The 72,089-nt window shown below is 42.3% G+C and overlaps 5 protein-coding genes across 6 annotated transcripts; 2 read left to right on the top strand and 3 right to left on the bottom strand.

Moving 5' to 3' along the window:
• Window positions 1–13,581: 13,581 nt before the first annotated feature.
• On the bottom strand, window positions 13,582–18,373 carry TMEM231 (transmembrane protein 231; the record flags this gene model as incomplete). The annotated part of the gene is made up of 7 exons (XM_082005764.1): window positions 13,582–13,764; window positions 14,628–14,758; window positions 14,892–14,973; window positions 15,261–15,404; window positions 16,751–16,879; window positions 17,974–18,155; window positions 18,232–18,373. The coding sequence occupies 7 exons, from the start codon at window positions 18,371–18,373 to the stop codon at window positions 13,582–13,584; spliced, it is 993 nt and encodes a 330-aa protein (XP_081861890.1).
• Window positions 18,374–18,886: 513 nt separating this feature from the next.
• Window positions 18,887–27,065, top strand: GABARAPL2 (GABA type A receptor associated protein like 2; the record flags this gene model as incomplete). The annotated part of the gene is made up of 4 exons (XM_082005710.1): window positions 18,887–18,920; window positions 19,258–19,313; window positions 24,703–24,875; window positions 26,829–27,065. 4 exons carry the CDS (start codon window positions 18,887–18,889, stop codon window positions 26,917–26,919), a joined length of 354 nt encoding a protein of 117 aa, XP_081861836.1. The 3' UTR covers window positions 26,920–27,065.
• Window positions 27,066–33,923: 6,858 nt separating this feature from the next.
• ADAT1 (adenosine deaminase tRNA specific 1) lies at window positions 33,924–57,099 on the bottom strand (the record flags this gene model as incomplete). The annotated part of the gene is made up of 10 exons (XM_082005590.1): window positions 56,875–57,099; window positions 56,467–56,658; window positions 55,633–55,701; window positions 53,874–53,928; window positions 52,998–53,128; window positions 50,912–51,530; window positions 47,075–47,220; window positions 44,592–44,691; window positions 41,861–41,947; window positions 33,924–34,056 (listed from the first exon to the last, which is right to left on the bottom strand). Exons 1-10 carry the CDS (start codon window positions 56,975–56,977, stop codon window positions 33,924–33,926), a joined length of 1,635 nt encoding a protein of 544 aa, XP_081861716.1. The 5' UTR covers window positions 56,978–57,099.
• A 272-nt stretch (window positions 57,100–57,371) lies between these two features.
• KARS1 (lysyl-tRNA synthetase 1) lies at window positions 57,372–68,500 on the bottom strand (the record flags this gene model as incomplete). 2 transcript variants are annotated; one of them, XM_082005539.1, is made up of 14 exons in its annotated part: window positions 57,372–57,458; window positions 57,834–57,977; window positions 59,594–59,720; window positions 60,067–60,152; window positions 60,812–60,897; window positions 61,645–61,818; window positions 61,918–62,080; window positions 62,327–62,446; window positions 65,953–66,078; window positions 66,251–66,437; window positions 66,707–66,800; window positions 67,203–67,368; window positions 67,575–67,725; window positions 68,439–68,500. In XM_082005539.1, the coding sequence occupies 14 exons, from the start codon at window positions 68,498–68,500 to the stop codon at window positions 57,372–57,374; spliced, it is 1,773 nt and encodes a 590-aa protein (XP_081861665.1). The 2 variants fall into 2 exon arrangements, with proteins under 2 accessions (XP_081861665.1, XP_081861664.1); XM_082005538.1 differs by lacking the exon at window positions 68,439–68,500 and adding an exon at window positions 68,229–68,320.
• A 57-nt stretch (window positions 68,501–68,557) lies between these two features.
• On the top strand, window positions 68,558–70,653 carry TERF2IP (TERF2 interacting protein; the record flags this gene model as incomplete). The annotated part of the gene is made up of 3 exons (XM_082005941.1): window positions 68,558–69,056; window positions 69,198–69,274; window positions 69,914–70,653. The coding sequence occupies 3 exons, from the start codon at window positions 68,558–68,560 to the stop codon at window positions 70,355–70,357; spliced, it is 1,020 nt and encodes a 339-aa protein (XP_081862067.1). The 3' UTR covers window positions 70,358–70,653.
• Between the last annotated feature and the right edge of the window lie 1,436 nt (window positions 70,654–72,089).

Here is a 72,089-nt window from a genome sequence, read left to right as displayed (position 1 = left end):
ACCCGTTTTCAAGCCTTCCACCTCTGTTCAGCCTCTCACCCCTTTTTGGCCTCTACTCTCCTGTTGGCCTCCCAACACTTTTTGGCCTCCCACACATTTTCAGCCCCTACTTTTTTGTCAATGTCCCACCTCTTTTTTGCCCCCAACCTCTTTTTGGACTCTCCTTTCTTGTTGGGCGAAATTGACAAAATACACAAAGTCCTCAACTTGAACTCTGGTAAATACTGCTGAGGGAAAAAACCCTTTCTGAATCACTCCACTGTATTTCCATTTCAGTCTAACATTACAAGGGTTTCTATTCCTTAAAAGGAGTAGACAGGAACATCAATAACTATGGCTACTGAAATAAAAATCATCTTCTTATCTAATGTGAGCGTTGTACCCTGCAAGTGACGGTAGGGCGCTACACCGATTGATGCTTGTGCACAACCCTCTTTTTTCCAGATTGCAGGAGATGGGTGAAAACTCACAACCTGAATCCACATCTGGCCACAGATGTTAAAATGAAAAAGCAGCTGATGTGTGTCTTTGGACTGAAGCGCATATACCCCACGACTGAATACCCTGAGTTTGCATTTAAGGAATTATCCATTTATGCGTTAGAATTAGTCTGTATGTAACTCCTGGAAAATGTTAGGCATGTCAACCCCAAATGGACTTCTGTTTTACTTTGAAGTCAAAGTTCAAGCCACATACTCTCCTCACAACTTTTTACTAGAGTATTTTGGCATCCTTTGTGCTCTCACTTTTGCAGATTCCACCTGTAAGCAGTCAGTATAGGTATAGGTTAGTAGGCCAGGTACTAGGAAAATAAGAATCCTTGTGTATGAAGATAATCTCAAGAGTTTTACATATAAGCATTTGCTATCTAGCTGCATTTAGACAGTATTTTTTCTTGTTACAGTGAAAGATACATATATCGACACACTCTGGACTCTTGAAAGTAAACCATGCAGACTAGTGAATACAGATACTTACTCACTTGACATAATAAATGCATTAAATTCTTAGTGCTAGCCTACTGAAACATGAAAAAGACTATTAATTAGTACCAAAAACTGAAATAAATGGTCAAATGAAAGAGAAATGGGCAGTTTCGGCTCCTTCCACTACCTAAATGTCTTTTCACAATATAAAGAAGTTCATTTGGTCTTAAAAAAACACAGTTTTGCTACTAAACTTTCATTTGCAACTCAAGATAAACAGCAGATATAAGAGTGGAGTAGGAAAAAGGGAGTTAATAAAAGCATCTACCTTTGGTATCACACAGTATCTTGTAAGGAGCGTCAGGCAAATGAGTAAGGTACTAACTTGCTTGCAGAAGTTTTTCTCCCAAGGTACCATTTCTCGCTTGTATGATATAGAATCACAGAATCATTTAGATTGGAAAAGGCACTTAAGATCATCGAGTCCAACTGTAAACCCAATACTGCCAAGTCCACCACTAAACCATGTCCCTAAGAGCCACATCTACATGTCTTGTAAATATGTCCACAGATGCTGACTCAACTACTTCACTGGGCAGCCTGATCCAATACTTGATAACCCTTTCAGTGAAGAAATTTTTCCTAATATCCAATCTAAATGTCCCCTGGTACAATTTGAGGCTATTTCCTCTCATCCTATCATTTGTTACTCAGGAAAAAAGAGACCAACCCTCACTTCACTACAACCTCCTTTCATGTGGTTGTAGAGAGCAATAAGGTTCCCCTCTGAGCCTCCTTTTTTCGAGACTAAACAAGCCCAGTTCCTTCAGCTGCTCCTCACAGAACTTGTTCTCTAGACCCTTCACCAGCTTCGTTGCTCTTCTCTGGACACAAAGTTCTGTATACTTTTTACATCTGCTCTACTTTATACCCACTCAGCTAAAAATGCCTTTTTACTGTTTTATTATGTTTTCTACTTCACCATACAATGTTTCTGTAGCTTAGCAACAGCATTTACTTATCTCTAAAACTATGGTTATCACTGAGTTTGTAGTGGTTGCACTGTCCACTAAGGCAAGGCCCTTTTCTCCAGTGGTTCCACTTTCCCGTCAACTCTGTGCAAATAACCATGGAACCTATGGCCCCCGAAGCCTCTCTTGCATAGTCCCAATGCTTATCAGATGCTCTGCCAAGCCGTTTCAGTCTGCTAGCCTGGAAAAGGAAGCTACCCGTTCATTTTTCTTGACCTAGTTCTTTAGTGCTTAAACAATTTGGCACAGCTGGAGCACTGGAGCTGGAAGAAGGCAGGGAACAAAAAGGCACAGAAGGGAAACAGAGCAGGGGAGCCCCTGACCACAGTTGCCAACAGAATGCAGCTTGAGCCATGCACACAAGGTCTTCAAATTATTTTTTTTTATATTTTTTTAAATCCTATATAAGACATATAATATCTTCAAGTATTATACCTTTTGTCCATTTACTGTGTAATCATGTCACAAAATCATTTACATGGATTTTTCAGGTGGCATGATGCTAGGCCTCCCCTATAATCAGTCTCTCAAGCCTACCGGGTCACTACTCGCATTACAGAAGCATATAGCTAACTGCCAAGCATACAAAATACAAATGAGCACTGAAAGGGATAAACCCACACAACTTCTGTGAAACAAACTAAAAAAACCCCAATCTTTCTCATCAAGCTGCTACAATTCTTTTGTCATTTCAGAATAGTGATTAAAGGAGCCTGGTTCGTCTCACAGAATCACGGAATGGTTGAGGTTGGCAGGCACCTCGTGTAGGTCATCTGGTCCAACCCCTCCCTGCTCAAGCAAGACCACCTACAGCCGGTTGCCCAAGACTATGTTCAGACAGCTTTTGAGTACCTCCAACATGGGAGACTCCACAACTTTTCTGGGCAACCTGTGCCAGTGCTCCATCACCCACACAGTAAAAGAAGTGTTTTCTGATGTGCAGAGGCCACCTCCCGTGCTTCAGTTTGTGCCCACTGCCTCTTGTCTTGTCACTGAGAACCAATGAAAATAGCCTGACTCCATTTTCTGTACACTCTCCCTTCAGATATTTATAAACATTGGTAAGATCTCCCACTACCAGCCACTCCTCCCTGTTTCCTACCATCAGCAAACCTGCTGAGGGTACGCTCTTCCTCATCATCCAGATCATTAAGGAGGATGTTGAACAGGACTGGATTCTGTACTAACCCCTGGGGTACACCACTAGTTGCTGGCCTTCAACTAGACTTTGTTTCACTGACTGCCAACCTGTGGGCCTGGCCCTTAGCCAGTTTTCAGTCCACCTCACTGTCTGCCCATCCAGCCCATATAATAATCTCTTTCTCTTCAAGATGCCTTTTTATTTTTTAACAGCAAAATGGAACCAAAACCACGTAGGTATATTTCCATATTCCCATCTGAAAGCATAGTAAGAAAATAATAAACGTAACAGAGTGTTCATAAATAACCTTAATGTCAGGGCCAGGTTCATAAGCAAATTCAAAGCCACAAAAAGCACACCTTTTTACAAGACCCAGGTGTCAATATATTCACTCGTAATTGCTACTCATATATCCAGGCAGACAAGCATGGAAGAAGTACCCAGTCTCCCCTTTCTGTTCTGGCAATGGTGTCTGGACAGCAAACAAATATGCCACCCATTTTTGGCAGTGGGATGGGGGGCAGGGTGTCTGTGGACCAAATACACTGCAAGTTGGCTTTTTTTTATTTTGCTGCACAATAAATATGAAAGCTGTACTTTAAAGGGAACTGAAGAATGACAGGTGTACTCTGGTCGATAAACTGATACCTTGGCACTGCACTAACCATGAAATGTTAACTACAGAATTATTGGGCTTTTGGCATACCGCCAAGATCTCCTGATTGGGTGCTCAATGAGTCCTGACTCTATATGGGACCAATTACTTTTTTTAGAGCATAATTTTTTGCATGGTAATTTGCCCACAATAATTCTTCAAGACAATATAGCAGAATACAGTAAGGTGTGAAGATCAAGCACAAGGACAATCAATGACTTCTCTAAAAGGAATACTGAAGTGACTATCGCTCCTCAGCCTGGAAGAGAGGCCCCGCGGACAGGGAAATTGCAACTGACCTGGAGAGAGCAACTGCAAAAACACTCTCTCACAACTGCTCAAAACAGGAAAATTGTGAGGATTCAATTAAATGATCACTCATGACAAAACCTTTTTGTACACTGCACCATAAAAATGTGAAACTCTGCCTCAAAATGCTGTTGCAGCAAGAGTATACAGGAGTTCAACAAATTATTACACTGATTGAAAGTAATTAATGGAAGAAAAGCCTCTCAAGGACTGTTAAATGCAAAGATGAGGCTACAACCAGGGGCTTAGCAATTCCCTAAGCTGTAGATGGCCCGAAGTATCTGCCAGCGTCTGGGAGGTGTACTAGGAGAAATCACATTGCCTGTACTACTTAGCTTTTTCTCTAGCAATCCACTACTTGCTACTGTCAGGCACACAAGCAGGTAAGATAAACCTTTGGTTTAATTCAGCATGGACATTCTTCATAGGAAAATTTGTCTCGTTCAAATATTGAAATTTTTGCATAATATGTCACCAGAAGCATCTACGAGTTTCTCTATGCTGTGACGATTATCAGCTATCCAGCAGCCTGCACTGACACTTCACCAAAGGTGATGAAAGAACCTAAGCAAAAGTGGAAGAGCAGTTGCATTTGCTACTTCAAGGAGTTTTCCTGAAACAGATTCTATGCCTGAAAGTCAGCCACCCTAACTACCTCAAACCTTTTTCTTGGCAGCAAAACATTAGTCATTTTCTGTACTAAGACTGCATTCTGCAACTTCTCACAGTCAAACCAATTACATAGCTTTTAGAGTCCCCATGATGCTTTTTAAACAATTAAGATGTTTCTACTCTAGCTACACAGAACTGCTGCTCTACTCTAATGAAGATCACTGCAGAAATGCAAACACTAACTGTTCTTTGGCAGGGGGGTGAGGGGTGGGGAGAGTGGTGGAGCGCGAGGCATGAAAACATGTAGATGTCAAACCAAAAGCCAGTTTTTTAAATGCACATCTGCCTTGATTGCCTCTTGGACCTCTCCTTGCTCTGATTCCCACCCATGAAAGGATTAAATACCTGACAATCACTGTCTAAGACCTTAAACATGTAACTTCTTGCCTGACAAGATCAAACAGGCGTTGAGCAAGCTCGTTAGGCTTCCCATGGAAATCACTGGTACCAGGTTAAATTGACCTCCTTGTACCATTCCGAGGCCACAAGACTGAGGAGCTAATTTGATGATTAGATATGGACAAAGGAAGCCCAAAGTTCAACTAGCGGACTGCGTGAGGAAGACTACGGATGACCACCTGAGGGCGGAAAGACCCTAACCCTAATGTTACTGCACATGCTTGGACTATGTAAATGAATTCCGGGGACTCCTCACCGTAAGACTGCCCTTTCCAGGAAATCTGATGACTATGGATGACTTTTCTGTATATGAACTGATGTGCTTTACTAACCTGTCGGAGCACTCATGGTGGAGCAGTCCCCAGTGCTGCGCAGCGCTGCAATGAAGAATGCCTGCCTTCTAAAGCTTCAAACTAAGCGTTAGAGGGTTTCTTGCTGACTTTTTGCTATCACCCAAGTACTGTTGCAGACAATACTGTGCCAACGAAAAAACAGCTAACATGCGTATTAGTCCATAATTTTTGTCTCAACTAGCCTGCCCACGATAAGCACTACAAATAGTATGTAAAATGACTGTAGCTGGAGTATTTCCCTACTCTTCACTATGCTACAAACTGCAAGAAAAAGTGCAGTATCAAAGTAAAGCACTGAGTAGATACCCATTTTCAGTATTTAAGATTCATCTTCTACCCTTTTGGGGAAGTTGAGATGTTTCTAAGGAATATGCATGCATGCACACAGACACCACAAAGAAATTAATAACTGCACATCAAAATGCAGCATCTGTAAGAGTATTCTCTCGGGGTGTTGCCAGTGCATGAGGCCAAATACACATCCAGTTGACTGGATTTTTCCTGTAAACAGTGACTTTTATTTCTGCATTTCTCAGATTGGGCACATGTAATTATATTTGCGTGTAAATACCCTTTTACCATTTGCAATTGCATTCTGCAGTTAAGGTGCTTTCAGCCCAGGTTAAACTTACACCCCCTTAATGTGCAACTTTATAAGCCACCAAGCTCTTTCATGACAAACATTAGCTGGGTCAGAAAGCAGGTCTTTGAATACCCTGAAGAATCACCTTCTCATGAAGTTGCTGAGTGTATATATATATAAAATTTCTAAATCTACCAAATAGATCACATTACATCATTGCCTTAATTGTGAGGGACAGGACCTTGTGAGACAGGCTGCTGGTTCTGATCCTCTAATTCCGCTGCAGGACTCACCAGAGGGTGCTGTTAGGCAAGCTCGCTCCTTCAGCACAGCAGCGCAGTATGCCAAAACGTCGTTAGTTACCAGGTGAAACACCAGTCTGTGACTGACTTTGCATGGCCTCGCCTCTCTTTTTGCCAGTGCCCTCCTCCTCCTCCACCCAGCCGCGCTGAGCCTATAGGGACAGGCAGCTGCCACCTATAAGGAGAGGTGCCTACTGCGACAGGCACCTGCCTATCCCAAGATCGTCTCAGGAGAGCTTAGAAAGGGGCTTGTTCCTACCCGCTTTCTTCCTTCTTTGTTTCACCGCAGCGCTTCCTTGCGGCTGCACCCGCCTGACTAAAGCAGGCTTGCTGACTAAAAACATGGGGGAAAAGGGAGAAGCACCACAGGAGAAGATGTCCTAGCATTACTGCCACTTCAGCTGCCATCGTGGTGACAAAACCCTCTAGCAAGCACTTCCTGATCGACTCATGAAATCAGGCTGACCAGAAGTGGTGAGGGAGGTACAAGAGGTACAAAAACATCAAGTTGCAGCACAGAACTTTTCACTTCTCTCGGCTGAGACATCTGAAGTATTGCAATACTTGGTGGTATCACAATACGTGCTTTTGTACATAATGAATACTGCTATGCATGATTATTTTAGTAACAGTCATGATGTTATTCTTTTCCCATTACAATAGTCTTACTTGTTTTGTGATACTGTTTCGTCAGAGAGCGCTCTGGCAAACAGCAGAACAATCAAAAATCTAATCTTAACAAATTCTTGAGGCTGAATCATCTCTTCACAAGCCGCTGCCAATGTTCAAAATGTGATCTGAAAAGCACCTGCACATATGGTTTAGCTGACGGTCCTGAGTCAAGCTCTGTCACTGGGTTTGTCTGCTAACGCATACTAATGGAAACAAGATCCTGGAGTAGATAAACCCTGGGTCTGACCCAGAGTAACTGTTCTTACATATTGTGCAAAGGAAATTAATTATACAAACTGGCCAACACAGCAATGATTTTCTTCATCATTTAAACTGGCTCTGATAGAATGCTGAGCTGCAGGGCCAGTATCATCTACCATTGCTTGCCAAGAGACTAGACACATCACAGAAAGCTATCCAGTTTTACCAGGCAGGGAAAAATACAGTGAGTAGTACTGATCTCAGAAAGCTTGTTTTCTAAACGGAGCACTCTTCAGACCCACAATGGTAGAAAAGAATGGAGGAGGAAAGAAATAAATTGTGCAGTGGATGACCATTTAGCTCTTGCTTTCAGGAGGTTTTACTTTTTTGTCACATAAGACAAGTAATGTTGGAATCAAGTAATCAGATCGTTGCAGGTCACCACTGAAAGAACCATAATCGCTCAGTGAACTTCCTTTCCCTACAGAATTCAACCTGAAGAGACCTAGCAAATTAACAAAAATTAACTTTATAGCTAAACCAAAAAAGACCCTCCTATTACGCTGCTCATTTTTTTCTGGGATACTAAAAATAGAGAAAGAAAGACAGAGAGTGCCTCACATCTGAGTCGTAAAGAAACATGGGCCCTCTTTGAGCTTGGGAGAAAAGGCTAGAATGAGAGACTCCCTCAGAACAAACAGGTCTGGGTCTGTTGCAGGAAGACTGAAAAATACGGCTGGAATAAAGCAAAACAACTGAGAGAACAATTACAAGTACCTGCTCCCCTAAAATTGCTTCTGAGCAACTGAATCTTAGCTGTCTTTGTCAAAGACTTCCCCAGCCATTTTGTGTCTGAGAAAATTTCCATCACATTTTCATCTAAAACAGTTTATGCAGCACTTTTAAAGCCAAAGACTTTACAGATTACACAGAAATTACTTCAACTTCCACAAAATGCAAAAATACACATTCAATTAATTTCTCAGATTGTTCTATTCCACTGAAAAATGAGTACCTAATGCTATATTATGTGCTCAACTTTCTACTAGCCAAAAATTATTTTGTCCTGTATGCTTCTCATACACTAACTGTTGACTTTCAGAGTAATCATACGAGCTGAATGTAAGTATTATTTATGCACTTATAATTCACCAAAACGCCTCAGTACTGACTGTGAAAAGAATAGTGGTAAATGTCATCATGCATTTTATAAAATTAATAGGAAAATGTTTGTGCATGCCGTGATAAACACAGCAAAGATCACTTGATGGTCTACTATACCTCGTGAAGAAGATTACTCACTACATACTTCACCTGTAAGACATCGCACCACTGCAACTACCACCAGAACGGCTGCTGTGAGCTAACATTAGAAACATAGTTAGCTGCTCAAAGAAGTGAAATGCAGGAACATGACAAATCTGGTCCATGAAAAATGTACAACAATATTACTAGTAATTCTTGCTATAAATCACCCAGCTGACAAAACGTCACTGTCCAGTGTTCTTACACAGCTAGAAATGACACATCTTCACAAGGCCAAAGCTTACTGTATCGCCAACAGTATGCAGATTGGCCTTTGAATAGCGGAAGAAAAAGTTAGTTTGGAAGATACCTTCTATAACTTCTTTTGGTACTTCAAAAAGACTTCAAAGTCTTTCCAACAGCTGATCATTGCTAAATAGTTGAAAGAATTAATAAGCCTGCTTGATTTTTTTAATACAACAGTGAAACTGCAACAGAAATAATAGAAGTACAGTAAATGTACTGTAATCAGACAGTTTGAATTCCGACATTAGTATTTCAGCTGATAGTGTCAATTTAGCTTTTGAGAACATACTTCCTTTTTCAATCTAGTGTAAAATGACATTGGAAGAGACGCTTCCAAGTAATAATCAGGCTTAAGTAAGTACTTAATAATACAATAAAACATACCACAGATTTCATGACACAACCATAAAAATCATTTTTAAAAAGGGTACCGGGCTTTTTTTTTTTTTTTTCTTTATATTGTTTGGAGTTAGATAAAGTTGTCCAGCCTGGACAAATGGCAGTGTCGAGGTACAGCCCTAGAACACCTATTTCTCCATGTAATGCAGCTGAAGATCACAAAATGTTTGTAGCTACCAGAATTACTGGTGTTCAAGAAATGAGATCTGCTCAGTTGCAATTTTTGTCTGCATTTTTACTGCTTTTAAGAATGGCAAACCTGGAGTGACAGAAACACTCACAGTGACTGAATGCTATTCAGTTATTTGAGGCTTTGCCTGCACCGGTAGAAGAGTGTCCTCAAATTCAAACCGAGTGCCCCGTGTGCCTCACTGACGCAAGTGCTGCAACTAAGAAATAACGACAAATTCTTCGGTCCAGTATGTCACTTTCATGTAGAAACAGAGGCTGTACACAGTAGAAAAATGGGGATTTCCCCGAATGACGGAAAATGTTCTCTAAAGCACCTAATTTCACCACCTAACTCCAGCAAACAAAACCACCTTAACCCGAATCAGCCATGTTCTCGGGGAGGCGGGGGGGAAGCAGATTTTCAACAGCTTTACCTCTGTCAACAACGGGCTACACCTCAAGCAACGCCTCGCTCGGGACCGTGCGACACCGGCACCGCGGCGCCCGCCGCACCGGGGATTACCGCTACTCCACCAGCACCAGCGTGTGCGGACTGCTTAAAAACATCCCCTGACACGTAGCGCAAAAGACTATGAACACCTTTGTTAGATACCGGAAAAAAAAAGTCTGTCATCGCCCGGCTCGCCGACCAGGACGATGCGCCCTGTGGGACACACTCCACACACCGGCCTGCCCGTACCTTCCCGCCGCCTCCCGGCACAGCCGCGGACCCGAGCTGCCTGGAGACAATGAGCCGCTTTCAGACGTGGCCGAGGAGCCGGGGCAGCGGGAGGAGCCCGGGAAGGAACTGATCCGCCCCGCACCCGGAGCATCCCCGGGCAAAGGGCAGCCTGGCAGAAGTGGCGCGCCCACCCCGCGCAGCACCCGGCCGCGCAGCACCCTACCGCCAGCCTCCTGCAAACGCCCGCCCACGGCTCAGGCGCTGCACGGCGGGCTGACGCCGCCCGGCCCCTGGGGTTCCTGCAGCCTCACCGCAGCCGTCCCGTTGCAGCACCGCCAGCCCGCTGCAGCACCACCAGCCCGCTGCGTCTCCCAGTGCCGCCCCACAGCCTCTCCTCCGCGCCGCTCCCCAGCGTTCCAGGCCCGCCACGCCGCCACCGCCCCCTCCCCCTCCGGCCGGCCCTGCGGCCCGCCCCGGCCCAGCCGCGGCGCCGCAGGGCCGCGCTCGGCGCGGCTGCGTCCTGTCGGCCTCCTGCCTGGGGAAGCGAAAGGTCCAGCCCCGCTGAACAGGGTGCGTGGCTACTTCCTAAGAAATAAGCATAGAAGGGGTTTTTTTTCATCCTAACATCACCCCTTGAAAAACTCCTGAAGCATGGCTCTACACATCCACATTCCGATTGTCATTTATGCACAGGACTTCTAACCAGCTACTCTTTCCTCTTACAGAGCCACGTACAGAAATCTGATTAATCCTAACATGCCTGTGTCCTTCCCCAGTGAACAGCGTTTAGATTGCCCTCCAGCATGTATGTACACAGAAGATCTGTGTAGTAGCACTGTGGTGAACTGCAGTGGTATTTTTGTCTTTTTATTTTCTATTGCTTAGCCAGCTAAAGGAAAAGTCCTTACAGACAGCCTTCCGAGAAAGACTCCTCCTTCCTAAAGCTCCTTTAATGCTAGTTGTATTGGCTTCTCAGGTATATTTTTTCCTTGTACTTCAGTCTACCTTTTTTCTGTTGCTTGGTTACTTAGAGAATCGTAGAATCACAGGGTTGAAAGGGATTAAGGTCTTAAGGTCAACACCTTGCCATGAACAAGGACATCTTCAACTAGATCAGGTTGCTCAGAGCACCATCCAACCTGGCCTGGGATGTTTCCAGGGACAGGGCATCTACCACCTCTCTGGGCAACCTGAGAAGTAGAATGCCTCCCCAAGCTTGAAAAAGGAGTCAGAACTATGAACCAAGAACTACGGTCAGTATAAGAGTGATCCAGGAAGTTAACACAGCAGGGGTATCAAAAGAAATGAAGGGATCCCTTGCCACCTGCAAGCAATTAAGTTTTTTACTTCCTCCTTTTAACTTAAATAGTTCTCCTCTTAAATGACTATGGAGGATTTTTTTTCCAGCTTTCTCTTTGCAAAGAAAAGTAGAACATAAGGATATTTTTCTCTGTATTTCCTGAACCAGACCTATTCACCATTTCCTATCTCGTGCATTCACTGAACTGTTGCTCTGAACAGCATCATTTGTCATAACTTAATATGGAAAGATACAATAGGAGAGAAAAGTGAGATAGGGATAATGGAGTGTCATGGTATTATTGTTGTTTTCTGGCATTACTGTCTTTCAGTCAAGTTGCTACCTTGAGACAGGCTTCTGTTCAGCTTGGAAGACTGTTACGCATTCCACTTCTGTGGGAGTACAACAGCTGAAACCCTTAAAATGTGGTGTCTCCAGAGATTTCTATTCCTTGCTTATGCCCACCCTCACGTTTGTGTAGACACATACCAAGTTCACTCAGGGAACTGATTTGTCTGAAAAAGTGAGTATATTTGGTAAAGATGATCTTCACCAAAATGAACTACCTGAATCAACTCATGCAGTCAGTCACACAAGCACTATCACCACTGCAAGGGAGAAGAGCTGGGACTACAGCAGACCAGATGTACATCAGCTTGAGATATTGGGGAAACAAGCTCACAGGCCCCTTCATTTATCCTATATAGTGCCTAGAAACACTAGAAAGCAGTAGACAGTTGTTTTGACTCTATGCACTCTGATACAAAGCCTATGATCAGTAGTCCTAGGCTGCCAGGTACATACCTCATAGATCAAAGACCAAACTGGAGATTTCAAACCAAAATATATCTATGTATATACAGCGAATGCTCTTTGCAATAATTCACAATTCACAGTTAAGTAAGTCAGTCTCACAAGCACAAAAGTGTGTTGAATAACCAAGACATGGCTCCCCACATTAATATTTCACTTGCATTAAAGAATAGCATGTAAAAAGTGGGTGAAATGCAAGCTGCAAGACTACAAAGTTTAAAATAAGCTTGAATAGAAATTCAAAAAGAAGCTGGCCATTTTGAGAAGGAGGAAAAAAAAGGAATAGGCAGGTCTCCAAAGTGCCAGGATGTTGAATTCTACAGGACAAAGGCCAAAAGATGGGGTACTGTTGTACAAGTTGCTCTTTCACATTTCATAGCTGCACCATGTCAAGAGTTGAAGAGAACCAAAGACACTCAATTTTGTTAACTAGCATCTAGAATTGTTTTAGACTCTCTCTTACCATAACACTGCTTTGCTACAAAACTGAAAACATAATGGAAATTTTGTTGTTTTCCTTTTAAGCTTGTCTGGCACAAAAATTAAGCCCAGAAAGAGAAAATAAAATTAAATAATCTTCCCTACCACCCCCCCTCCCCATCAAGAATGAGGGACATCATAGTCTTTCAGTGCTCACCAGGTGATTATAATTGATTTCATTTTCACCTGTTCTAAGTTATCACTTCAGTTCTGAAAGTGATTATTCACTTGCTTTGGAACTCTGAAGCTTCTCTGGTAGTTTTTCCTGTTAGTTCACTGTTACTATTCCCAATTCACAGTTCGTGGTCTAGTGCTACAGTAATAATGCCAATAGTGAATGATTGTGCAAACCTTGCACACACTATCACCCACAACCCAGTTTCTCACATCAACCTTGAATTTATCTATCATCCAATTTAATAACTAAATCAGTGAGCACATATAGCCACCGTTACAGAAGTGTGGCTCTGCCCTTAAGTGATCCATACATTTTTTCACATTCCTTGTATTTTTTCCTTTCATAGTGCACATAAATGCATGTACTAATAGCTCTTGACAGAACTTGTAACTCAGCAGTGAATTAATTTACAAGACAGTAAAAATGGCTTATGTTGTTACTGTTGGCATATTATTTTCAGACTTCAAGGTTTAGCAAAATTAACATCACGCAAAAGCGGTCTCATTGCTTTCTACTGTTTTTTGAAGCATGTTCCAGTTGCAAAAAAATAACTAGGTTCTTCTTTAACTGTCAAAAATGTTAAAATTTTCAGTCCCAAAGCAGTGTTCCCAGAGACACAGATGAATGAACATGTATTGTAAAAAGGAAGCAAAAAAAACTTTACATACAAAGTTCTGATCTTCCAAAGTAAAAAGTATAGAGAGAATAAAAGCAGGTATCTATTTTTGAACTTCATTTCTTGAAAGTGTTCTCGGGCATCTCCTCAAGACTGGTGCTGTTTGTAGGACAGTACCGGAGGCACCGGCACAACTGGGGATATTGGAGTTGTAGTCAACACCTGATTCTGGAACACAAACATTTTAATCCTACCAAACATCCAAAGAAAGATAAGGAGAATGCTGACATACTGGATCCAGGCAAATTTAATAATTTCCCAAAATCCTGGCTGATATTTGAAGAAAGTCAAGGATCGTTAATGAAGAAGCTTCTGATACTACCACTACAATAATTAAACAAAGGATCTCAGAGGTGGAAAGGCACAAAACTTGTTAGAGATCAGTTTGTGTGGCAAATGCAAAGCCTTTGAGCCATGGAACCCCCTAAAAGCCTTTTACCATGGTATGTAACAAAAGCTGCAGAGCATGTCTGTCCTAGAAGACATTTAAACCAATTCTGTTGAAAGTGACTATTTTGTCCTGACTCACCAAAAAGTAGTTATGGGTAATACTCAGGCAAGCAAACCAACCTTGTCAGAAATGCGTTCCATACAGATTCTTTTAGACACAGGCTCGTTCTTGTCTGAGAAAAGCAAAGAACGTAATGAACAAAGAATTTTTTTGTAGAAAAAAAAATCAGGTCTCTCTGTGCATATAACAGATTTTCCACATCCACTGGAGGGGTGATTATTTGGTGAGCTTACCTCACATACAGATTTCTAATGATTTGCTTTAGGTCACAGAACACAGTATCATACTTTGCTAGTGGCATCCATTACAGATTGGGACAGCAGACATTGCAGGAGCAAAGCAAGACTTACCAGGGATATTCACTGTGAATGGCTAAGGAACTGCCTCGAAGGACAGTTTAGTAAGGCTAAAAAGCAACACAGGTTCCCAACAGAAAAAGGCAAAAAGTGATTATGCAAGCACAACCATCTGAAGGAACAGGTAAATGGGTATTCAGTTAACTCCAGAACTATAGCATTTGCTTAATTAAAAAAATTAAATTAATTAGCAACAAGTCTAGGAGAAAACAGTTTTCATTTGGCCTATATGTGAAGGCCCAAATAATGCAACCCAGTTATGGCACAGTTTCTGCAGTTTTCAAAGGATATAAGATAACTTCCACTGGGTAACGAATAGTGGCATTAATGATAAATGGTGTATCTGTTGCTCTTCCAGGTATCCAAACCGGGTTGGGATCCGAAAAGACTGTTGTCACTAAAATGGAGAAGGGAAACATCCAGATTAAGGGGATTTTCAATCTTAATACAGAAGTCAAATCCTCACAGAACAGCTGCCAATATGTTAACTACTGCTGTCCTGTAATTCACAGCTATAAGTTCAGGCTTACCATTTCTATCCCAATATGCTGCAATGATGTTTGTTAGATCATAGTCACTCGCAAAAGGACTTGTGCCATTGACCACAGACACCTGTTACAACAAGGACATACTTGCATTATTTTCCCACTCTTCAATAAAGTAATTATACCGAGTTTCTTATGCAAAGTAACCATGCCCTTGAAGGTATGTAAACATCAGACTAAACATCTTGGCAGAATAACCTCTTCCACCTTTCAGCCTAACAAGAAAACACCAGTTCCAAACTTTTAGGGTCCACTCTGTGCAGGAGTACAAATAACCAAGGTGCCACCTATGGTGCTAGGAGGTTAAGGGGCAAGGGGGTGGGAATTGATGGGGAAGCAAAAAAATTCCCTCACATTGTATCTGGTATCCACTCCACAATGGTTAAGTAATTGCCTCTGGTTCAGTCTCAGGTCTCCATTCATATAGAGCTGAGACCCTGGCACAGGAGAAAAAAACTGAAGAAAAGCCATGCTCTGCATCACAAGCGTTGACATTCTCTGAAATGGTGAACATGAGAAAAGAGAATTTAGCGGGGAGGAACACAAGACACTTTTCTACCTCTTTGTATCTGCAGATTTTCTGCATGGATTTGATTATTTTTCTGACTCCCGAGTTTCAGATTGTCACATTAGTCTAAACAAGGGAACAACAAATAAGAAATATTAATTACTTTTTTTTAAGTGTACTACCTTAGTTGTTAGTTAACTAACTTTATAAACCAAACAAAGTTCTGCAGGAAATTCAGTGAAGTGCAACAGTTTATGGCCAATGACAGAAAGATTTGACTTGCCATGATGTGTGAAAAGCAGCAAGATGACTAAACACATTAATTTGAGATGCACTTTAAAATACTCAGCAGTTAAAGCCAGCTAAGGACTCCTGCTCTGCAATAAGGACAAAACAAGGAAGTTCCCTAGCCCTCATCAATGATTCAATCTGAAGCAGAATTTTCACATTTACTGTAAAACAAAGGTGTTGTGAATATCAGAACTCTCCGTGATACTAATCACTGACCTAATATTCAGCACAAATTTAGGACTGTCGGGCCTTTACTCTGGGCCTCATAGGTTTAAGAATGTTTTCTATACCACACTGCTGTGCTTGCTAAGCTTGTCCATCTGCAATCTGCAGGACTCCAAGAGTCTCTTGGATAAACTAAGCCTAATGTCCCTAGTAAAACAACTTCTTGTTTGCATGGCTGCATCCCACACAGCTTTATACTATTGCTCCTTTCAGATGCATCCATGGGTTCTCTGTGCACTAGTGTTTTACTCGCTGCCACCTGAGGTACAATGGCAGCAGAATTTTATTTTCTTGTCTCCCTATAACACCTTCTTTCCCTGCCCAGTTACAAGACATAGATGATTACCATTGCTTCAAGAGCTGTAAAATAAGCAAAGTCTATGGAGCTTTAAGCTGCTGCAACAGCCTGCCCCTCCACCTTGGCAAACTAACTGGTTATGTCAAGACACAGCAGTATGTAAGAATGCATATCCTATTGCAAGACTCTCAGTTATTTCCTGATGCCACCCACAGTGACACCCACTGTTGCGCATCTCTGTCCTCTATGCTGCACTACAGCCCAAAAGAATACACAGCTTTAAAAAAAAACAACACACACACATCCCTCCCCCCCAACCTAACGAAATGTATCAAAATACAGAACCGAGCTAGACTAGGAATGACTCAGCAGAGAAGGAGAAAATTAAATAATTGTTAGTAAAATAAATCTTCTAGATAGGAATTTCAAATGTGGGAAGGTTTTTTTCATGCTTTGCATAACCACTACTGGAATATTACACTGGTTCTACATGTCACAACAAATAAAATTAAAAATACTCACATAAAGGTGGTAGGAAAAGAGTAGAATCAGTTGAACACCAACTACATGCTCCGTAGGTTGTAGCGGAAGTTCCAATTTAAAATGCAACTGATCCATTTTGCCATCTTGATTTTTGTCTTCTTCTCTAGTCTAAAAGAATCAACAAGAACTTTTTTTTAAGACAGGAACCACTAGAAAGAAAAACATAAAAGGTAAAACCCCAGGGGACCCCCACAATTGCAGCATGCACATATTAAGGAAGCAAATAAACTGCATAGTTAGGAAAGCAATAAAAAGCTGCTTGACTTTATGCAGGATGAGAGACAAGCAAGAAGCCTACAATGTTGTCTGTTATACAATGTCTCATATGCCCTCCAGAGAGGGAAAGCTCATCCGGCCCTTCAAGGTCTCTTCTGCCCTATACCATTCCAACCACCTCCCCTGCATGCTACGTAGCAGGCCTTAGTGCTGGATCTTCTGTCACATCCTGTGTGAACGTGTGACTGATGGTCAGGCTCTTGCCTCTTGCCCTTGCAAAAGCATTATCTTAATGGTTTCTGTATGCCAATTCCATTATCGTAATGGTTTCTGTATGCTAGTTCCTGGTTGTGAGCCAAAGCTTGCTACACTTCTGTGCCACAAATGCCCAGTACTTCAGCTATTTACAAGTGTAACAGGACTCGTAACAGAGGTAATGTAGAAAAATAGCTGCCGCTATTGAATCCCAGAAGGAGCAATGGCTGCACGGCAGAGGTTATGTGCTTTAGAAATCACATACCTCCTTTCAAAACCAGGGGCTACCTACCAACCCCTGCAAACTTCAGATCACAACAAGCTATATGGTGAGGATGGCACAACTAATTTGAGGAAAGTAAGCTGATGTGTTCAGGCAAACCGCCAGTATTGCTTAGAGACATAGTTTAGTGGTGGACTTGGTAGTGTTTGGTTAATGGTTGGACTTGATGATCTTAAGGGTCTTTTCCAACCTAAATGATTCAATGATTCTAGAACACTGACAGGGAGTAAAACTGGACTGGTTAAAAATCACTTGTTCCAAGAGAATTTTGCTGCAAGTCACAAGGTTATGCACGAAGCTGCTGCTACTTGAAAGCAGCAGTGCACGATCGGCCTCCTACTCACAGGCACCACCAACACTCACCCCGGGGCCCGCTGCCGCTCCCCTGGTCCCACTTCCCAGCCCCGCTTCCCACCACCACCGACAGGCCCGCCCCGGGCAGGCCTACCAACAGGAGCGGGACTCGCAGCCGATCCTCCTCGAGCCTGTTGAACGCCGGGAACGTGCTCCACATCAAGAAGCTGCTGAGGCCAGGGCCGGGGCCGGGCCCGATGGTGGCCACGAAAAGCACCTCGTACTGGAACCGCACAGTGGGCTGCTCCAAGTACGCACTCTGCTTCAGCCAGAAACCTGCGGTCAGAGACAATGCGAGGCCTCAGGAGCGCGCCGCGCCGGGTCGGGCCGCGTGGGGTGGAGTGGCGCTCACCGTGGCTCCGGTAAGCCACCAACAGCGGCGGCACATAAGTGAGCACCGTCATGAGCAACAGCGCCAGCGTCGCGGCGGAGCAGAGCCCGGCCCGGTAGCGCGTGTGGAGCGCAGGATGCGAGAACAGCTCCACTCCAGCCATCGCGAGTCGCCAGCCGCCAGCCGCAACCCGCGCCCTCACCGTGGCAACGGCAGGGCGCCAGACTGACGAGACGCCGTGCCTATCAGCACGTCAGGGCGCCAAGGGGGAACGGGCTCGCCAGCCAATGAGCTTTTACCGCTGCATTCCGGGACCGACGACTGCGGCGAGGCGGAAGAGCGCCCGGGAACTGCAGCGGAACGGAGACGGGGGCATCTGCTGCGGCGGCGGCACCCATGATGCGGCTTCGAGCGCCCCAGGAACGCCCCGGGCAGGGCCACGGCGTGGCCTCGCACCCGTCAGGTAACTGCCTGCCCTCGATCCCCCTGCCGGAAGCTCTGCGTTTCGGGTGGTTGCTAGGGGACTGGCGAGCCGGAAGTCCCGCCTGCCGAGCCGTGGCTGTTGTTGTTGTGACAGGTACCGTGACAGCGACAGGCCCGGCCGCCCGGCACGAGCCCCCGCCCGCCCGCACACGGGCCTCGCCTCCACTGGCTCTGCTTCCCGTCGGCCCGCACCATGAAGTGGATGTTCAAGGAGGACCACGCGCTGGGTAAGGGTGGGCCCGGGCCAGGCGCTGCCCGACCGCGGCCCCGCCGCCCTCCATCTCCTGTGTAGCCATCTGCCCCGGGGCCTCCCGACTCAGTGTGCCCCGGTTGGCTCCCCAGGCCGGTCGTCTTGACTCTGGGCGGACAGCCTGCGGTCTTCGCCGAAGGGTGGCGCGATGCCCGAGGACGGCCTCCCTGAACAGCTGGAGACCCCCTCGGTGAGGGGGGGGCAAGACAGTCGCAATCCCCGCAGGCTCCCGTCGCTGCGGGCGCTGCCCTCACTGCCTAGTACACTGGCGATACTCTTACTATGCAATGACTAATTACGAGTTTTGTTCACAGAGCACAGATGTGTCGAGTCGGCAAAAATCCGAGCGAAATACCCGGACCGTGTCCCGGTGAGTAACCAAGCCAGCTTCAATCTGAGTACTTAGAGGCAAAGGTGAATAAGCTGTTTCCATCCTGCCATCTCTTCGTTGATCAGATCCTGCTAAGTAAATTCATCTTCCCTTTTGTGTCCTTAGACGTTTTAAAGAGACTCCAAACACATCTAATTAATCTAACATTCCCTCTCTGCCCCAGTGCATATTGACAAGTCAGCATGAGTGCCTGACTTTCTAAACACTTTCCAGGCATGTTTATGGTTTATCAGTGTCCTGGTTTCTTCTAATGGTAATTATATCCCAGCAAATACCTTCAGTGTCTTGAGGATTCATTCTGTGCTAGATCCCAAGAAAGATCATAAATGCTTTAAACCTTGACAGTCTTCCATCCTGGCTATGTGAGGAAGGTGATTTTCCCTCATGTATTCCATGCCTGTAACCAGTCTTACCGTGGTGAGTCTCCCCATGCAAACCCTGTTGTTTGAAGATCCAGTGCAAGTGGTGACCCCTCCTTTCTTCATTAATACCTACCTACCTGCTAAATAGTGAATGACCTCTCTTCTTTGCTCCACAATCCCTTTCATCATGTTTCAGTCAGTGAAATGACCACACTTCACATTCTTACATAACAGCTAGTAACATGTGCACATTCTCAACTTAGCTGCTTGTGAGTAAGATTTCCCACATCCCATCTGACCACATGTCAGTTAGTGCCACTCCTGTCTTACCTCTTGGTAAATAACTTATCCATTAGACAGCGCAGCCCAGAGAAGAACTTCTAATCCCATGGACTTCCTGCGCTGCTGAGTTGCACCTAGTCACGGCATCTTCTCCAATTGCAGTCTGGCAAGCTGATCCGATCCTTGCCATTCTCTGCTTGGCTAACTACCCCCTCATATATAGACTGTAGCATGCTAGTGACCACACATCTCCAGAGATATCACTTGTGCATTTCAAGAATCTCTTTCCTAACCCTAGGAGACAAAGAGACATTGAAATTCATAGTGTGAGTCAAAATTACATGATGCTCTATCAGGAATGGACAGCAAGGTGTGGATGGATACAGGAATTAAATCTCAGATTGCAGTGTGATGCTTTGGCTGGGTTGATACATGTTTTTTGCTTGATGATTCAGATTGAGCCATGTGCCTTTCACAAAATAGTTGGTATCAAATATATTTTTGGCATTTAATAGTCAAAGGTGTTTTTCAGACTCAATGTAAGTTTCCTGCTTTCCAGGTTATAACCTGCATCCAGTGACATAGGTCAAAGTGACTTCAATTCTCAGCTGCTTTATCTGTCTACCTGGATTTAGAGATGTTTCAGTGCTTCAAACCTATTAAGATAATATATGAACAGCCTGCCTCTGTCCTAGGGTAGACCTTATAGCAATAAAATGGGAGGTGAAAGAAATTAATGCTTGCTAAGCACTGCAATTTTAAATTTGTGTGGGGAATCAAGTGGTGTAAGTGTTAAAGGTATCTATAACCTTTACTAGAAGCAGTTCACCAACAGCCTTTGCTTCCAGTTATGACAGTTTCTGCACTATGACACTAAAATGCCTAGTGTGTTATTGTAATCTTTTAAAAAAAAAAGTATCAGTTGTTAAGGCTTCAGTATTCCTTTCGGGCTGTTCTTGCTCCTCTTTACAGTTCCCTCATACTAAATTGCAAGGGGCAGCTACTATGCCCTCCTTCTGTTTCTGCAGGCAGAGCTGAAGAAATTATAAGGAAAACCCTCTCCAGATCATAAGATAGCATGTTTTGTAAATTTACTTGAGCATTACCTGTATGCTGTAGCCGTGGGGAACGCAGAGCTAAGGAACGGAGACACTTGAACCTCTTGCAAGCCTTATTTCCCTACATGCTGCATTTTTTCTTCAAGAACTAGCCTGTGTGAAGCAATAAGCATCAGGTCCTTTCCACAAGTAATACTTAATTCTTCTTCCTCCCATAACTGTTGGTTTTGTTTGCGGCCATCTTGCTATCTTTCCTTCCAATAGCCAATTTCTAATTTCCTAAGGTATGGAGTAAGATACTCAAATGTCAGTTCAGCATAATACAAAGCAGAGAATAGCATCGGTGAGTCCTACCTTGACAACAATAACACAGTGAAACAAACAATATGCCTTAGAGTGTGATTATATTCAGAATAACACCTGTTAAACAAAATTCTGGTTTCCAGTGATAAAATCAGTATGTTATTGAAGAGACATCCTAAAATAGATTAACATAGACAGTCTTTTTTCAAAGTTGCAAACAAAAGCCTGTTGATGCTGCAAACATCATCTCTAGGCATCTCTGCTTGGGTTCCTACCTGCTTTCAGTCATCAAACACTCCTGGTGTAGGCAGAGAATAACCAAGTTCCTATGGTGGCCTAGCAGAATAAGCATGGGTTGTGATTATTTTATTTACAGACTATATATCCCATCTGACTCTTATTCATATATAGCTAAAACCTACAATTTATTAGTACGGCTTCACTGTAATCCTGTAACTTCATCCCATCAGCTGAAGCTGTAATCATATAGTTTTTAACATCAGATGTATACATTGCTGGATTATCTGGCAGTATAAGTCTGGTACAGCAGAGGCACACAGACAAGATCGCATCACATCACAGCACCTTTCTGGTGATTTGGCGGAGTGCTGAACTGGTGTCCTTGGCAGGCCAGCTGGTATTCCAGAGTGTACTGCAGCCATGCTTCATTTCTCTTCCTTGAGGCATTGTTGAGCCTGGCTGAAATGCTTGCTGGCTAGCTGTGGGAAGTCAGTGATCATTGCCAGATTAGTTACAGAAATGCAGAGACCATGGATGTCAAATCCAAAGCAGTACTGCAGAGCACTGTAAAAAAATGAACATGTGGTCTATGGCCAGCTAGAACCTTGCATTATATCACAGTTTACACTGCAACTCTGTATTCAGATATAACGTGGCTTCTTCAGCTCTGCACTGAGTTACCTGAAGTACGCACGTGCCTCTGCTTAGCACGACAGTTTCTGACATACTGGTAAATGTTCTGTCATGGTACAGGACGCTGCACAGATGAATAAAAAAAGACTTCAGGGAGAAGGAAAAAGAAAGTATTAATGAATACTCTAATGCTCTAGATAGAAGCCTGAGAGCCATTTTGGCATCTCTGGTTTGTGCATAACAGATGAAATGGCAGATTAGATACTAGACTAGGCTGGTAGCTTTCCCTCTCATTTACCTAAATACTGATTTTTATAGCTTCAGTGTTACTGAAATTTATTTCTATTTCTTTTTTTTTCTAATTTTGCTGTATGCCATATCAAGGCAGTTGGTTCTGTCATCTTTTAGGAGCAACTTGGAACATTGTTTAAAGAAGACAGTTAAGTTGGAACGGTGGAGGCAGTGTGCATATTAAATCTGTATTGCTGCGTATTGTGAGACTTTTATTTAGTCATATGACAATTTAAAAGAGGATAGGGCATGCTCGTTGCAAACTAGAATTCTGCATAACACAAGTCATCAAGCAATGATGGTCACACTTGCATGTCCTACGAGGAGCGGCTGAGGACTCTGGGTTTGTCTAGTTTAGAGAAAAGGAGGCTGAGGGGCAACCTCATTGCTCTCTACAGCTTCCTGAAGAGAGGACATGGAGAGGGAGGTGCTCGTCTCTTCTCCCTAGTATCCAGTGACAGGACACATGGGGATGGTTCAAAGATGCATCAGGGGAGGTTCAGACTTGACAGCAGGAAGCATTTCTTTACCAAGAGGGCAGTCAAACACTGGAACAGGCTTCCTAGAGGTGGTCGATGCCCCTGGTCCTGTCAGTGTTTGAGAGGCATTTGGACAATGCACTTAGTTACATGCTTTAATTTTTGGTCAGCACTGAAGTGGTAAGGCAGTTGGACTACATGATAGTTGTAGGTCCCTTGCAACTGAATTATTCTGTTCTATTCTACTTTCTATTTACATTGTGATTGTGACAAAAACAAAATAAGCAGCATCTGTGCAAAGGGAACGCAATTCCTCAGATCACCTGCCATTGCTCAGGTACCAGCGCTGCAGTCTAGTTGAATTTTTCATGACTCCACTACAGCTGAACGGGGCAAGGAAGGAATATGGTTAAATGGATTTCTCAGTTTGTTACTATCAACTGGAGTAAGTGAGAAGACAGAAGTCCTGGAGTCCTTCCTTCAATCACCAGTTAGTTTAAGGGAAGTAGTGCAGACAAGCCACTCCAAAACCTGAAGTTTTCAAGCTGCTTGTGCTTCAGATGTCTCAGTAGACACCAGTTCCTCTCTTTCCCCTTCCCCTCAAGCTTTTGTCGTAGAATACAATATTTTTTGATTGTGCACATGGGGAACTTTAGAACATTTTGAAAATTAGCGATATTTAAATACAATAGGACATTACTGTCCTGGTATGAATAAATCAGAATCACAGAATGGTTGAGGTGGGAAGGGACATCCAGAGGTCATCTGGTCCAACCCTCCCTGCTCAAGCAGGGCCACCTACAGGCAGCTGCCCAGGACCTTGTCCAGGTGGCTTTTGAGTATCTCCAAGGTAGAAGACTGCACAACCTCTCTGGGCAACCTGTCAGTACTCCATCACCCGCACAGTAAAAGTATTTCCTGATGTTCAGAGAGAATCCCCTGTGTTTCCATTTGTGCCCACTGCCTTTTGTCCTGTCGCTGGGCATCACAGAAAACAACCTAGCTCCATTTTCTTTGCACCTTCCCTTCAGATACTTATAAACATTCATAAGATCCCCCTCAAGCCTTCGCTCTTCCAGGCCAGACAGCCCCAGCTCTCCCAGCATTTCCTCATAGGAGTGATGGAGAGATGTTCCAATCATTTAAACATCTTGGAGACCTTTTGTTGGACTCTCTCCAGTATGTCCATGTCTCTCTCATACTGAGGAGCCCATAACTGGACAGAGCCCTCCAGGTGTGGCCTCACCAGTGCCAGCAGAGGGGAAGGATCACCTCCCTGGACCTGCTGGCAGTACTTTGCCTAATGCAGCCCAGGATACCATTAGCTGCCTTTGCTGCTGGGGCACACTGCTGCCTCATGTTCAACTTGGGGTCCACATTGCAGTAATTTCATATCATCGGTGTAGAAAAAGTTAAAAGATGTGTATACTTTCCTGTCACAGGTTTGTTTTAGGCAAAGTGCATCTTTTTACCCCATGATGTCAACCTGCGGCTTAGGAAATTTTAAGCCATTGAGTATATGAACATAGGATTCAGTGCAATTGTAAAATCCAGTTTTACAGTGCTGAGCCAGTGCTACCTCTCATTTGGTTGTGGTCAGGAAACCTTTCTGTTCCTCCCCTCTGCTTACTGTTGTAAGCCTTTACCAGCAAGCGATTCACTGAAGCTGTCTGTTCATACCAATCCTGAAAAGCCTGACCTTCACACCTGTGCTTTACAGGTCATAGTGGAGAAGGTCTCAGGATCTCAGATTGTTGATATTGACAAGAGGAAGTACTTAGTTCCATCTGACATCACCGTGGCCCAGTTCATGTGGATCATCAGGAAGAGGATTCAACTGCCATCTGAGAAAGCAATATTCCTCTTTGTAGACAAGACTGTCCCACAATCCAGGTGAGAGGCTATTCATTTGGTACTCAGAACCATTTCAGTAAGCCTGTACCTACCAGAGGGACAGTAACTCGCCTCTTAGGAGGTGTTTGATTACATCTTCATCTCACCATGATAGGTTTTTTTTCTCTTGAGTTTGATAAATATATTATTTCTTGAGCTAGGCTGAAAGTAAAGGTGACTGGAAAATATCATCCATGCCAAAAAATAATCATTCTCAATATAACAAAAAAAGTTGCATGTTAAATACTCAAAAGGAAACACCATAAATTATTCTGAAAAAAACTGTCAGCTCACAAAGAAATTAACATGTTACAGACTAGTTGCTGGTATTGGTTTTAAAAATTACTTGTTTTCTTCTATAAACACAAAATGCAAAATGACTATAGAAAGGTTTTTCACATTGCTTTTATATAGGAATAAGTTTCATTGTCTGCTACATACAGAATAATGTATAGCAGAAGCAGCTACTACGACTGCTTTCTAGATTAGATACTTTAATAGTATTTGAGGAAATAGTATGCCGTGACATTACATGGCTTCGATACAGTATTATTCTTGTTAACCTTTACCTGTGTAACCATAACAGTCCCCCCAGGTAACCTGTCCAAACTCAGTTAGGAATATTTTCATTTACTTTGTGATACACAATAGGGGCCTGTGAGAACCATCTTTTCTGCTTGCTTTCTTCTAGAAGTATTAGGAATGCCTATATGCTGTCTTCTTAACAGCACTGTAGAACCGCTAGGAACAGGAAAGAAAAAGAAAAGGCACATTGTCTCATCTCGCATGTTCATGATGAGATGTCACATCTCTGCTGGAAAAATAGGGCCTTGAACCTTCAGTATTAATGCAAAAATGGTAACCTGTTAACAGATAAACAAAAATCTAATCTGTTAATGGCTCTGCTCCTCTTGTAGACTGAGTTTATTACATAGACCACAAACTCTTGACATCCTTCTCTGCTCATCCAGAAGTTTATCTACTACTCACCAATTCCCTTCCATTTCCAAGTACTGCCTGCAACTCTTCCCAGCTCCTCTCTTGGGTAAAAAGCCATGATCGTTCTCCCTATCACTCACATTCAGTCTGCATCTTTCAGTTCACTAGCCTTTTCTCAGTCTTGGGAAGTCAGAGAAAGGTGAGCTGAGGCGGCACCATTTGTGCAAATGACTGATGTCAACTGCCTGTTTCATCTGTAGATAGATGGTTGGAGCAGTTGTACTAGCCAAGTAATTGCTTGGGTTTCTTTTTGTTTTCAAAATACAGACATTGCCCTAAAGACCGCAACTGTGAAGGGCCACATGCTTATTCAGTTTAACAAAATTTTCTTTTCATCAAATGTTTAAAGCTTTATCCACTGAAAAAGCACTAGTGTCTGGCTAACTTGTAATTTATTGATCACACATTTTGGTACTATCATGAAGTCATCACTTTTTAACAATACAAAAAACAAAGCTCTTACTCCCAAAAACAACCTGGACCTCAAAGAAACAGTCCAAAAAGCACAAGTTTTATAGACTTGAGACCAGCTGAACATTCACAACTACACCAGGTAGAGGGAGAAATGAGATTGTTCACACAAGAAGCAAGACATTAATGCAGCTGCATTCAAGCAACATGCTATCAGGCTATTGATCTTGGTATTGGTCACGGCATCAATAATGGATGATTCAGAACCTAAAATACATTCAGTGGCTAATTTCCAATAAAATAAGGGAGCATTCTGACAAATGCATTTGTGAAGAAGTAACAGAATCCTAGACACTCTGCAGAGAGCCCAGGATAACTTTGCTAACTCAGGAGTCAACTGCTTTTCATATATCCTCATTTTTGTATGTTAGTTTACACAGACAAAAGTTCTAGCTTTTACTAATCCCTGTTTATGTGAGGTTCTGTTACCATTTGCAACTGTCATGATCCAAGTAAACTGTTTCTCTTTTTTTCCCCTTCAAGCTTAACTATGGGACAACTTTATGAGAAGGAAAAGGATGAGGATGGATTCTTGTATGTTGCCTACAGTGGAGAGAACACATTTGGTTTCTGAGTGGTGGGTCTTGGCTACTATACCATCCTGCTGTGTATCTTGTAAATAGCTGATCATTTTCTGTTCTGACATCCACAGAAGTTCCTTCTATATACATGCATTTGTAACTGGATTTATTTCTTAATATATTGATAGGTCTTGTTTTATTAGACTGCTAAATTATCAAAAAAAAGTTTTGTTGTTCTTGTGCATTTTTTTTTTCTCATGGCTATGAATTCCCAGAGCCTCACTCCTTTGGGGGATACATTTATGACATTGATTAAATAATAAAGCAAAGCACTTGGGCTACTGAAAAGGAGAATATGCATTTATTCTGTTTTGACGTGTTAGTTTAAGAAAAACAAAAACATTAAATTAGTATTGGGAACACTGGATTTCTTAGCTTATCCTAAGCAGAAGCAAGATGCTGATCATGTTGAATTGAGCTAGTATGTTCCTCTTTCTCAATTAACAAGCAAATACAATAAAAATTCCTGTCACAAACAAGCAGTGCTGTCATTTCTTTACCTTAATCTTGGCCAGAAAGTTATACACCACATTTAGAAACCATACAGCTGCTTATATTATTTACTGGACACAGCTGTACAGTACAGCTGCTTAATCTTCAGTATGTGGATGATGATACAAGGAAGAAACAAGGAGCTATCTGTAGGTTTCAAAACTGATAGCTTCAGACCTACTAGATCTCATCAGAAGAGCTATGCCTGTCCACAGGCTATCAATGGAGGAGTAAATACCATGGGCTTTGCAAAGCAGGACCTGGTTGACAAAAAGTATAGCATGTAAGGAAAGGGCACCTAGGAGAAGGAGGGATACAAATAGGAGATCAGGGAGCTGGAGAACGGTAAGGTATAATTTGTATACGAGTTACTGCAGAGAGAAAAATAATTGGTAAGGAGTTCAAATTAAAACAGTTGCATGAGCAGCTCTTAAAAAAAAAAAGCAGTAGGTGTGTTACAGGTAGTTATATAAAAATACATGTCTTTTCCGAGTAAAAATTCTATAGATATTGCAAGGACGTTACAGAACCAAGTATGCGAAAGAACAGCTTTGCTATATAGCTGAGTGGTGCGGTTGACACGCCTGAGGGACAGGATGCCATCCAGAGGGACCTGGAGAAGCTCGAGGAATTGGCTTGTGTGAACTTCATGAGGTTCAGCAAGGCCAAGTGCAGGGTCCTGCACCTGGGTCAGGGCAACCCCCAGTATCCATATAGGCTGGGGGTTGAAGGAATCATGAACAGCCCTGCCGAGACGGACTTGGGGGCACTGGGGGATGAAAAGCTGGACATGAGCCAGCAGCGTGCGCTCGCAGCCCAGGCAGCCAACCATGTCCTGGGCTGCATCCAAAGCAGCGTGGCCAGCAGGGCGAGGGAGGGGATTCTGCCCCTCTGCTCCGCTCTGGGGAGACCCCCCTGCAGTGCTGCGTCCAGCTCTGGAGCCCTCAGCACAGGAGAGACATGGACCTGTTGGAGCGGGGCCAGAGGAGGCCACCAAAACGATCCGAGGGATTCTGCTGGGAGAGTTGGGGCTGTTCAGCCTGGAGAAGGCTCAAGGAAGACCTTCTTGCAGCCTTTCAATACTGAAAGGGGGCTTATAAGAAAGATGGGGACAGATTTTTAATGGCTTTAAAGAGGGCAGATTCAGACTAGATAAAAGGAAGAAATTTTTCACCATGAGGGTGGTGAAACCCTGGCCCAGGTTGCCCAGAGAGGTGGTAGATGCCCCGTCCCTCGCCACATCCCAGGTTAGGTTGGACGGGGCTCTGAGCAATCTGATCTAGTTGAAGATGTCCCTGCTCATGGCAGGGGGGTTGGACTAGATGGCCTTGAAAGGTCCCTTCCAACCCAAACCATTCTGTATCTGCCTTGAGGCAGACAACTAGAATTAGAAATGCTGCATGCAAGATAAAGAATTCAAGATCAGTTCCTCCAGTGTATGAGCACTATTGCCAAAGCATGTATACAGCAGAGCAAAAGTAAAGAGGCTTTGCCTCAAAACAAAAGTTGTCATTTATGAGGCGCTCAACTTCTCTCCAATGGGCTTGCCGTAGTTACAAAGCTATCTCTACTTACAGGCAAAAAGAGGCATACTTGTGGCTCTGGGCGATGAGCCAGGAGAGCAGTGAAAAACCACCTAATTGACCTAATTGCATAGTACTGGAGTTCATGCTCTGAGAAAAGGATAACAGTGGGTTGGAAAAGTAGCATCACTTTGAACTCCGTAAGCCAGCAAGGCAACACTAATCCTAATAAAAGATGTACTTTATTTTCACGCTACATGGCACAGAATAGTGTTTAAAATGTTTTCAGTCACAGTGGAAATTTTATCACTTTCCAAGGTCAAATCAAATTCATACTAACTCCAACTCCCATGAAGTCACCTTATGCCTAGAAGTACGTTTGGCTCTACAGTTATTCACAGGCACTGTCAGAAGAACCCCAAAAGGAGAAGGTAAAATGTTGACACTACTCATTATCAAGGCTTGTCACAGTAACAGTGCTGCATGTGCTCACTGCAGCTGAAAATCTGCTCTTCATTTCAGTAAGCCTTTCATTATTCAGAGTAGCACTGCAATGTATAGCACTGCTTTAGTAAACGTATGTCACTGCTTCCATCGTGAATTCCTCCCCCCTTTCCACACATTTAGTATTAATGTTTACTCTGAACAGAATTTTTGATTCAGAAGGAATAATCTGTGGGTTTTTTATTACTTTTTATTACTGGAAAATGTTCTGCTTCCTTTAAGCTGAAATTTCAGTTTCCCTATGGTTGTCAAGTAGTATTTTTTGCTAGCTGTTAACAAGAGAGTAAGAAACATAACTTATATCTGCTCGATAAAGCTAATTACATGCTAGCAGACAGATAGATCTAAACAAAAAAAAGGGAAGATGACATTTTATTCCAATGTTATGATCAAGGTGACTTTGGAGTACCCTTCATAAGCCTCTAAAAAGAACACATAACTACTCTCTTTAACATCTCTGTAATTATTAGTTTAGATTTAGGAGACCTGGAACACAAGTAATTCCAGAGAATGCAAGGATAAATGTTTTACAGCAGTAACTTTACTTTTCTCCTGCGGATGCACTTAAAAACATAAATAATCAATAAAACATCAAGAGATTTCCTTTAGAAATGCATATCCCTTTAGATAGTACAGTCACTCTTGTAATATTATTAAAAGCATTTGGGTCCCATATGATCTTCACTTTGTTAACCCTTCGGGACTGGGAAGGCATTTCAAGTTATACAGTGAACAGAAAACGAAGAAATACCTCACTATTCCTACAGCAACGCTTCTAACATCACCTGTCTTTAAGCTAATGAAATGTCATCTCCGATGTAACTAAACCAGTACTAGATGAATTTAGATGGTCCTTCCTCAAAAATTATCTTGCTTCCACCTGTAAACCACTACTGCAACCCTCTTATAATGACATTATCGTATTCTCAGGATGGTTATGCTTCGAGAGAAAAACTGCTAGCCCCCCTCAATTACATTTGGCTCCCAATTTTACTCCAACACCTTTCTTTCCTCCTTACCAACAGCAGCTTCCCCAAAGTAACTCATACTTCATTTCCATACTCACACCTCAAGCATTTTCTCCAGGTGTGGTTTCTTAACTAGCTAATAGTCCTTAAGAAGTGAAAGGAAGCCTGGCTCCACCTCCTCCTGCCCTCAGCAGCACAGCCCTAGCTCTTCCTTTCCTCTAGTGCATACTGGGCTCATTGCAAAGCTGATTTAACTCCTAGTGAAAAGCTACAACCTTGTTTGGGGCTCATGGTTTGTTTTTCTACAAAGACAGTAATTTGAGTAGTCTTCAATTTGCTCTGAACATACTGAGCTCAGCAAGCACTCCAGCCTGTGTAAGGTGAGCAGTGGAAGCGCACTGCGACGATCAAAACCTTGCTTTTTCAAAGGTAGTGGGATGCCAGCATGTTGTCTCATGGAACTGCAGCCTCAAGCTCAAAGAGATTTTTTACCTCTACACTTGGACAAAAACACTTGTTTCTATGCTCTGGTTTTGACTTCCGTAAAGGTAAGCAGGTGGTCTCCCCTGCCTTCTTAACTGTCATCGAGAACAGAATGGTATCCCCAGTAGCAAGGCTGTTAAAGACATCCCACTCAAAATAAGGATTACAGTTTCTTTGTTCTGGCAAAAAGGGACCACTGGTCCCTACACTACTTTGGGAAAGTCAAGGACTTATCTGGGTAATACAAATATGCTCTGTAAAACATTTTACACCTGCCTTAGGAATCACGGTGCCTTCATATGCTCTGCTGCTCCCATTACCAATTGTTTGGTTCTTGCCATTAACGATGAGCTGTGGGCATTCATTCCCCCTACTTCACACCCCAACTTCCCCAGCTCTGCTTCCCTGTGGCAGAATCTCTGCATTCTACTGTCCTCCCCATGCCTTGCCCATCTCTGTTTTTCACTGTGTCAGCTATTCCCAGTGCAAAGGAGTGATACAAGCTTGGAGCATGTCAATTGCTACCTTCCAGGAGCAATTTTTCCAAACATCTGCTGACAATGATGAAAGTTTAGTTTGCTACCTCTTCCAAAAGCAGAGACTGTGTTCTCTCTTCTCTCTGCATTCTTCCCTTTTGACTTTTAGAGCGGTTTCTCGGTACTGCCTACAGCATTTCCTGACATTTTGGAATTACCCAGATGCTGCATTATTTTCAATCCCAGAAATGCCATCCAATTGAGTATAAGATCTTGCAGGCCTAGCCCCTCAGCTTTTAAAATGCTGCTTTGGTTTAGCTCCTTCCCTCTCTTCACGTATTCGTTGACTCACTCTAGCCTTAAATATGCCCTCAACACCATCCAAAAAGTGAAGTTGATATCTGTGTTCAGCACCTGTAAAACTACTTTTAAACCTGACAAGTAGCAGAAAGCAGCAGTCTCCAGTTCACAAGTATTCTACAAATGCACAGGAAAACTTTACCAGGAACAATCTCTCCTAACAGCCAGGCTCAAATTTTAGGAAAGGGTTAAAAGAATTTACCTCATCTGAAAACTAGTCTGATGCCAAGACAACAGAACAACTAGCCTTATATAACCCATTTTAATATTGTAGCTGGATAGGAAATGGGAACATTCCAGTCTGGTCAACAGGTTCCCTACAGACCTTGTTGATTAACAAAGGGAAACTAGGTATGTTAAGGTATAGTTTCTGCAAGATTTCAGGGAAGGACAAAAGTAAATTTCAGGAGCCTGGAAATATACTGGTTATCTCTTTAGGTACACTACAGGACTCTGCCCTTGAAATACTATTTGCTCAATTACAGTAACTGCTACCATTTCTCTTCAGCAGTTCACCCTGTAGCCCCTCTGCAACAGCATCTGGCTATTTGTCATCCTCTGATAACTAATGCAAGTCACTGTTCTCCATAATCCCCTGCCCTTTACAAACACATATGACAACTACACCCTCACCAATACAACTCGTCTTTCTGCATGTTAGTGCTGGATTTGAGAGGACAGGCTTATACACACAGAACTCAAGTTCTTTGTTATTTCTTCAACAAGTAACAGAGAACTATTCTTATTTGACAAGTCAATCCAAGTATGAAATAAAGGGATTTGCTGTAGTCAATTCTCAGACTGTAATGTGATATGTACTGTTCAGTCCTGTGTGTAGCTCACTAGGTTGACTGTAAAGGCTCCTTGGAGAACTGCTGTATTGATTTTTCAAACCCAAAACTATAGTAAGATACCAAAGAACAGAAAACTCAAATCACTAAAGAATCCTTAAGTTCCAAATTATCTCCTACTTTCATCCTGCCATTGCCTTGTCCAAATGTTTTAGGAATTGTAGTTTACAACAGAAAAAGTGCAAAAGGGGAGCGTGCTCAGCAGCAGTTACATAGGCCTGAACTTGCTCACAGAAGGCAATAATTGGGACAGAAAGTTTAAGGATTACGCACCGCTTCCCCCCAGCTCACAATGTTGACTGTTTTGTCATGCAGATGTTGCCTGGTAATAAAGCATAAAGGCAAAGACAGCTAGAGGCTACTTCCAGCCCCCCCACAGCATCTCCACCTTTGCCAGGCTATTAATGAACAGTTGCCAGGAAACAGTGACATAAACAGCTAAGGCATCACTGCTTTTAATTAACCATGTATCATGGGGCCACAGGGGGATGGACAGTGCTTGAAACACTGAAAAGTAGGTAAATGTTTGCCTGGAATTACACAGGACTGACCGGTTTGAACCAGGTACTTTAGAACGTTTCTTTCCTGCCCACGGAAGCAAAGTGGTTGAAGCGGTATCTAGCAAAGTCGTAAAATTGAGAGATATGCACGGGATATCATAAGTAGTATTATTTGACAACAGCATTCTCCCCAGCACTCTTTTGCTTCTGCTTTGGCTGTACTTAGTAAATAGAAGCTTATATGAAGGACTCAAAAAAAAAATTAAAAAAAAAACAAACAACTTTACCTGAACTAGTATTTCCAGTTAGAAACAACGGGGCTGGGGGACAGAAAATTCTTCCAGACACCAGACAAGGAGAGCCAAGAGTTATAATTAAAATATGACTTACTATACGTTAGGGTTGTCCCAGCAACACAAACAACCATAATGTTATGAGGAGTGGAATTACAAAGCAGCACTAAAATTTTACAATGACAGCCTTTCTTCCATAGCACTGCTTCAATTTCAGTTAACATTACTTCCACTGCAATGGACTACGGCTGATAGATCGTATCCTCAGGTAACAGAGGATAGCACATCACTGCTTCCTTTCTTTTGGAGGCATCTAGTTTCATGCAGCTCAGAACTTTAAGTCTGCAATGATCCTTTTCAATAAAAAGGGGGCTTCAACTCAACCAAAATACAGACTTCTCTAAATTGCTTTCCTTTTCACTCCTGTCTGTCTACCGCACATGAACTAGAAGACATTGTTTCCTGGCCCTTGAACTGCAGAGGTATCTGCTGTGCACCAGGGCTTACTGCTGGATATACATAGCATTGTGTATGTATGTATGTATTCTCATGTGAAGTGCAGGTATTCCTTGGCATTCTTGACCCAACCCGTCAGGGCTTGGCTACGCAGCACTTTCCAGGCTTCTTGATAATTTAACGCAGCTTCCTTGTAGTCCCAGTAGGTTTCTAAAGTCTTCATCCTGACAGAGAATGCACAACGACAAAAACATTTCTATTATCCTATTGGATGTAACATTACAAAATGAAAAACTCAATCAAACATCTGAGAACATGATGACGCCCTATGAGCTCTTTCATGCTACTAAGTGAAATTCTCTTGTGCTTCTAGGGAGACCTGGAGAGGCCCAGGCCCTGAAGCCAGGGTATCTAGGACATTGTTAGCAGTCTTACAAAAGCAAAACAGCTGCTCTACCATGCTTCATACACACTCTCCAGCAATAGAAGTGTCAGTGTTTGACTGTGTGACAATAGGTTATAGAAAACTTCCATGACAGAAAAAAATGTTGAAGCAAAGCAGAAAAGGTGTCTAAGAAATAGGTGCTTTGAATTGGGTAGAAGTAGCCTTGTTTTGCTAGAAGAATGGATAAAATTGCTGGCTGGAAGGGAAGGGGACAAGGACGAACAGGACAGTTTTTCTTTCCCAATACAAAATAATGGGAAGAGTGAGACAAAGTAGAAAATATTTTTTTATCTTCTCCCTCAAGCAAAAGAGACTCAGCAGTTTTGGTGCTCTGTTCCACTTCCTCATGTAGCACCTGGTCCCCACAATCTCAGCAGAACCATTGGTCACTCTGCTAAGTGCATTATACCATTGATTTTCAAAACAGAGAAATTTAGGTCTAGAGTATCTGAACACAACTACCTCTAATACAGTTTCGTCAAGACTTTTTTCCCTTCCTTGCATTCCTTTCCCAGCCTCTTTCATCTCTCTTTGCCAAACAGCCTGTCAGCCACATGTGGCACATAATATTTTTACATTCAACCCAATATGAAGGGAAGATCCCAGGCAACATGACCTTCATCAAGAAAGAGGAAAAGCCAAACTACTACAGGAACCCTAATCTAAAAAGTCTGAAAACTACTGCACTAACTTCCAGAACAGGCTTTTGTGCTCAAAGGCAGCATTGATCATCATCAGCACCCCAAAAAAAAAAAACCCAAGACTCCCAAGAAAGACCATCAGAAGTTGTATTTCAGGCATTCAGCATTCTGCTATAAATGTATTTCTAGATCACTGTGACATGCATAGCAAGCCATGAGATATTATCTACCCTGCAGACCTTAGGTTCAGAAAGTGCAAGAGTGGAGAACCAGTCTATGCCATTGCTGAACGGCAATGGGAGATGTACACTCCTTACAAACCTGCCTGCACTCTTGTCACAGCTAACCCATTTTGCTTTCTTCACCTCTTTCACATTAATCAAACTCCGTGAAACTAACCTCTGAGCTGCTCTGGAAAGTTCAATGGAAGGGCCCACTGCAACTCTCCTCCACCTGGCCAGTGGAACAGTCACAGAACCCCATTATCAATGGTGGATCGTGGTTTAGGAGCACCACTGAACAGGCAAAAGACCAGCAACTATCTGCATAAGCAGCATTCAGGAAACAACACAGGTCCAAGAAAGGCCAAGGTCAACCCACCGCAAGCAGCTCCAAATCTCTAGCACAGGCAAGCTGTTCCTCTCCCAGGTAATCCAACACGCACCTCAGACATGGGACAAACCACCCGCACCTCCTCCTCCACCTCAAAACCCTTCTCTGGGGAGCAATATGCATGCTTACACTCAAGGATAATGACCAAATCATTCTTTGCGAAGAAACTTGCTTATGCTAGCACACTTCTTGCACTTAAAAGTACGTCTGACGTACTTGTTTAAAACTTTGACCCTGCCCTTCTTCACTATATCTAATGACTTACATTTATCCTTTATCACAGAATAGCCAATATCAGATGCTGTTTACGTCTTCATAACACAGTTACTTGTACTTATGAGGTAACATTTAGGATGGTCAAAGATCAAAAAAGAATTATACAACACAGATTTTTGGAGTGGCTCAATCTTGTTAAAGGTGAACCAGCTGTTTGCCCTACAATTGCTGTGGATGCACATATATAGATATAGATCGATCAACAGATAGATAGATAGATTCCACCTGCCACTAAGCCAACAGAAAGACTCCAATGCCTAGCTGTTCGTCATTTCTTCCTTGCTAAATGTTGCTCTTTTTCCTGAATCTGCTGGCAAATCAATAGCTTTTCAACTCATATCCAGCAGTCTCATTTACTTTAACTAAAACACATATGGGATTTTCCTAACCTAGATTATTCCAACAGACCTTTGTTTGGAAACTGTTACAGTAGACAGTAAGGGAAAACACAGCTAGGACAGAAGCAGGATAGACGGCAATGAGCAGCTCAGTATTTTCACACCACTGCAGCCGCTACAAGAACACATGTGAGCGCAGGCACCTGGGGTCTCATTCTCCAAGCAGACATCATCACTACAGGATATAACAGGGGATGCAACAGAAAGCTGCGTTTTAAACAGCTTCCTCAAAGAGCTTCCAAAATCAAACATTTATTTAATTCATGCTCAACTTCTGCATTAAGCTTCTAAGAAATTTTCAACACATATATGGGAAAAATGCTTTCAAATTCAAAGTACATTACATCTGCCTAAAAACCTCACATGATTTGACTGTATCTCAGGTTTGGTCGGGCCATTAAGGCTCTGAGCATTACTAATGAAGAACCTAAGACTTTTTTTGGCAGAAGTGAACACGAGTTTGCTGCCCCAGGCAAAGTCCAGTACAATCATATGATCTCCAGCCTATCCAGGTCTGCCTGACTACATTCCTTTTATGATTCCCTTTACTATTGCAATCTTGCCCCTACACTACTGTGTAGGAGACAGACAGAGTGATTCTGATGACTGTGTGCCAGAGACGTGAGAAGTGATCCACAGATTTCATTCTGAAAAGTATTCACACTCTTGGAAAAAGCCTTATGCAAATCACCATTATGCTTGAAAACATTTATGTGCTCAGCCACATGCAAAGCTGAGCAGAAATGGGCTCACAAGCAAGGCCGCCCGCAACGAAAAGCAACACACTGCTGCAATACTTCCTCCTCAGCAAAAAACCCTACCTTTAACCCCATATTGTTTAAAATATTTACATTCAACCCACAACACACTTTTGAGATTACAGACATACTGCACACCAAAAATGTTGACATAAGCACAAGGCATCACCCAAAACATTGCTCTTATACAAAAATCAATGAATGGCATCTAAGAGGGCAAAATCTCACAGATATTCAATATATAAAAATCTGTTGTGAATCCATAATGATAGGGGGCCAGGAAACCATACTGTTTCTATTCGTATCTTCTTTAACGCTTCGGATAAAATGCAGTCATTGCAGGCAAACTTTGTAATGGACACCAACTGTTAAGAAGATACAGAACAAAGTCACAGAGTGAGCTAACTCAATGAGCGAGTTCCACTTAAATAGAGACGTTTTCAGAGTAACCTAAGGTTTTAGGCATTTGGAAAATTGTTACTGCATTGTTGTGTCTAGCTTGGGAGACCAGATTCTCAAAACAGTATTGAAAAACTGAAAAATAAGCTTTGTGGCTTTTTCCAATATCACCCGAGATGTGGAAAAAAATGAGTCACAGAGGAAAAGATATAGAAGCTCAATAGAGTAATTAAAAAAAAAAAAAATCAAGTCTTGAGATAATTATAATTGGCAAGTATTTTCATGGGGCAGAAAATACTACTTAATAAAAGGCTCTTCAGTCTGGCAAAGACCTAACAAGCATCTATGACATGCAGTATAGAAAAGATTTGCTTAGATCAGAGGACCTAACTGTCCCCCAGGCCTTCATGCAGTGGTAGGACCACCACAGGAATTGCTTAACATGCAAACTTTAAAAACAAAATTGAAAAAGGACTAGAAAATTGCAACGGAATTCTTGCCAAATGTGTTGGGTTTTTTTTAATTGGAGAACAGCAGTAACAGTGAAACAGCACCCTCCCATGACCATTACTTTCATTAGGCTCACACTTCCTTACAATCATCCTCAGTCACTCCAGCAGAAAATATTTAGCAGTCACCTGGCAGAATCCTTTTGTTTTTCACAAATGAACACGAGCAAAAAATCTTAAACGTGAAGCCCAAGCAAAGGCTCTATACTTCAGTCTAGATATTTAAATCTTAAAGCCACCTGAAAGTCCTTGCACTCCTCTGTACAACAGCCCACCCTCTCCAATTAGGCATCACTGGAACTGGAATCGTCCATACTGCAGACTGAATGGGAAAGAGGAAGGAAAGCACAATCTTAGTTGTGACAGCTCCTGACTACAATTTAAGAGAAAGGAGGATCAGGCCTCCATTTAACAAGCCCAGCAAGAAACTCAAAGCAGATTTATGTTACAAAGTCTCAGATTCAGACAAAGGGTTGCACAGCCAGCCACACCTTGCACAAACAGCAATGCCTGGTGACTCTGCACGGTGGATGCCACTGTATGACAAAAGGTGGCTTTCACTTCCTCAAGTGATGAACAAACCATGGTTTTTTTCCCACCAGCAGGGAAAAAAAAACAACAATGCAATAAACCTCCTTTGCCGTGACCTGCAAACAAGAATAGTACTGCAGAGGTTTTTACATAACGATTCAGATTAGGAATGGCACAACACTGCCCAGTGGTGCGTCATCATTCCTTTAACAGTGAGCACGGAAAACATGAAAAGATAAAAAGGTAGATTTATGTACCAGTAATTTCAAAACATGAACACAAAACAACATGTAGAAGGGAGTCAACAGAAGAGAATGAAGTATGGCATGTGGAGGTTATAAAGAAACAAATAACATTTCAGGTAGTCTAGCTAGAGAGATGAGTGAGAATTTAAAGTAAGGCACAGAAGACAGATCATAGAAATTATCAGAAAGGAAGAAAGTGGGACAGCACAATACAGCACTATATAGTTTCTTGGTGAAGAAGTAGCTAATGCTAGCTGACCACCACCTCCTCCTCAGTCTCAGCTGAAAGCAAATAAACTAAATCCTGAAAAAAAACAACTGCTGAGTGTTATGCTTAGCATCTTAGCTAAGCTACACCACTACAAATTTCTAAGCTTGCCTTTTAGGAAAGCCAGCAAAGTTCTGCCCCTGGTAGGCTCTCTATCTGTTCCAATTTAACAGTGCCCGCACTGATCTTCTGGAAAGGAGTGAAGAATGAAAGAGAAAGGAAGGCACAAAAAGCAGGAGAAGCAGCTTTTAGACACAGGAAAGAAGACAACAGAAGAACATCACAATCAATATACTAGTTCCATGTAAAGCTTTAACTGCCCCAGTATCCTAGGTCTGACAGTGGACAACAGTAGATGAAAGAAGGGTTAAGTAAAGAATGATCCTTTTCCTAATACACCCTACAACCACCAAGACAAGCTGTTCAGCAAATTTGAAAAGACTGCAAATTTGAAAAGACTACAAAATGAGAATGCCTTGATGGAGCAGAAAAGGAAGGGAGGTAAAAGACCAAAAAGTGGACTAGAAGAGGCAGGGCAGGAACTTAGGGGCAAAATGGGAAAAGGAAGCTGGGTGACAGCACAGCACTAGAGTCAACTATTTGTGGGAGGAGATAACAAGATACATTTGAATGGGAAGAAAATACAAAACTGAATAACAGTTAAATACACAGGAGTTTAGAGGAAACAATTTGAGAGTGTGGGACTTCTTTCTGAAGTCCACTCAAATTCAGACTACAAGGAGGAAAGGAAGAAAAAGGAACAAAACACATCCAAATAGTGTGTAGAAAGGGAAAGGGAAGAAGAAGGAAACAGCAATACAAAAACATGTTTTTATTTTGCTTTTTCAGTGAGGACTAGGAAAAACAAAGCCTTCAAAAGAAAAGCAACTCGACAAGCTGACTGGCCAGCTAGCACGTCTACTGCATAAACAGTTCGCGCAGCCTAAAAATGATGCCACATCTGCGAATCAGCTGGACTTGGGTCAGAAGCCCAGACAGAAAAATAGTAGAGGACAAAAAAGTCAAAGGAAATTACAAAGCCACTGGAGTCTGGAAAAGCCCTGAGGTGAAGTGACTTTATGAAAGCAGCACATGATCAGCACAGTGAGTCACCTACCCAAAAATGCACCAGCTCGTGCTCTGTTCTGAGGAGATTATCATGGCTAAACAAGTGAGGACAAACTCACACCCAAAAGAGGCTAATAATTTTACATTTAAAACTGAATTAAGGAGAAAGTGTATCTCTATTTATATAATCCGTTGAAACCATTTCAGCAATAGCATGGCTCGTATTGACATCAGAACTTTAGAATAGTTATGAGACACTTCTACAGACAGAGAAGGTAACTGCAATCTTTAATTCACAAAACTCAAAGGCAAGCCAGATCTAACAACTAAAGATACAGGGTGCGCTTACTTTGGCTAAGTTCATGTCATCTAATGTCTTGGTACCATGAAAGGCAGAAATGGCCTCTCCTCCCTGCTTCTGGCCACATACACTGCCTACTTCTTTTGCACAGGTTTTATTATGCTTTAGCTTTCCATGATCCAATTCAGCTCATTAGTCCAACAGAAAACATAGAAAACAAGGAAATTGTTTGCTGTCACATGAGCTAGTTGAACTGGCTCACCATGAGGTTGGAGAAGTGCTACTGATAAAACGGAGAAAACAGGAAACTACAGCCAGTAGCAGCAGAGACTGCTGCAGGACCATCCCCACCAGCAGCTAAAAGCAGCTAAATTAGCTAAACAGCTTGTATAATTGCATCCCAGAGCTGGTGAAATCATACCTGGAAATAAGTCTAAAATAAAACAAACCTTCCAAGGCAATGGATTTGGAAAGTTCTGCATCTCTCAGAATCTCTAAGCCAAAGTGAGAGATAAGTTGCTGTATACGTGAAACTATGCCCTGTTCTGCGGTACCTATTTGGGCTGGAATACCACCAAGTACATAACGCGTAATGCAATGCCAGACCAGGAAATTCCCACAAAAATCTCCAGTCTGATAAACCAAACTTGTTTCTAATAATGTAAAAGAAACCTCCAAGTATGGTTTCCTCAGACAAAAGCTTTTCTGTTCTTTACACAAAGTCTTCATCTACGTTATACCTGCATTGCAAAAAAGCCCTACACACTATCTCACCTTACTAGCTCTTACTCCATCATATATTTAGATGGAAAAGATTTTAGCCTAGACTTTTCTGAAAAACAATTAAAAATTGTGAGGTGGGCATGGTGTTTCCCTTCCTCAACTCTTCCTTCTTGTGAAACAAAGAATTGGCGTTTAATAGAATTACTGAACACCAACCAGGTATCAATAACCCCATGATAATTTGGGGATGAGGAGTTTGAACGCCACCAAGAGTACAATACTGCAGGCAGCTGATCTAACAGCTCATGTTTTCAAAAACAGATAGTATTTCATCCTCTCATCTCCCTCTTCACTCCTTCTTCCCCAGCTGTCCACTGCCACTTTCACACAATACCACTTTAACTCATAAAAAAACCCAACTTGCTGTCTTGGCAGAAGACTACAAGTCGAAGAGGCTTACAGAGGTGTCCAACAGACACCAGATCTAGCGCAAGAGAAGAACAAGGCTCCACTGATGAGGAACAGAGTTTACCCTTTTGAAAAGTAGTAAGCCTTCAGAATAGATCAGCTGCCCCAAATTCTTACCTTAACTCCAAACAAACAAATAAACCACCTGCAATTTCTTCTGTCTGTCATTAATACAGGAAATGCAAGACAGTTCTCAAAAGAGGTAATTAAAAAGGCCAAAAAGAGAGTCTTCCTAGCCTATCAAGCACATGCCATATTTTTCAAGAACTAAATTTTAAAAATGAACTTATCTAAAGTGAGATTCATGAGCACATTCTGGTATCACAGTATTCTCAAGTTTCATTAAGATTAATTCACTCTTCTAAATATAATGAAAATGTCTTTACCGGAGAGTATCTGGTAGATCCTCTTGTGATATACTTGTCACCAGCTTTTGGAATGTATGGAAGAGTTCCACTTTACAAATCTTGGATCTGATTAAAAAAAAAAAAACACCACACACAAATCAGAAATTCTGATGAAAAACAGAAATCAGAAGTGCACTTCCTCTTACAGCTCACAGTAGTACATTCCAGGTGAATATTTTTAAATAAAAAAAATTGTGTTCACTTTTCAAAGAGTTTCTCCACAATTTAACTTTTCCTACCCCATCCAAGCTGCCCACCTGCCTTTTCCCATCTTTTTAAATGTTATATTGACAAAGAGCTGCATTTCCCCCATTTTCCCAGCCAGCACTCTGTTAGTTTGCAGACAGAAGATTTTAATATCCCCACACTTTTATCTGTGTGAGACTGCACCATCATCAGCTCAGAACTACAGCAAAGTTGAAAAACTGATCAAACAAGCACAGGAGGACTCTAAAGGCTTGTTCAAACTGGCAAACTTTGTATTATTCAGAACAAATAAAAGAACCAATAGAAATAACTGGAACAATGCTGTCCTTTTCACAATGGTGACGAGGTCACACTCAGCAACAGCTGCAGGACAGTTAAATACAAAGAGGCTCATCAAAAAATAAAGTGAGTCAAAGTTTGAAAGGTCTTTTGAAGATACCACATGCACCTCTGTCCTCTTTAAGCCCTTCTCTTTGCCCAAAGAGAAGGCAACCAGAAGAGCTGTTTATAAAGCTTTGGTTTGTTTTTGAAAGCCCAAGCTATTTTCTCTATTTTATTACATTCTCTTTATACACTTGTCTTCACAATGACTGATTCAGTTCTCCAGCATGTGCAAGCTGATTCTCTAGAAGCACTGAAAAAAACACCGGTCAAAAAAACTTCCTATTTTGCTACTATGTTCTCTAAGAACCCCAACATTGGCATACAAACATGCTCTAAAATTTCATCTTCATGTTAATCTGTCAAACCTGTAGTTTTTGGTGTTTTAGTAATTAAGCATTAACAAAAGCACATACCAGAGATCTAACCACAAATTCCTTTTAGTCAGTCAGCTTTACCTTCCTCAATACTTAGCATTATCTAGCGGGGGCGGGTGGGTGACCAAACAACACCCCCACCAATCATCCTGAGATTCCTCCAGGGAAAAAACCAAGTCTTGTTTATTATTAAACACACCCCATCTGCCCAATAAGGCTATAAATTCCTTATTCTCATGATAAAAGTTCTTTCTGTGACCTTTTATCACAAAAATGTAACCAGTTTATTTATTCCTTGACATTGTTTTTAATCCTGATTTCCTAAGGAAATGAGACCTTTGCAATCAGAGTGTTGTAGGCCCTCTCTAATAACTTTTGAATGTTTTAGTGAATTTCGAGCACATGTAAAGAAGAGGGGAGGATCTCTCAACAATAATTAAGTTCCTACAGTTTTGTGCGAACCAGCAGCTAGCGGGTGGCTCTGAAGTCTGAGAGTTGATACATAAATGCTATGTAACAAATTTAAGCCTACTGAAAAAAAAGGGTTGTTGCTTTGTTTGATCTTTCACGTGTCTTCTGGAATACATTACACACCTGATATTGAAAACTAATATTCTACAGTGCCCATAAAGCCTGTCTCAAAAGACACGATAAGTCACCCAGGTCATCTGTGCTAACAATACCCCAGATACCAATACTGGTCACAAACCACAAAGTTCCTGGTCATCTTCTTTCCAGGGAAAATTTGGAAATACTAGGATATACCAGGATAAACTTCAATTAAGTCAGGCCAAACTTCAAGAACCTCAGAATGTGCAACTCGCGGGCATGTGAATGAATTCTCCACAAGAATTGTCTAAGCTCTAACTATAATTTTCTTCACTACTGTCAGGATTATCTTCTTTCTCCCACAAAACCTGGGAAAAAAGAACAATATGACCATTGATAAATTGGTCATATAAGCAGCCAACAACCAAAACATGACCCCAACCCTCAAGCTGAGCTTCCACAGACCAGTGAAAATTTTGGTCACCTAACCTAAACTGAGGAAAGTGTAGAGAGATGGAGATATTTGTCTGCAGATGTTTACAAGTAATTCCTCTCAACCACAAGAAAAATATGTAACTGTTTCTTTAAACATTAATAGTTGATAGAAGATTATGATGTTTCTTAAAAAGCACAGTGTCAAGATGACAACTGGAAAGGTGACATGTTTTGTGTTAGGAATCTGCTGCAAGCATTTCATAACGTTTTCAAACTTTAAGGCAGAAAAATCACATTTCAAAGCAACACTTTTAACAATCATACATCCAGGTCAGCTGGCCTGACTCTTACAGAAAAAGAAATCTGTAAAAAGAGGACCTATAAACACACACATTTCCTCCACAGTCATCAACCCAAAAGATACAAAGCAATGATTCCACTAACTTCACCAACAAATAAGCTGTCTTTCAAAAAAATTGATCATAGCCGCCCCCACCCCCGTTACATACAATGGTCTCTCTAATCAACGGTGACAAAGAAGAAATAGGATAAACTTGATAACCCTCATTCAGCTTTTGTCATTCCAACTCCCCTTCTCTCCTTTACACAGTGACTCTCCTCCACTCCCTACCTTTCTCCTTTTTCCCCACTCCCTGGATTTCTTTCTGCTCTGACAATGCACTACACATCAGATGAGCTGACAGAGGCATGTGTGCTAACAAACAAGATATATGCATCCAGGTATCACGATATTCTCACACCTGCTCTGATGGCTCCCAATCCGCTTCTTTGTTGTTCCCTGCCGGAAGCCATCTGAGGTGACATCCAGAGGTTGGTCAGGGACCGCACTCCAACTGATAGCTGTAGAAGCAATGAACAAGGGAGATGCTCTCATCACAAAAGCAGAAGTTAACAGTTCCTTTCATTCTATGTGTTCAAACGATACCATGCTGCTTCCTAAAATAATTCAAACTAGAAAGAGAACCATGGTTCTCTAGGGTCAGGATTGCAGCACCTAAAAGAACAAATAAATTCTGTTTAATTTAAAAAAAAAAAAAAAGTATGTACATACACACACAGAGCTTTCATTGTAACCAGGTCCTTCAAGAATCCATGCCAAATATTTGGCCTCCAGCTTTGTAATTCTCCCCTTTGTAGGGGGATCCTACCTTCTTTTGTGCACCCTGTCTGGACAAAGCATGAAGAAATTTTCAAGTCATATGGCTCATTTTCATATGAGGCTGTGAAATACTCCCCCAAGCTACCTGCACCAATCACACTATGTTTTCCGTAATATTGTGTGCTATTATTTTACCGTGTATTGTATACTCTAAATACTTGTCTCTGTGTTTGATAACTGACATAAATCAAATATTTGTAGATTTAACATGAAAAATGTTATTAGCTAGCAGTCAAAAATAATTTGTTGGGAGAAATAGCGAGTGCCAACAACCTTATCCTTTACCCCCACTCTGGTAACCTTATTACCATCTCAGACTGTAAACTTCTTAATGCTGAAATTCTGCATGCTGTACCTTATAGATTTATAAATAACCAGCAAAGCATCAGTAGCATGTTAACAGAAACAAAACTGATTGACATGTCCAATCTGTCCCTCCATCACCTAACAACAGTTCCTTTAACTTCTACTGCCTTGAGACAATTTTTGTTCCTTAAGTTCTCCCATTTCTCTGTGTTTCTAACAGGCAAAACAGTTGCACATGCACTAACTCTAAAGAAAATTTTCACAGCTTCTCTCCTTCATGATACCATCCTGCCATTCAAAATGCTCAGAAAAACTACACATTATAAAGCATATTATAGAGACTGGTTATGTTAATCACACTTGTATTATGATTCAACTCTATGCTGCAACTACCATACTCTCCTAAGTGCAAACTGTACTTGCGTTGTGATTTAGGTACAATGCCGTATCACCCTACTAAATTAAAATCCTGTGTAACATCAAGTAACATTAAATACATCTAACTGGTATTAAACATTAAACCCTCTACATGTGGAGTACCTAAAATCACCTGGTCAGAGGATATCAGATTCTGACAAGACAATAAAAATTTACTTAAAAATGAAAACATTTTCTGTTCTTTCATTTCTTCATAGTTATCGCAAACTTCAAAATATTAAACAGAACACATTTTTCTTTTTAAAAATACCAGCTGAAATGTTCCTATCAGGCATATTTCAATACTTAGTGTAACAGCCCTGAATTTAGAGTTTATTCTGATTTTCACCCCTTCAAGAAAAAAATCAACCTGGCATAATCCATATATGCAAAAAAGTGTGATAAAGCGTCATTCATCTTTATTTAACAGAACTACCTGAGCAACTGTACAGAAAGGCAGGCATACACAGGAATTTAGTGACAGTTGGCTCAGATCTTTTTTGCTAAGTGAATTGTCACCATTTTTCAATGATAGGTTTTGTTTCCTATCTCACAGAATCAAAATATTTTCCTTCCTGGCACCTGTAAATAACTCCAATTTAATGATTCTGAATTCCATTAAGGAAGTCTTTGTTTCCATTCTATTTTATCATCAGCTCTATTGTAACAGAATAACTTCCAGTTCCAGTTAAGCCAGAAAAGTATACAACAGCAGAAGGAAGGCATGTCCAAGTTTAAAGAAACTGCTTAACCATACACATACAGTGGCAGTTCAATTGGTTTTTTTCCCCAAATGAGACCATGTTGCTAAATCACAACGTGACTTGCATATTCATTCATCACCGTGACAAAAAATGCAATGTCCAAAACCTCCATCAATTAAACCTCTACACTATACTACTCTGTATTCTTTCTACGTTCACAGATTTCTGGAGCAGTTACAAGTGTAACTCAGCATGGCAAGTCTTTTGTTCATTACCAAGGAGAATGCAAAACTAACTGAAACAAGAACTCTTTTGCTATTTTTGTTTTCTTATTGTCCTCAGAACTTCTGCTTTCACTGGTTATTCATTTCTGTCTTTGTTTAGATTATGAATTCTTAATGGCATCAACCAAGTGTTTATTCAGTCTGAAAACTCCCTACAGGGAACTAGAGGCTGAGCTGAATATTATTAATTATTAACAATTAAGTTCTGGCCTGAAATTCATTTCTTGCTATAAGTCACACTTTGCCTCTAGCACTGGCAATGAATGAAGTTCCATTTTAGGAAACCACCAAAACCACCTAATTTCTATCTGGACTTCTGCACACAGTTATGCAATTAGCCCAAGTTAACTCACCTGCACTACAAGGAACAAGTTTTGTTTTGCTGTTGGTTTTAACTTCCTGAATTGCCTGACGGCTATGTTCAAATTGAAGATCCGATTGCAGCAGCTTAACCTCCTGAGCAAGAAAACCGTCTGGTAAAAATGAGATGTGCTGACACCTAAAGTAAACACAGGAAAATGCAAGTGATTTTAAGTCAAGCCAATTTTGTGCAATTTCCCTTCATAATCTAAAACATGCTACTTTTACATTACAACTGAATTGAGCATGAGTTATAGAAGAGGGACAAGGAGATTTGGGGGCATTTTTCCTTTCAAAAAGGCACTTGTTAAAAAACCACAGCCACATAGTTTAAGACAAGTTTAAGATCTTGTCTCCATCCTAGAAAAATTATGATGAATTTATTTTTAAAAAGGTTACAAGCTAGTATTATCAATAAAGTATGCAGGATAAAAACCACAATCACAATGAAAAATAATAACAACACAGTATTTACATAGTCAACCATATTACATTAACAACCGTTTTATGAACCTAAAGATTCATAATCAAAAATATACTTACAGTTCCATGCATAATCTCACCTTTCTTACCTTAAACCACCATTACACACTGAATGGAATTAGGATTGTATAAGGAAGAAAACACAGCATGTTTAATCATCATCATAATAGTCACATAAAATAGGAATGAATTAAGACTGAAGTTCATACTGCCAGATGTAACAGCCTGAGAAAGTACCTGACTTTGCAACCTTAAGACTCATGAGGCTGGGCAAACTCTTGTCCCATGTGTTACAGAGTGAGGAAAGCATTATCCAGTAAGCTTCACTGGATAGGTAGCTAGAGTTTCCCCTGTTAATATACTATGACCTCTATTATAACCATCTTAGTAGGATCCAAGGCTATGGAGAAATGCAGTTACTAAACAAAGTCAAACCTTTCAGATGAAGTGGTCTAGTAACTGCCTCTTAAAGGGAGTGAGTTCAGCTCCCTGTTTTCTTTCTTGCTCTCTTTTCCCTCCACTCTGCCCAGTTCCATTTACATTCCTCTAATGTTTGCAGATTCCTTTGTTGCAATGATTCAACCTCCTAAGAAAAATATCCACTTCCTATCCTTTTCTTGCTGGGATAGTTTTCATCAACTCAAGGATCCGAGGACCAATAAAGCCAGTGCACAGTGGATGACATTACTTATTTAGCAGCAGTGCACTTAACACCTCCTGTCACATCAGGGAAATTTATATGAGAGGTGATCAGAGCTCTACTACTCAGAGCAGAGAGAAAAATGAAATCTTGAATGTAATTCAGATCAAAGCAGCAGACAAATTTTTACCACCAGGGAAATGCACATGAGCTTTTCCTTTCCCGTTTAACACAACTCTTAAGTCTTTTTCCAGCTGAGCAGTACAAGCTGTCACATGCTAGGTGTTCTGAACCACTTCAGTAAATCAGAATGGTTGAGGTGGGAAGGGATGTCCAGAGGTCATCTGGTCCAACCCTCCCTGCTCAAGCTCAAGCAACTGCAGCCAGCTGCCCAGAACCTTGTCCAGACAACTTCTGAACATCTCCAAGGTGGGAGACTCCACAACTCTGGGCAACCTGTGTCAGTGCTCTCTCACCCTCACAGCGTTTCTCCATGTTCAGAGAGAACCCCGTATGTTTCTGTTTGTGCCCACTGTCTCTTGTCCTCTCACCGAGTACCACAAAAAACAGCCTGGCTCCATTTTCATTGCACCTTCCCTTCAGATATTTATAAACGTTCAGTACCTCAGCCTTTTCCATGTCCTGCATAACCAGGTCATCTCATTCAGGAGTAAGCTCACATTTTCCCTAGCCTTCCTTTTGTCACCTATGTAAGGGAAGTCCTTCTTGTCTTTGACATCCCTTTGCCAGATTCAAATCCGGTTGGGCTTTAGCTTTCCCAACCTCATCCCCACATTCAGAGTCACTGTCTCTGTATTCCTCCTAGGTTACCTGCACACTCTTCCACCTTCTATGTGCTTCCTTTTCATGTTTGAGTTTGGCCAGGAGCTCCTTGTTGATGCATGCAGGCCTCCTAACATTTTTGCCTGACTTCCTATTCTTCAGGATGGATAACTCTCGAGCTTGGAAGAGGTGATCCTTGAATGTTAGCCAGTTTTTAAGGGCTCCTCTTGCCTCCAGGGCCTCATCCCATATGACTCTCCAAGCAGATCTTTGAAGAGGCCAAAGTCTGCTCTCCTGAAGTCCATGGTTGTGAGTTTGCTTTTCACTCTGCTCCCTCCACTCAGAATCCTGAACTCCACCATCTCATGCTCACTACAACTAAGGCCTCCTTTGACCTTCACATCCCCAATGAGCCCCTCATTGCTGGCGAGTATGAGGTCCAGTAGAGTACCTCTCCTCGTTGGCTCCTCTATCTGCCATTTCAATCATTCCCAAAGGCAGATCAGGTTCAAAAATTCCACTTCTTTTTATATTGCAGAGCAGGAGGATGAGAAACAAGTATGCCAGAGTTGCAGAGCCACAAACCTCATCCTTTACAGAAGCCAAAGTCCCAGAATCTCATGGTAGAATTCTGAAATGCATCCCTGAGAATACATGAAGACTACAAAAGGTGAGCTTGCACTGCACATCCAAATCAGTGTGAATATAAGTGGTAGAATAGACCAATGAGAGATATTAGCTTGCATGCAAGTGTGAAGTGCCCCAGAAGCATGAAGTTTTGCTCAAAAAGCAACAAACTGATGATTAACACTAACAGAAACAAGTGCTGACATGAAATCATGACTTTCCAATCTGGTTGTCAAACGGCACTCATCTTTCTAAACCTAAATGAACGTACTCCACCACTCACAGCAATTTCTGTGCTAGCTCTACAACTGTTTCCATAGGCTGTGCACCACACCTGAAGGCACATGATACAGTCAAAACTTCAAAACAGCAGTTTTCAAAAACCTCCACTGAGAACAGATTGATAATACAATTTTGAAATTTTACATGGGATGGACTTGTACACATATGCAATGACCCAACTGTTAACCTCCTGGAAAATCTATGTTTGGATCCAAATTTAGGAAGACAGCAAAAAGTAAACTGTTTTTGTTTGGAAACTTCCTGGAAAGTAAGTCTGAAAAAGCAGGGTCTAAAATCAGCAAAAGGTTCAGAAGACCTAAGAAGTTCATTAAAGGTTAAGTTCTAAAAAGGTCTGTAAGGACAACCAGAAGGACACCCTTTCCACAGTGCAAAAGTCTACCTATGCATTCATTTGGAGTAATTTCAGTCAGATTGCCTTTAGGATGGACAGATTTGGAGGTTTTTAAACTTAATTTTAGGAATGATCCTGCAAGAAATAAAAGCTGCTTTTGCTCACCAACACAAATCTGTACAAAGGAACTTAGAGATACTCAGAATGACTTTGTGGGGTATGGATAACTGAATAAATTAAAACTTTTCTTGACCCTGCTTGAGGAAATAAAATCAGGAGGAGGGCAAGAGAAGTTCGACTTCACTACGCTAAAAACCCTCACTACACTGAGTTTGTGTCCTTATGGCTACTTTTTCTGCTGGAAGGCTTCTAGGAAAACTTAGGTGGGTAACAGCTTCTCACTGCTCCACAATGGGACAACCAACCAAGGGCAACCTGAATCTAATGGAAATTCTTTTGTGGATCTTCAAGTCTGATCCGTCAACAGTAGTCACCTTTTCTCCATACTACACAGGGCTACTTTCCAAATATGTGAATTTGCAGAAATTCACATTTTCTGCAAACTCCTTTGGTGCAAAGTCCTGATATTTGCACAACACATGCTGTCTTCCATAACTCATTGTCTCCATACATGCTATCGGATTTCCAAAGGAGAGCACTTACCTTTCAATAATTGCTCTCCGCATAGCTTCTTGGCTATATGGGCACTTTCCCACTATAATTGCTGACAGATACACTGGATGCTGCAGGAAATGCATCAGAAGAGCTCCTTGACACCCTAACACATTCCAGCGAGCCAGTTTATCACTGCAGGACATAGAGCATGTTCTGTCCCCACGACCTGGCTTCACTCGTAATAAACCCACACAGTGATATCCTAGCCCAGGTATTCGGGCATCACCAAGCTCTCCAGGTACGCATTTTGCTCCAGTTCTATAAACATCTACTACCTTCAGTCTTCCTAAGTCAGTCTCCTTATTAGCTGTTTGCATCTCTGCAGAACATTCACAGCTCTTTGGATCTGTGTCGCCATCTTGTTTCACAGATACTTGCTGAACGGCCAGGTCTTCAGTGATTACAGAAAAATAACCATCACCATCAGTTTTCATTCTCTTGATTACAGGATTACTTGCCATTTTCTCCGATTTCCTTTTATCTTTTGGACTCAAATGATCATGGTTACTTCTACACTCTGCTGATTGTCCAGCTGCATCATGTCCAGTCACAGGCTTAGAAACCTGTATGTCTGGTTCACTAACTGGAATAATAGAAGCATCTCCACCTAGAACAAAAGAAGTAACATCAAAATTGTCCAAAAATGCATCTCTCATTGCTGGAACACATCACACCAGTAGTATAATGGCTACTACTAGCTTTCACAAATTTGCACTTGGGAAAATTTAACTATGAGAACACACTTTTCAAACAACATCGCCCTGTACAATGATGAATCAGACTTTGCTGAAATTTGAGCCAATATATGTTTAATTTCATGTTTTGCATGCTACCTAAGAAATAATCAAAAAAGCAACATTAAAAACAAAAATTATAAATCAAAAGGTGTCAAAAGCATTTGACAGACTACAAGCAGTGCTAAAGACTCCCAGGAAAACTAGTCTGATCTAAGTAAACAATACAAGCCTCAGAATAATAAAGAATAACCTATCAAATAAGGATGGAAATTTTAACCTGTATCACGAAAACAAGTTCAAAACCAAAATTCTGAAGCTCTGTTCAAAGCAAACAAAGCCCGACAAGCCTGTGAGAAAAAGGCAGTCAGGAAATTATTCTTGCTATTGAATTTGAAGATGTAGATTCTATTCTTATATTGCATTAACGAAGAAAACCATCATAGCATATTCCAGCAATGCCATCAAAACCATAGAAACGTACAAGCAACTAATTCACTCTGTGAAGTACTGATGAGGCATGTTTTGAGAGTGCTTGGACCTCTTTGCTCTGGTAACAGACTAGCAGCTGAAGAACACAGTGGTAAGAGCGTGGTAACATCGAGACGACCGATAAGCTGGTAGACCAAGAGGCCGTGTTCCTACATTTTGCCAATAGATCCTCACCTTTGTGGTGCTATTATTTTAAAATAAAGAGCATTTTCCATGGCAAAACAATGCATTCCATTCCATAAGAAGTTTTGGGTTGTGGGGCTGGTGGTGTTTTGTAGGTGGGGCTTTTTTGGTTGGTTCTTGGGAGTGTGGTTTTGGTTTGTTGTCTTTTTGTGAGGGTTGAGGGTTTTTCCCTGTGGGTTTTTTTTTTTTGTGGGTTTGTTTGTTTGGTGGTTGGGGATTTTGGTTCTTTTTTGTTTGTGGGGCTTAGGAGGGGCTGTTTGTTTTTTCATTTTAGATACTGTAGTAAATATCAATGTTTTTTATTAAAATTTGAATCCAAGGAAACAATGTTTAAAGCAAAGCAATGAGGAAATATGACATCTGACTAGTATGTTCCTTTCTGGAAAAGAAAATAGTAGCCATTATTGTTTAAAGAGAACATGAAGCACTTCACTATATAATGGGTGGTATATTGGATTTACCGAGTTCTCGTGAATCACATCCAGTGAGATAAAATGTCAAACATACCTGTGGAGGACCAGTCAAGTACATCTTAGGGCACATACTGACAACATGAGTTACTGCCTCACTCTCACTCCAGACCAAACAGAGACCAAAGAAGGGCATGGGGCAGAAAAGATTCTACAAGCAGGAGCCATGAAATTGGTTCACTCCAGCATACTCACATGGGGTATGACTGGAGAAGAAAACAAATACGATATTTGGTTTGAGTTGCCATTTCCCAGTTTCAGTTCCCGGAATAAAGATACTGCATTGCTGATGGGAAGCTGCCAGCCACATCTGATGGAGAAGATACCTGTTAGGCAGAAAGTTTTCATGAAACATTTACTTTATTTTTGATGCATGGGAAAAGAACAAAAATTAGATGCCCACCAGTGACTGTTCTTTCCTGATGAAGTCTGAGGAGCCAATCAGTTACACTTTTACAGATAGATGGGATCCAACATACTCCATAAGCACAAACACATCATTAGAACCTTAATAACAGACCTCAGAAGGTTGGATTCAGTGGAATTAACCACCTCCTCAAATCATGTATCTGAAGTCCCCTCCTCCCACTCTGCATTTTTACCAGCACTGCAACTCATACAATTCTGTGAGAGCCAGTTTAGTGGCAAACTGCAAGAAATGTACTCATCCCTGTAGCATTACTATTCTCCTGGCTCAGTTCCTGCAACCAGCTTAAGAGGGCCGGTATGTGGGAAACACCAAAAAGGCTACCCTTGACAGCGAGTCATTAGACCAGCATTGACAGCACATGAAATCAGATCCTGCTTCTTCATACAGAGGCTCCACAAAAATGGGGAAGAAACAAGCTTTTGTCAAAGGGCCTTAATACCACCTAGAAGTATAAAAGTTAGGATAAACTCCAGCTAACAAAGGGGAAAAAAAAAGTTGCCTACACAAAAGTAACACTGTCTCTTTCATTACATTCTCATCCCTGAAGTTGCAAAATCTGGCTAATTCTGGCTAAACCATTCGTATCACAACCACCAACCTCAAGAGGCACTGAATAAGAGCACATCAACTTCATGCCTCACCTCTGGAAGCTCCTCTTGGCCACAATTTCAGCATGACTGTCATTCAGAATGTCTCCTAAAGCAACAACCAAATGAGAACAATACGCACCATTACTGCAAAGGAGACAAACAAAGCCAACAGAATGTGACAGATGATAGTTCTCAGATTTGTCAACATTTGAAGGTTTAACACTGGTATTAGGTTACTGCAAGATATTTAAACCTCCAATCACTACAAAAGGAGGTCAACAGCCTACGCAAATGGATGGCAAGTCTTCACTCTGCAGCAAGTCAAAGACTTGTTTAAATACCAAATTTAAACTCTTCTGATATCTGAAATCCTTTGAGTTTAATACACACTAGCTTCCTTCAAAACCTTCCTCATGTTTGTCTTAATAGTAAATCTCAATATTCTCAGATTAAGCATAACATCCAGAAAATTTCAAGTGTTACGGTTTTGGCTAAAGTTTCTTGTTGCACTACGTCCTACAATTTAAATTACTTTTCTTGTAAATAATTATGGCATTTACCAGGTTTACACATCTCACCTTCAAACCTCCTGCAGTATCTGCCTATTGCAGTATCTAAAGGAACAGGATCTGTAGATCAGTTTTTGTTTCAGGAATAAAAGTCCAGGTGATAAAAGTCCTCTTTAACAGTTCTAAAAGTTTAAAGTTCTCTAACAGATAACCATTAACATGACCTACCACCCAAGTTAATTTAAAAACAAATTAATGTTATCGTAAGAGGAAAATACTTTCTAAACTTAAGATCACTGAAGACAAACAACAGAGAGGAACTAGCTTTACTTTTTTCTAGTCAAATTTCTACTTTGACTCTTAGTACCTAGATTGTAAGTTGTACAACAGTTTAATCACAATTTTCCTAAATCAGTCAGAAAAATGCCTGTACTAATAGTCTTCTAAGATGGCTAAATCACAAGAAACATCCATAAAAATCTAAGGTACAGAATTTAATTTCTTCTCTTTTGCCCCACTAACTCATTTCAATATGAAGGATGTTATACAGAACACAAAACAGTCTAAAACTGATGCCTGCAAACCCGTTTCTCCTATCTTGCTCGACTCCTCCTCTGAAGACTAAAGAAGGTAGAAAGCCTTATACCTATATAGTCACAAACACTTGTCCTCCTTACTCACTTTTCAGCATTAATTACTATGGCTTCTCCCCTCTCCTAGGAGGGGACAGATACATTCTGAATAAAAAAAATTAACATGCAGAGCAAGGAAAGTCCTACAATAAATCCTAAGAAATGGTTGCTGTGGGAAGTCATGTACCTATCCCCTACAGTTATCGTACAAACAATTAAAACTATCTAGCTGCAGATTCTATGGTAAGGGAGAAAAAGCCTGTTAGTACCTTTCTGGTGTCACCGCTACCCTAACTCAGCAGCGGTAACCTCTGCATCAGACCACAACAAAACAGACTGTAACAGGTGACTGAAGCACAACTATTCTGCTTATGTTTTGTTTTGCTTTTAGTTATGAAGTCTGTGGGTATGCAGACTCAGAGCCTAAACTACACATTTCCACATATAAAAGTTTATTTACCTTTAAGGTAGCAAGTGCAGCAAGCTTTCAGGGGATCATTCTGGCTGCCTAAGCCCCTCTCTTCTTGATGTGGTGAGGTCTGCCTTACACTTCTGGCTTCAATCCAGAAGTCTGAGCTCAATGCCTTGAATATTTTCATTGATTCTATGACACCAGCAAGAAAGAAGGCAGCACAGGTAGCCTGTTCTTGGATTTTACACCATACTTACCAGTTTTTCTCATTTTGTTTTGGCCAATACATTTTGTTCCAGTTCCCATAGCAACAACTTCCTTTGTTACTGAAAAAATAAAGAACATTAATTGAATGAACTATCGTCAGAAGCATTGCTTGCATATAGTCATTCCAGTAAGACAACACACAGAACACTGTGTAGAAGAGAAGGTACAGGGAGGCAGGCCACGTGATGTTTGAGAAACAAAACGGTATCAGCTAGAGAACTAAACACAACAGGCAGAAGCACGAGTGCTAGGAAAAGTCTGTGATCCCACAGCAAGAGTGCTAACACAGGCTTGATATGCTAGGCAACACACAGTGGGCACTGGCATAGGATTCCTCAAACATGTAAGAAAGAAGCGTGGGATACAATCTGCATGACAACATGGAAGTGCCAGTAAGGGAAAAGAAGATGATGGCAAAATAACACAAACACAGTCTGTTAAAGGAGAGCGAACTGAGACCTTTCTAGTATTCTTGCAAATAGTAGCCAAACACACTTTTGCAAGGGTTTACATTAGGAATTCAGGTCCTGCCTAGCCTTTCGCCACTTATTGAACAGCCAAATGCAGACTTTCATCTTCTTAGTTACAGTCTGGAAAGGAGAGCATTTCACTATGACCTTCTGTTTCCAGACAGAAGCTGTAAAACCTCTTACAATCACAAAGAGTAAGGCGTTTGGGTGGAGACAGAAAAGGGACAGGAAGGTGTGTATGTTTTTTTTTTTTAAAAAAAGAATCTTGAAAAAAAAAAAGGCGGGGGGGGGAAAGCATCAAGGACTGCTACCTCTTCTTCCCCTTCCATCCCAATCCCCACAACTCATTCTTACCCTGCAGATTCCCTGGACTAGCAAGAACCTCTCTTTGGGCTGCAGACTCCACTTTGACAACAGCTGCCAGTGAAGTCCATTCCCTGTTTGGATCTGGTTTCCCCTGCTTAGGGAGTCTGGTCCTATAATGCAGGTAACATAGCTCAGCAATTTCATCAGCTGACCACATGGCTTCTGATGCAAGTGCAGGTTCTAAACAGAACAGGATTCCATCACAACACTGCTTAACAATGCCCCAACCCTTCAAACCCTACCGCCTTGTTCTGCATGACACCCTCCTGCACCAGCTTCCAATATCCAAGGCCTAATTGCCTCACCTGTCAGTATTATTTATAAGAAATATAACATATGAAATAAAAAGCTTCCCCCCCGCCCCAAATTGCTAGAAATAAAAAGCAATGCTAGAACCCTTACAGTCCAGCAGCAGCTGAGATTGCTGGGTTCCCCAGGTTCCCACCATGCAGCAGTCAGCAGCATGCACCACACCACCGTCCCCGGGAGGTTCCTGCATCACATCTGTGGCGCCTGGCGCCACCGCACTCACTCCGAGGCCTCCGGGCCTCCATCCCACCCAGCGACGAGGGAGCGCAGAGCTCCACGGCCACGGCAGCCAGGGCCCCGAGTGAGCTGCTGTAGCGCTCAAGCGTACCTCACGCCGCCCTCGGCGCAGGCCCCTACCCCGCGGGTTAACGGTGCCGCCGCTCCTCACCGGGCCGGGCGGTGGCAGCCAAAGCCCCGGGGCCGCGACCGCCTGGCCAAGTAACACCCAGTCCGCGCACGCGCCGCTGCTTCCCCCGCGCGCAGGGTCCGCCGGGAGCAGCGGCTCCTGCGCAGGCGCACAGAGAGACACAGAGACGGGCGGCAGGAAGCGCTGCGTTTATTCACGGCCCGCGCCGCCCCGGGCTTCACACAGAGGTGCCTTCGGCAGGCTGGTCGGGCTGCGCCTCCTTCTTGTTGTCCTCCGGTTTCATGGCAGGGAAGAGAAGCACCTCCTGCGAAAAGTGACACCGTCAGCGGGCGCCAGGGCCGCCCCCTCCCCGGTTTGGGCAGCAAGACCAGCGGGCCACTCCCGCCAGAGGGGCGCTCGGCCTGGCTGCCGCCGCACTCTGCGGCGCGGAGGCAGCGCTCGTCACGCAGAGCACTGCGAGGGCTGGGGCGCGCGAGCACGCCCTGCACCGCGGCTGCGGGCTCCGTTAGGCAAGTGCCACAAGGGAGAGCCCTTCTGAGGTGTAATTCTTTATCATAAAGAATCTCAAGTAGCTACACTGTCTGTCACTTGTTTTGTTAGAAAGATGGCTGCTTAGCAGAACGTCGTTCCCTGTTCTCTGGCAAAGCTAGCAGGAGGCACTGCCATTTCTAACGTTTACCTTGATGTTGTTGGAGTCTGTCAGAAACATGGTGAAGCGATCAATTCCCATGCCCCAGCCAGCTGTAGGAGGAAGGCCATACTCCAGTGCAGTGCAGAAGTTTTCATCAATAAACATGGCTTCGTCATCACCTGCAGCTTTTGCCTAAATGAGAAAATTAATAGTAAAAGGTAAAGCTGTACAGAGCTAGACAGTGCCACTTCTGCTAACACCTACCAAAAAGAGGGAATACTGGTATGTGTAGCAGCCATGTATCTGGTAAAGCCAAAGCCCTATACTGTTACAGTAACAGACGAAGGAATCTCAGCACCTGGAGAACTGCAGAGGTCACTTACACAGGTGCTTCCTCAATTCCTTTCTAATGTGTTAAGCTTCCTTTCCAGTCAAAGGCACAGGCCCTTCACGTCAGTAAAAGCTATCTCCATGGCCATACGACAGCAGACGACAGTGGAATAAACTGCTTTCAAAGGCTTCTCAGGTTCTTTATTGCTTGCAAACCCCTCCTTTAATGTTTGCAGAAACAACTAAGCACAATTCTTTGAATCATCAATAGTTGTTCCATTAAACAAACTTTAAGGATTGCTTTTTTCCCCTCAAGTAGAAAGATTAAAAAAACCTACACTGAGATGGTAACTAATGCATCTGACCCCAACAGCCTCCAAGTGCCAAAAGTCGTCATAATAAAAACACAGACTAGCCAACCTTCTCAAATTTAGGAAATGCCAAGTGTAAATGTTGAAACAACAACCAACATTTTTGCTCATGGTTTCAAGGAAGACTTTGCAAACTTTTCTGCCTGAGCCTGAAATCTGAACTACCGTCTTTCATCTCAATCTCTGCCTTAACATTAAATTTTCAGGCAAATTTTCATTCAATGCATATAATCGTATGTCTGTGAAGTCTGTCTACAACCATGAGAAACAATTGCAGCAGCAAACATCTATACAACAGACCAAAGGCAAAAGAAATCTGTAATGTTATTCATTCTGACTCAACACTTGGAAATTTAGCATCAAGTGGGTTAGTTAACATAAGTCTATTTTCCTGATTTTGACAATTGTTTAATCCTGTCAGGCACTGTGAAGCCATTAGAAAGAACAGGAAGAACAGGAACTCTGTTTCTGCAGACTGCATCATCTGACCTCAATGATGTGTGGGCACACATGCATTCATGGATGTGTACACCTAATTAATAACAAAATCAGTTTCAGTCACTCCTTTCTGAGGCTTATCTGGAAAAACCTAGTACTGTAAATTTGCAGGCCTATTCTGTGAGCCAATTTAAAATAGTAGTAACTCAGTTCACGAAATTAGGCTATTTCTTACACACTACTCAAATTCTTACTGGACATGAAAATTTATTTAAAATTCTAGAAGTATAATGTTGTATGACTACATAAATGCTTAACTGGGGAAAAATAACTTTCAACCTGAGCAAGGCTGAGAAAATGCTTTGCACATTTTCCTTTTTTTTCAGATTAGTACTTCAGGTAGAATAAAAGGGAAGATGTACCGAAACAAAGTCACACTACTAAAAAACTAATCAACAGCAATGTTTGGACTTGTTTACCTTTGAGAGCAAGGTTCCTTTAAAAGGAATTAAGTTTTAATTACAGGCTTTCACTTGAGGGAGAAACACTTGCTCAATAGTTAACAACCCTTTTCAGCAGCAGGGACTAACAGATTTGGAATATAGACATAGGGAATACTCTTTCCTTGCATGCCTGTATCATTGATTCACTATCAGCAAGACATCATACCTTCACCTGATCCTCAAAAAGCTGCCGCTGCCGGAAAGGATCATTAAGTTCTGTGTACGCATTGCACACTTCCTTCTTCATTACAAAGAGTTCGAAGCGTTCTGTTAGTCCTCGATGAGAGCGATGCCTGTGCAAAGACGACAAAACAACCATACCTTAAAATAAACATCTTTACAGAAGCAAAAAGCACATACATTGCTTCAGGGGGATTGCCCACACTTAACAGTAACAGCTGTTCAAAACCAAACTACTAAGCCTCAGCAAACCTCTTCCCTGGATGATGGGTTTCACAGGTCAGGAACCAATGTCTATCTTGGTTGGTGTCAGAATTCACAAACTAGTATACAATCTCAAAATCTCGGTTTTCACATGTATGACTTTTTTTTCCTTTCCTTTTTTTTTTTTTTCTTTTTAATAAAGTAGGAGTAGAGGGTTTAGGAGAGTTACACACTAACTGTGTCTCATATTCTTACCATTTTGCTAGAGGACTCATGATCTGTGGGTGATCACAGATGAATGTAGGGTTGATACAAGTGACTTCCAGGAATTCACCAACTAACTGTGAAAACAAAGCAAAACAATTATGTAGAGTACAGTATCACTTTCCTAATAGTGCCTTCCCCAAACATCCTAATTCCCTGTCTTCACTACTGAAGAAGGTACCATAGAACTAAAAAGCTTCCCAGCTAAAAATTCTTGATCATGGCAATGTCTTCATTAAGAAAGAGTCTGTGTCCTACTTGGATAAGAAAAACGACACAACAAAAACTACATAAAAACCAACAACGTAATTCAATTTGGACATTACAACAAACAAATAGCAGAAAACCAGCTATCAGGCAGTATTTTGGGTACAAAGAAAAAGACTTCATGCAGTTGATAGAAGAACTATATGGTAAGCCTACCAGTTTGGTAAGGTACATATAAATGGACAGATCTCACAGACAAAACTGACATAAGATAAAGCAAAGACCAGTTATCCAACTAAAATCCTCTAGTGCTTACATTAAGAAGGCATGAGTAAACTACATTTTGGTGTAGACAACACAAAAAAAGATTTTGACACAGCAAGTTTTCTCACTGTGATACAGAAATAGCTGAAGTGCATTTCAGTGTGTTTTCCCAGTGGAGCTGAACTTTTGCTCTGAAGAGACTTCTGTTGATACAGATAGGTCCTCAAAAGACATTAGGATTATAAAAACCACCACCTTTACTTACTCTGTCAAGAAGCCTGGCTGTTGTCCTGGGAGGTGGACACTCAACATTTCTCTCTACACAAAGGTCATCAAAGAACCTGCGCGTTTCTGAAATTGTTGTACAAATTTCAGACAAAAATTAGAAAAACCACCCAGGCAACCACGTTTTTCTTTTTCTGCATCCTTCCACATATCTTAGAGTGATTTTTAAGATCTTAATGGGATACATCATGGAAAACATAAGCTTAAATGTCAATCTACAAAAGTAGTGTTTATTTTTAATCAGTTAACACTAAAATACAAGTTATTTTATATTTCAGAAACTTGACAACGGTTAAGCACAACCCCACTCAACTGTTGGACAGTATTATTTGGGGGGAAAAAAAAAAATTGTGAGAGGGGAGAAATCACTAAAAAGCATATGAACTTGTTTCCCTTATGGCTCTGGATTCCAGGAATAAAATAGCACATATGCACATCTTGAAGACAGCCCAAAATAATCATACGCCTAACTTAGGATCACAGGCATGGAGATTCAACTGCACAAAAGACAGAAGAAATAAAAAGCTGGGTCTCTTCAACAGATCAAGAACTCCCCACATCATGCCTCTTGAGTACACAACATCACATATACTCAACAAAGAAGAGGCAAGAGAGTCAGATCTTGCCAAAGACTGCGAGGCATGAAGGCTTCTTTCTGGACTCATAGGTAACAGACAAAACCAGAGAAAAGCAGTCCCATCAGTTAGCACCACCTCAAAAAAGCAGCTGACAGACTGCAGGCTGAGAACTTGTGACCTTTTGCCCTCTTTCTATTAAGGAAGAATTACAGGACATTCATACTCAGCATCTAACCTGCCGTTTCAAAACACTCAGCTGATGGAAATTTCACTCCTAGGACCTTTTCCAGATCATACACCATGCTAATTCGCCGGAAGGGAGGGGTAAAATCTATCTCATAGGCCTGTCCATCTTGACCATCTGGATGGTAAGTGATCTTGTAACTTCCAGTAACATGTTTCACCATCCCTACAAAAGAAACCTGAAGTTTAGAAAAAGAGTATGACACACAATATGCAATTCTTCAGAGATTCTTACTCTTTGTTTAATTAATATTGCATATGTCACCTGAAAGCAACTTCTCCGTAATTTCCATCAAGTCATGGTAGTCTGCATAAGCCATATAGAATTCACAAGTTGTGAACTCAGGGTTGTGAGTCAAATCAATTCCTTCATTCCGGAACTGACGCCCGATTTCATACACTCTGTCCATGCCTCCAACCACCAACATCTAAATAAAAGGAAATTCTAGTAAACATACTAACTTTTGATTTCAAAAGAACTAAAGAGAGCTCAAACACACACAACTGCAATGCGACCTTAAAATTCTCATTCAAGATACATTTTGTTTCCTCCAATCCAATGAGTCTACCTTTCTTCAAGAATAATCCTCATTTCAGCTACATTTACTTTTTTTAGAATAAGATCACAACAGTCTGGAGAATATAAGCGTAGCCATGACGGGCTTGTATTTTACCTTATGGTAAAGCTCTGGAGCAATTCTCATATATAAATTCATATCCAGTTCGTTGTGGTATGTGATAAAAGGTTTTGCCACAGCTCCACCTGGAATTATATTCATCATAGGAGTTTCAATCTGTAAAATAACAACAACAAATTTTAACAGTGGCATAAATATTTCCAGGGTCATACCTCAGTGCCCTGCTTTCATTTAATCTGTTTCCAAAGCAGAACTCTACAGATCAAGCAAACAAAACAAGCCACAGCCAACTTTCATGAAAAAAACTCTGTATTTCATTTATTGTTTGACATTCCAGTATATAAGCACAATTCCGAACTTAAAAGAACTTCTCCCATGCAGTCAGTAAAGACAAATTACTTAACTATTTGTTGCTATCCAGCATCATTCATATTTACTGTAAACATGAGCCTGCTGGGTTATCAGGCTTATGTTATCAAAGCCAGGAACTGGGCTGTGGCATTATCACAAAATCATCTCTCTACATTGCAGAAAATGAAGTTTCTGCAAAGAAATGAAATACCACGGATAGTGCAAATTTTGCAAAACCTAAACAATTTTAATAATATCGCTTTTGGGGAAAAAATGTTTAAATTTGGAGCATTCAAAAATATTTGGTGATGAGAATGGCTGGGAATATATGGACACATGGAAACATTCACTTCAGAGAAAAATCTGTTACTGATGTTGGGTTGATGGTTGGACTTCATGATCTTAAAGGTCTTTTCTAACCTTAATGATTCTGTGATCTTCTGTATGTATTGGGAATCCTAGAGTCCAACTGAATTAATTTCTGAAGAGATATACAATTTCAGGGAGAAAAAAGAATTAAATCATCCCACTGTGGGCTTCCATGAACTGATTTAGTTCAAATGATTACAAATTTTCTTTTGCAGGAGCTGCATTTTCTTAGACATTTAGAAGGTGACCACTTACGCTTCAAGCAATATACACTACTGACTACATGAGAGACTTCAGTTCAACGTCTCTTGACATTGAAAAGAGAAAGTAGCTACAAATGGCAGAAAAATGGAGTAGCAGAATGTTTTACAACTTAAAACTTGGCCCCCTGCACAGACAGCTGGTGGAAGTGGCCAAAAAATTTTCTGATTGATTCTGTGGGATATGCCATGTTTAAAATTGCTGTGTTTACAAACCAGCTTGGCTTTCATGTTAACACAAAGAACTTCAGTATGCCTGTCCATATCCTCACATCTTAGCATCAAGAATTAATACCCTGTTACTGACCCAGAAGCATGAAAACAGGTATTTTCACAACAGAATTTCACAACAAAACTATTTATAGCCATACAGAAGGGGAACACTTCTACAAAACAGAATGAGACTCAGGGCTGCTGTGAAAGAACAAAGGTCAGGGCAAAAAAAAGAGAAGTCTATGTGTGGTAAAAAGAGAACAAGGATGCAGACAGAACTTAAAAAAAGACAACAAATTTTGTAGGCTATGAATTAATATAGCTCCCTAAACAAGTATTTAATGGGATTCTCCGAACGGACCTACACTATAAAACAAGCTGAGCTGCAGAAAAACGAAAGGAGTCAGCATCCCAGACAGTACTGGAATCAGAAATAGGTTAATTGATGTCAATTGAACTAGCAAGTCCTGCCAATCAGCTGAAGAACATGACACAATACTGTATTGGGTTTGCGTGGCAAGGTTTTGGTAGCGGGGAATCTGCAGGGATGGCTTCTGTGAGGAGCTGCTAGAAGCTTCCCCTGTGTCTGACAGAGCAAATGCCAGCCGGCTCCAAGACGGACCCACCGCTGGCCAAGGCAGAGACCATCAGTGATGGTAGTAGCAGCCAGAAGGAGGAGTGAGAATATGTGAAACAGCTCTGCAGACCCCCAGGTCAGTGCAGGAGGCGCTCCAGGCACCGGAGCAGAGGTTCCCCGGCAACCCCTAGGGAAGCCCATGGTGAGGCCGGCTGTGCTCCTGCGGCCATGGAGCTCCACGCTGGAGCAGATCTCCACCTGCAGCAATGGAGGACCCCACACTGGAGCAGAGGGATGCCTGAAGGAGGCTGTGACCCCATGGGCAGCCCATGCTGGAGCAGGCTCCTGGCAGGACCTGTGGCCCCATGGAGAAAGGAGCCCAGGCTGGAGCAGGTTTGCTGGCAGGACTTGTGACCCTGCTGGGTCCTACAGTGGAGCAGTCTGTTCCTGAAGGACAACACCCCATGGAGGGACCCCAGCTGGAGGAGTTTGTGAAGAACTGCAGCCTGTGGGAAGAGTTCACACTGGCAAAATTCGTGGAGGATCGTCTCCTGTGGGAGGGGCCCCACACTGGAGCAGGACAGAGTGTGAGGAGTCCTCTCCCTGAGGAGGAAGGAGCAGCAGAGGCAATGTGTGATGAACTGACCACAACACCCATTCCCCATACCCCTGCACTGCTCAGGGGGAGGAGGAAGAAAATCGGGAGTGAAGTTGAGCCCAGGAAGAAGGGAGGGATGGGGGGGAAGGTGTTTCAAGATTTGGTTTCAGTTCTCATTATCTCTAGTCTGATTGGATTGGCAATAAATTAATTCCCCAGGTTGAGTCTGTTTTGCTCATGATGATACTTGTTGAATGATCTCTCCCTGTCCTTATCCTGGCTCACAAGCTTCTCGTTATACTTTCTCTCCCCTGTCCAGCTGAGGAGGAGAGTGACAGAGCAGCTTTGGTGGGCACCTGGCATCTAGCCAGGGTCAACCCGCCAAAAATACCCATGACAGTTTGGCTCATTTTTCTCAAAATTAACTAGTATCTATCTCTTCATGGCATGACACTACACTGTGCCATATGGAGTACTGGTATGATTGAGCACTGCCCAATTCATGTACCTCCAGTATAGCATGCCATTCCCTGACCTCTCTGCCTTTTATTTTATTCCCAACATTCTCGCCAAGCCAAAAATTCATATAAATTCAGAAGGTCTTTTACAGTCCTTTTGATTAAGTTATCAGAACAGTAATCTGTAAGTACTACATTAAGAATGATTTGGAAAAAAACAAAAACACAAAGACAGACATTAAAGTCATTAGACATATGACAGAGATGACACAGCACAGGTTCAGATTCCCACTGCTCTCAAAAAGCTTCCGTTGGCATCTTTTGCAGATTCAGTTGATAAACACTTGTAAATAAACTACCTTAAGTTCCAATCTTTTTGCTAACTATAAAGTACAACCAAGAATCTGGATGCAACAGACAGCAGAGCTAGTATTATTTTCTCATATGGTACTCCACAAAAGATCTTAAGATAAAACCAATTTTACTTACAGAAAGTAAGACCTGCATTTACCTCCAGAGGCAAAACACCATTTCAAATATGTTATTTCCACCTTAATTTACTGAAATAAGGAGACAGCACAGCAGTAGTTTGAAGTACTACCTTGAGAAAAGTTTCCCCGAGTCACAACCTCACCAACTGAGGAACAGTCTTAACTTTAAAAGCAGAGGAAAGGAATGGCTCCCATTACATCAAGCTGACAAAACATACCATGCTGAGGTAATTATTCTCACTTCTGCAAATATTTTGCATATGAGCCTGAACCTAAAGCATCCCTGAAGCTAAGAAACTCTAAACACATCCGATATGCAGAGAGAAAGAAAGACTGAAGCCTTACCTCAAGGAAGCCCAACTCATCTAGAAAGCTCCGAATGTATGTAATGATCTTTGCACGGGTTATAAATTTCTGCCTCACATAATCATTAAGAATTAAATCCAAGTATCTCTGACGATACCTAGTCTCCTGAAAAGAACAAATATCTTTAGAACAAGCTAGACAAAATGCTACCAAAGGAAAAAACACCAAAACAAAACTCTTATTCCTTTGTTGACTGATACCATCAGCAGATATAAGAGAACATCCATTCAGAGCTATCTGTCAAACTGCCTCCAATAGTGACAGGTATGACAAGTACCTTATCTTTGAGGCCAAAGTGAAGATGAGGCAACATGTGCAGACATGGTGACAACAGAGTTATTTCATACGGAATAATACTCAGTTCCCCTTTCTTTGTTTTCCCAGGATTCCCCTCTACACCAATAATGTCCCCACGACGCAGCTTGTTGTTAATACGGAAATACTCTTCCTCGGATTTGTAGAGCCTGTAATTACAAAACCAGTGTAAGCAGTTTTGTTTAAAATTCAACATTCCAAACTGTCCTGCAAGTCTCTCCCCAGACCAAATGCTTTAAAAAAAGGATTCTTCTAGCAGGAAAGCCAACCACAACATCCTAAGCAAAACACTACCTGGCTACCTAAGCCAACCCATAGGTGAATAGCCTAAGATGATAGAATAGAATGCCCAAATACAGACCTCTAGGCCCCATAACACAGTTAGGTTTAGAATGCTACTAGGAATACCTCTACTTACTTGGAATTTGCCATGACCTGCAACTTGACCCCTTCACCACGAAGATCATAGAAAATCAGCTTCCCTCCAGAGGCACGCTTTGCATGGATTCGACCTAAATGTCAAAGTACGCAGGACATCAGGAATAGAGCCCCTAGCAGAAAGGATACAGGGGCAAAAGCCCCTATCACTTTGACAAAGGATCATCAGCTCTAAACTGATCACTAACCGTGAAAGAGAAGCAGTTAAGTCTCAAAATTAATACCAATGCACAAAAGACCATATGAACTTTGGGTCCTGGAGCCCAATATCACAAGCTGGTCTTGTAGTTCTAAGGGATGTTGCAGGGGCCCACTCAGTCTGAAAGGACATTTCCTGAATAGTCTAACACAGCTACAGACTTTGTAATGAAGCATCAGCAAAATTTGAAAAAGACACCACCCCATCACTAAAGGCAGCTAAGACTTGGCTTCGCAAAGCAACAGACCATCTTCCTGTATCCCAGATAAGCCTTTACCTGCCACTCTCACTGTAATGTCTGTCAGGTGATCTCCTGGCTGCAGGTGACTGTACTTCTCTATGAAATCTGAGAGAGATAAGTCTACATGGAACTTGTGGGGATAGGGATCTTCATTAGTGCCCTTCAGCTGCTGGACTGCATGGCTACGGATCTTGTAGTATTGCTGTCACCAGAAACAAACAAAACCAAATGATTTTGTTAGAAACTGAAAATATTTTACAGGTTGTAAATTAAAACACAGCTGCCCTTATGTAGGAATACGCAGGTCTCTCCCTTTTTAATCATTTAGTTCCCCCTGAATAAAAGGTCAAATGTAAATCAATAACAATTATTATCAGAACAGTAATAAGCATGAGGCCAGATGCTCACATTTGGATCCAAGCTTTCCTCATCAGCACCAATGTTATTCTCCGAGTCAGGTGTCAAGGAAGCCTTATTTGAATGCTTTTCAGTTTGCTCTTTCTGCTTTGTCTCTTTTTCAGCTATTTTCCTCTCAGCCTTTAAACGTCTCTTCAGCTCACTGCAAAAGAGAAGGAAACCAGATGCAGCAGTTACTCTGATACTTCTACAGGGAGTCAGTTGGCAGCATTCTGCCAAAAGCTTACTGTACAAATAACCTCGTCATTTCTTTTACTATCCTTAAGCATACTGAAGCATTTTCTTCTTTGAACTCTACTAGTTCACCATCTGCAATATACAAATACTCTGCAAAAGTTAAAGTTGAATTAAACACCACATCAACAGATCTTGAGGATGCGTACCTATGTGCCCAAGGCCCTTCTCCAGGCCGTTTCATGCATTAAGAGCCTAGCAAGCCGACGTAGCATATAAGTGAAATAAAGCAAAGTCTCCACTGAAAAAAAAGTCAGGCGTTACTCGGGGCTCCCAAAGCCGCATTCCCGGCGCGGCGCGGCCCGGGCCCCGCGGCCCACAGGCGCCGCGGCTTTTCCCGCGGCTCCCGACCCCGCCGGCCGGGACTTCATGATGAAAGAGGCGGGCCCAGCCAGATCGCAAAGCACCGACCTGCTTTGGTCATGAAGTGCCTGGCGCCACCGGAGCGCGGGCGCAGCCCTCCAGGCCCAGCCGCGGAGCCGCGCAGCGGCGGGGCTCAGCATGGCGCGCTCCGACGGATCACCTGGCGGCGACACACACCGGATCAACCGGACATTCGATTCGCCTCGCCTCGCCTCCCCAGCCCGGCGCAGCTCCACCTGCCCGCCCGCCCACCCTCACTTTTTGCTGAGGCGCGACTCGGTCTCTGCCGCCTCGCACGCGCGCTCCGCTGTAGACGCCATCTTCCCGGCTCCAGCGGGCCCTTCCGGCGCTCCCGCGCCTGCGCGCGCAGCGCGGCGATGGCGGAGCGTGGGGGCGCGGCGGTGGCGCGCTCGCGGTCGCTGTTTTTGTGGGACGACGGGAGCCCGATGCGGTTCTACGTGCGGCCCGGACTGGCCAAGCTGCGCTTGGCGCCCCTGGTGCTCGCGGGCGGCGGGCGGCTGTGCCGCGTGCAGGAGCCAGGAGCCGTGCTCCTGGCGCAGCCCGGCGAGGCGGCGCCCGGCGGGGCCGTCTCCACCGAGTACGTGACGGAGTGCGTGGAGCGCAACCAGCGGCTGCCGTTGGAGCCCTTCCGGCTGCCCGCCGCGCCGCCCGCACCACCCGCCGCCTCGCCGCGCGGTCGCCTCGCCTTCACGGAGGCGGAGGACGCCGCGTTGCTGCGGGCAGTGCGCGGGCGGGGCGAGGCGCGGGCGAGCGGCCGGGCGCTCTGGAAGGAGCTGGAGCGAGCCGGCCTGACGCGGCACAGCTGGCAGGCGATGCGCGACCGCTACCTGCGGCACCTGCGCCCGCTGCTCGGGGGTGAGCTGGGGGCAGCCGGCGGGGCTTGGCGGCGCGGGGCAGAGCGGCGGGGGGGCGCGGCCGGGGTGAGGGGGGGCTGATGGGCGAGGGCGACCGTGGCCCTGGTGCGGCCCGGCAGTCGATGCCCGCGTGTTCCCGCAGAGCGTCAGCAGACGGAGGAGACCGCACAAAGCACGGGTCTTTTCGAGGCAGCTAATCGGGAGTTTGAAAGCACGGAGGTAAGCGGCCAGGGCCAGCAAGGGAGTCGCGTTGCTGCTGCAGCTGCCTCGGCACGCCGCAGCGCCGCTGGGAGCGAGCTGCTCCGAGTAGGCCTTCCTGGCTGTCACAGAACGGGACAGTAACAACTCACAATTAACTACTTAAATGGCTTTGCGCAGTGACATCCCTTCTGCTACGGCTAAGTGGGAGCTTTACGTGAGCTGTGAACTGCATGGCTCGTGATGAATGGTTCCTCGGTGTAGCATATTTTTTCTTTGTTTGATTCCCTGCCCAGGTTAATTTGAGGAAATTAATGTGACAGTGTTCTCGCATTAAAAGCTGTATTGGCAAATGGAAGTCATCCTTTCACCTCAGCCATAAAACGTTCCTGCAGTTGCATTAACATTTACTTTTGCCTTTTATAGTTTGTTCGAATTCTCCCTTATATTTCAAGCTATTTTGTGATCTTGTATATCCTTGTTAACATGTATGGCTTCTCTTCAGTCACTGAATTTTACTATGCCTAGTAATTTCTGAGTATATAATTTTTCATATACTGTAGAGTCACAGTGTAAGGTGGTTGGGTAGAGGTGATAGAAGCAGCTTGCCAGAAAATACCACGTCTAATTGATGACTGCACTTCTCTTTCTTACTTTTAGTCAGGAAGTGACACTTCAGACATTTCAGAAGAACTTTCTACACAAGGTGGAGAGGGAAAGTCCCCAGGAGAAACAGCATCTGGTTTGAAAACTGGACCGGAGGACTCTGGTCTCCCTGACACGCAATTACAAAGGGAAGAAAGACCAACAAGCACTTGCTCTTCTTCCAATGAGGTGGGAGAAGTAGTAAAAACTATGCAGCACTTCATGGAGAAGTTTGGCATGGACCTGTTCACTGTTATGCAGGCCTTTCTGAAAAACACTGGTGAAGTGGAGACTACTTTATACTTTCTGCAGACGGGGCAGCGCCTGGATGGGTACCCTGTATGGAGCAGAGAGGATGATTTGGAATTGCAAAAAGATGATGAACGTGTCAGAAATAAATTGATAGCAAAATTTGGAGCTGAAAATGTAGCAAAGCGGATAGCATTTAGGAGAAGTTAGATAGCAAAGCAGAGGGGAATGACTGATCTAGGACTGTGGCAGGAACTTAAAAAAAAGTCATTTCAGAAATGCAAATGTGATGGAAAATTTGGTGCAACATTCTGAAGTTTCAGAAATGCTTTAAAATATTTTTTTTAATAAAAGGCTTGGTTTGTATTCGATTTTTATTTGTAATACTGAGTACACTAAACATTGAAAAGTATAAAATTGTGAAGAGAATGGTTCTATACAGTATCATTTTCACTGAAAATTTGCTTTAAAGTGTGTGTCTAGTATATAAACCAGCTGACAGTCCTACCTGTACATTGCTGCATGCAAAGGATTTTGAATAGGGTTGGCATGCAAATCTGACACTCACATTAAGTGCTCTAACCTGTAATGCATTATTAGTGCACAATAGCAGCCTGTTCGGTCATGCGTCTTATTTCAAACTGTTGTGGATGATAATTTAATAACCTGCTCTGTCAGTTGTTGTCATTACCTTTTTTTTTTTTTTTGGTTCATGAACTTTGATCAGCAGCAGACATTTAGAGATGATAACAATGAAAATGTAACTGTTCAAAAAGAGGGATTGAGAACATTAATGACAGAAGATGAGACACTTGGTCTCAAAATGAATGCTGAGATGTCACAGAGTGGCCATGTGTGCTGGGAATGGTCAAAAAAAGGTCACTGTGACATGATATTCAATTTCATGTTACAGAGAGATGTCTATTGAAACCTCAGGCCCATAGACAGTCATCTCAGTTTTTATTGCCACTTCCAGCACGTGTTCTCCAGTGCTAATATTGCAGTTTTTGTTTAATAACATTAACTTTACTGTCTTGCTTCATGATTTCAAAAACAAAGAATAGCTGTGCCCCAGCTTGCATCTCTACACATTGAAGAGTCCCAGCTTCTCTAATCCAGGTGGAGTAACACTTGTACCAGACCATATAGTCTAGTTGGAAAAAGTAGAGCAGCTTTCAGGGCTACGTGCAATAGTTCAACTAGGGGATACAAGTTAAGAAAGAGTGTTCAGTGTTCATTTAGGCATCTATCACCTAAGTCATGTTTGAGAGAGAACACCATTGCTAGTATACAGTCACAATCTGAAAAACTCTACTTTCAGCCTGAAATTGTGCTCTGGTCACTATTTTACTACTATTTTAAGTCAGTCCTGTAAGTCTGGAATTCATTCTTTTGGTGAAATGAAATGAGCTTGTAAAAGCAAAGATTGGTTTTGGTTTCTCCTTAGAATTATATTGGGTTTTTGTTTATTATACTCTGGCACTCAAAAAAATTAAGGTGAATTAGGAAATTGCTGATTTTAAGCCAAATTCAAATTATATTGAAAGTCAATGATAACTTGATATAGTAAGACTGTTACTTCAGAAAACCACCTTCCTGAAACACCACCTGATTATCTGGGGAGTTAGCCAGTGTAACCAAATAAATACCAAAACTCTGTTTTAGACTATGCAGTGTTTCACTGGACAGGTCATTCCTGCTGAAAAAATGAGAATTATTTGGTACAGTCATGCTGCTCAGGCTGGTTACTTGAGACTTATGTGGAAGACCAGACAAGAACTTAACAAGATGATAGCACAAGACAACATAGCAAAAGAAGTAGCAAGATTTTTAAAAAATCAGAAACTTTACCAGCTGGATTTGAAATCCAAGGACTGCTGATGACCAGGTGCATGAACAGGAGTCCTGTCACTTCCTGCAGCCAAAAACTTCCATTCTAGCT

The sequence above is a fragment of the Phaethon aethereus genome, assembly GCF_964289735.1.
Source record: "Phaethon aethereus genome assembly, chromosome: 13".
In the NCBI taxonomy this organism is placed as follows: Eukaryota; Metazoa; Chordata; class Aves; order Phaethontiformes; family Phaethontidae; genus Phaethon; species Phaethon aethereus.
The sequence above is the reverse complement of the archived record's forward strand: the minus strand, read 5'-3'. Positions and strand labels throughout refer to the sequence as shown.